Here is a 72,089-nt window from a genome sequence, read left to right as displayed (position 1 = left end):
CGCATATGAGGAAATTAAAGACCTTACCAGAAATCTGTCTTTTGAGTGTTTTTCAGCATGTTAGGCATCAAAATGATAAATAATAAGGAACTCACTCTATGTGGGAATCCAAAAGAAAATTACTGAAAACGTGTCTTCTCAGTGTTTTACGTAGAAAAACGCTAAAACTGATGCAAACCAACCAATATCAAGAAGCAGAAAAACTTTACCAAAAATGTATATTTTGAGTGTTTTTTTTTTTTTATGTAGGAAGGATACTGGCCAAGGGCAACAAAAATCTAATAAAAAAAAATGCCCACTGAAATGCCAGTCCCATAAAAGGGTCAAAGCAGTGGTCAAAAATTGGTGGATAAGTGTCTTGAAACCTCCCTCTTGAAGGAATTCAAGTCATAGGAAGGTGGAAATACAGAAGAAGGCAGGGAGTTCCAGAGTTTACCAGAGAAAGGGATGAATGATTGAGAATACTGGTTAACTCTTGCGTTAGAGAGGTGGACAGAATAGGGGTGAGAGAAAGAAGAAAGTCTTGTGCAGCGAGGCCGCGGAAGGAGGGGAGGCATGCAGTTAGCAAGATCAGAAGAGCAGTTGGCATGAAAATAGCGGTAGAAGACAGCTAGATATGCAACATTGCGGCGGTGAGAAAGGGGCTGAAGACAGTCAGTTAGAGGAGAGGAGTTGATGAGACGAAAAGCTTTTGATTCCACCCTGTCTAGAAGAGCAGTATGAGTGGAACCCCCCCAGACATGTGAAGTATACTCCATACATGGACGGATAAGGCCCTTGTACAGAGTTAGCAGCTGGGGGGGTGAGAAAAACTGGCGGAGACGTCTCAGAACACCTAACTTCATAGAAGCTGTTTTAGCTAGAGATGAGATGTGAAGTTTCCAGTTCAGATTATAAGTAAAGGACAGACCGAGGATGTTCAGTGTAGAAGAGGGGGACAGTTGAGTGTCATTGAAGAAGAGGGGATAGTTGTCTGGAAGATTGTGTCGAGTTGATAGATGGAGGAATTGAGTTTTTGAGGCATTGAACAATACCAAGTTTGCTCTGCCCCAATCAGAAATTTTAGAAAGATCAGAAGTCAGGCGTTCTGTGGCTTCCCTGCGTGATATGTTTACCTCCTGAAGGGTTGGACGTCTATGAAAAGACGTGGAAAAGTGCAGGGTGGTATCATCAGCATAGGAGTGGATAGGACAAGAAGTTTGGTTTAGAAGATCATTAATGAATAATAAGAAGAGAGTGGGTGACAGGACAGAACCCTGAGGAACACCACTGTTAATAGATTTAGGAGAAGAACAGTGACCGTCTACCACAGCAGCAATAGAACGGTCAGAAAGGAAACTTGAGATGAAGTTACAGAGAGAAGGATAGAAACCGTAGGAGGGTAGTTTGGAAATCAAAGCTTTGTGCCAGACTCTATCAAAGGCTTTTGATATGTCCAAGGCAACAGCAAAAGTTTCACCAAAGTCTCTAAAAGAGGATGACCAAGACTCAGTAAGGAAAGCCAGAAGATCACCAGTAGAGCGGCCTTGACGGAACCCATACTGGCGATCAGATAGAAGGTTGTGAAGTGATAGATGTTTAAGAATCTTCCTGTTGAGGATAGATACAAAAACTTTAGATAAGCAGGAAATTAAAGCAATAGGACGGTAGTTTGAGGGATTAGAGCCGTCACCCTTTTTAGGAACAGGTTGAATGTAGGCAAACTTCCAGCAAGAAGGAAAGGTAGATGTTGACAGACAGAGCTGAAAGAGTTTGACTAGGCAAGGTGCAGGCACGGAGGCACAGTTTCGGAGAACAATAGGAGGGACCCCATCAGGTCCATAAGCCTTCCGAGGGTTTAGACCAGCGAGGGCATGGAAAACATCATTACGAAGAATTTTAATACGTGGCATGAAGTAGTCAGAGGGTGGAGGAGAGGGAGGAACAAGCCCAGAATCGTCCAAGGTAGAGTTTTTAGCAAAGGTTTGAGCAAAGAGTTCAGCTTTAGAAATAGACGTGATAGCAGTGGTGCCATCTGGTTGAAGTAGAGGAGGGAAAGAAGAAGAAGCAAAGTTATTGGAGATATTTTTGGCTAGATGCCAGAAATCACGAGGGGAGTTAGATCTTGAAAGGTTTTGACATTTTCTGTTCATGAAGGAGTTTTTGGCTAGTTGGAGAACAGACTTGGCATGGTTCCGGGCAGAAATATAAAGTGCATGAGATTCTGGTGATGGAAGGCTTAAGTACCTTTTGTGGGCCACCTCTCTATCATGTATAGCACGAGAACAAGCTGTGTTAAACCAAGGTTTAGAAGGTTTAGGACGAGAAAAAGAGTGAGGAATGTACGCCTCCATGCCAGACACTATCACCTCTGTTATGCGCTCAGCACACAAAGACGGGTCTCTGACACGGAAGCAGTAGTCATTCCAAGGAAAATCAGCAAAATACCTCCTCAGGTCCCCCCAACTAGCAGAGGCAAAACGCCAGAGGCACCTTCGCTTAGGGGGATCCTGAGGAGGGATTGGAGTGATAGGACAAGATAAAGATATGAGATTGTGATCGGAGGAGCCCAACGGAGAAGAAAGGGTGACAGCATAAGCAGAAGGATTAGAGGTCAGGAAAAGGTCAAGAATGTTGGGCGTATCTCCAAGACTTTCAGGAATACGAGTAGGGTGTTGCACCAATTGCTCTAGGTCATGGAGGATAGCAAAGTTGTAGGCTAGTTCACCAAGATGGTCAGTGAAGGGAGAGGAAAGCCAAAGTTAGTGGTGAACATTGAAGTCTCCAAGAATGGAGATCTCTGCAAAAGGGAAGAGGGTCAGAATGTGCTCCACTTTGGAAGTTAAGTAGTCAAAGAATTTCTTATAGTCAGAGGAGTTAGGAGAGAGGTATACAGCACAGATAAATTTAGTATGAGAGTGACTCTGTAGTCGTAGCCAGATGGTGGAAAACTCGGAAGATTCAAGAGCGTGGGCACGAGAGCAGGTTAAGTCATTGCGCACATAAACGCAGCATCCAGCTTTGGATCGAAAATGAGGATAGAGAAAGTAGGAGGGAACAGAAAAGGGGCTACTGTCAGTTGCCTCAGACACCTGAGTTTCAGTGAGGAAAAGAAGATGAGGTTTAGAAGAGGAGAGGTGGTGTTCTACAGATTGAAAATTAGATCTTAGAACGCGAATGTTGCAGAAGTTAATGAAGAAAAAGTTGAGGGGGGTGTCAAGACACTTAGGGTTTTTGAGCTTGTTACCTACAAAAAAACGCAAAAATTGATACAAAGCACTCTCTATTGGGAAACAAAGGGACATTGCAAGAAAAGTGTATAATGAATGTTTTATAGTTAAAAAAAAAAAATCACAAGGCAAAAAACGCAAAAACTCGTGTATATGGAGAATTTTCGTAGATACCAAAATGCTGAAACTCATGAATAACACTATTAATTGAGAAACAGAACAACCTTACTAAATGCGTGTCAAAAACACTAAAAGGCAAGTTCTTTTTTTTATGTAACAAGCTCAAAAACACACAAAATATACTTTTCTGGTAATGTTATTCTATTTTTTCATATTGGTTGGTTTGCATCCGTTTTAGCATTTTTGTACGTAAATCTTTTAAAAGACACGTTTTCAGTAATTTTGTTTTGGATTTCCATATAGAGTGACTTTCATATTATCTATCGTTTTGGTGCCTAACATGCGAAAAAACACTCTAAAAAGATAGGTTTCTTTTGTTGTAAAGTCGTTAAATTTCCCCAAATAGGTGACTTTGGATACACTTTATGGTTTGGTACATAACTCCGAAAAAAAGGTAAAAGTAACTTTTCCACATAATTTTTCCACATAATTTCCCTGAATTTTGGCAGAATTTTGTCGTCTTGGTACCTATGAACATCAATAACAAAAAAATTAAAATGCTATTATTTTATTTATTTTTTTTCTCTATAAAGAGTGTTATTTGTAGGTTTTAACGTTTTGGTACTTAAAGAACTTCAAAACATTCATAATACACATTTCTCGTAATGTCCTTTCCTTTCCCAAATATAGGTATCTTTGCATGTATTTAAGCGTTTTTATAGGTAATAGGATAAAAAACACTCAAAAACACTTGTTTTTGGTAATGTTATTCTGCTTCTGCATAAAGAAGTGTTTTGCATGCGTTTTAGCGATTTGGTATGTAAGGAGCTGAAAAACACTTCAAGGCAAGTTCTTGGTAAAAGTTGGTTTTATTCCAATGTAATATGATTGCCTAGCTTTTTATTGCTATATTGCCTAACACGCTCAAAAAACACTCAAAAGACACTTCTGGTAATGTCATTTTTTTCCCACATAAAGTTACTTTTTGCATGCTGTTTGGGGTTTTGCTAGGAAAAAACACTCAAAATACGCATTTGGTAATGTTGTCCTGTTTCCCAATTAAGATTGTTATTCATGAGTTTCAGCATTTTGGTATCTAAGAAACTTCTTTATATACACGAATTTTTGCGTTTTTTGCGTTGTGGTTCTTGTGAACCACAAGTTCTTTTGCCCAAAAATAATAAGACACTCATTATACTCGTTTCTCGTTATGTCCTTTTCTCTCCCAATAAGGAGTGCTTTGCATCCATTTTCGCGTTTTTTGTAGGTAACAAGCTCAAAAACACTTAAAATATACCTTTTTGATAATGTTATTCTATTTCTTCATATTGGTTGGTTTGCATCCGTTTTAGCGTTTTTTCTACGTAAAACACCGAAAAGACACGTTTTCAGTAATTTTGTTTTCGATTCCCAAAGAATATTGCCAGATTTTTGGCAACTTAGTACCTATGAAGATGAATAACAAAAAAAAAAAAAATATTATTTTATATTATTATTTTTTTCTCTATAAAGAGTGTTATTTGTGGGTTTTAGCTTTTTTGGTACTTAAGGAACATAAAAACACTCATAATACACGTTTCTCTTAATGTCCTTTCGTTTCCCAAACCTAAGGTTCTTTGCATGTATTTAAGCGTTTTTATAAATAACATGATCAAGAACACTCAAAATACATGTTTTTGGTAATGTTACTCTGTTTCTCCATAAAGGGTGTTTTGCATGCGTTTTAGCGTTTTGGTATGTAAGGAGTTAAAAAAAACACTTAAAGGCAAGTTCTTCGTAAAAGTTGGTTTTATTCCCATGTAATGTGATTGTTCTGCTTTTTAGTGCTTTGTTGGATATCACGCTCAAAAACACTTAAAAGACACTTTTCTGGTAATATAATTTTTTTTCCCACATAAAGATAGTTTCGCATGTAATTTGGGATTTTCGTAACTAAGAATGTGAAAAACACTCAAAAAACACAGATTTGGTAAGGTAGTTCTGTTTCTATATTAAAAGTGTTATTCATGCATTTCAGCCTTTTGGTATGTAAGAAACTTCTCTATATACACGAGTTTTTTGCGTTTTTTGCCTTGTGGTTCCTGTGAAACTATAAAACTCTCATTATACACTTTTTTCGTAATGTTCTTTTGTTTCCCAATATAGAGTGCTTTCCATCCATTTTCGCATTTTTTGTAGGTAACAAGCTGAAAAACACTCAAAATATATCTTTTTGGTAATGTTATTCTATTTCTTCATATTGTTTGGTTTGCATCCGTTTTAGCGTTTTTCTTCGTAAATCACTGAAGAGACACGTTTTCAGTAATATTGTTGAAATTGCTGAAAAAACACTCATAAGACAGGTTTCTGGTAAAGTTGAGTAAATTCTTCATATAGGTGGCTTTGCATGCACTTCAGGGTTTGGTACATAACTCCGGAAAAATGCTGAAATTATTTTTTTATAATGATCTTTTTTACAAAATTTCCTTGAATTTTTCCAGAATTTTGGTATCTCGGTACCTATGAAGATGAATAACAAATTTTTTTTTCTCTCTATAATGTGTTATTTGTGAGTTTTAGCTTTTTGGTACTTAAGGAACTTAAAAACACTCATAATACACGATTTTCGTAATGTCCTTTTCTTATACAAACATAGGGTTCTTTACATGTATTTAAGCGTTTTTATAGGTAACACGATCAAAAACACTCAAAATACATATTTTTGGTAATGTTATTCTGTTTGTCCATAAAGGGTGTTTTGCATGCAATTTAGCGTTTTGGTATGTAAGGAGTTAAAAAACACTTAAAGGCATGTTCTTCGTAAAAGTTGGTTTTATTCCCAAGTGATGTGATTGTTCTGCTTTTTAGTGCTTTGTTGCATATCACGCTCAAAAACACTGAAAAGACATTTTTCTGGTAATGTCATTTTTTTTCCCATATAAAGGTAGTTTCGCATGTAATTTGCCAATTTCGTAACTAAGAATGTGAAAAACACTCAAAATACACAATTAAAAAAACTCTCAAAATATACCTTTTTGGTAATGTTATTCTATTTCTTCATTTTGGTTGTTTTCCATCCGTTTTAGCATTTTCTACGTAAAACACCGAAAAGACACGTTTTCAGTAATTTTGTTTTGGATTCCCATATAGATTGACTTTCTTGGGTTTTATCGTGTTGGTTCCTAACATGCTGAAAAACACTCATAAGACAGTTTTCTGGCAAACACGTTTAATTTCCCCATATAGGTGGCTTTGCATGCACTTAAGGGGTTTGGTACATAACAGTCCGAAAAAAAAGCTAAATTTAACTTTTTTGATAATGTTCTTATTACATATAATTTCCTGAACTTTGCCCGAGTTTTGGCACCTCGTTACCTGTGAAGATGAATAAGAATGAAAAAAAATATCGTATTTTTTTTACTTATCTATTTTTTCTCAATAAAGAGTGTAATTTGTGGCTATTAGCTTTTTCGTACTTAATGAATTTAAAAGCACTCATAATACACGTTTCTCGTAATGTCCTTTCATTTCCCAAAAATAGGGTTCTTTGCATGTATTTAAGCGTTTTTATTGGTAACATGATCAAAAACACTCAAAATACATGTTTTTGGTAATGTTATTGTTTCACCATAAAGTGTATTTTGCATGTATTTTAGTGTTTTGGTATATAAGGAGCTCAAATACACTTAAAGGCAAGTTCTTGTTAAAAATTGGTTTTATTCCAATGTAATGTGATTGCCCTGCTTTTCAGTGCTTCTTTGCCTAACACACTCAAAAACACTCAAAAGACATTTTTCTGGTAATGTCATTTTTTTCCCACATAAAGCTGGTTTCGCATGTAATTTGGGGTTTTGGTAACTAATAATGTAAAAAAGCACTCAAAATACACACATTTATTAAGATTGTTTTGCTTCTCAATTAAGAGTGTTGTTCATGAGTTTCAGCATTTTGGTATCTACGAAACTTCTTCATATACACTAGCTTTTGCATTTTTTGCCTTATGGTTCTTTTGAACTATAAAACTCTCATGATACAGTTTTCATGCAATGTCCTTTTCTTTCCCATTATAGAGTGCTTTGCATCAATTTTCGTGTTTTTTATAGGTAAAAAGCTCAAAAACACTCAAAATATACCTTTTTGGTAATGTTTTTCTATTTCTTTATATTGGTTTGTTTGCATCCGTGTTAGCGTTTTTCTACGTAAAACACTGAGAAGACACGTTTCCAGTAATTTTGTTTTGAATTCCCATATAGAGTTAGATCCTTATTATTTATTGTTTTGGTGCCTAACATGCTGAACAACATTGAAAAGAGAGATTTCTGATAAGGTGGTTTAATTTCCTTATATAGGAGGCTTTTCATGCACTTTAGGATTTGGTATATAAAAAAGCTAAAATTAACTTTTTTGGTAATATTCCTTTATCATATAATTGCCCTGAATTTTCCCAGAATTTTGGCATTTTGGAACCTATGAAGATAAATAAAAAAATTTAAAAAATCCTATTTTTTTTATTATTTATTTATTTTATTTTTTTTCTCAATAAAGAGTGTTATTTGTGGGATTTACCTTTTGGTACTTAAGGTTATTAAAAACACTCATAATACACGTTTCTCGTAATGTCCTTTCGTTTCCCAAACATAAGGTTCTTTGCATGTATTTAGGCGTTTTTATAGATAACGTGATCAAAAACACTCAAAATACAAGGTTTTGGTAATGTTATTCTGTTTCTCCATAAAGTGTGTTTTGCAAGCGTTTTGCAGTTTTGTATAAAAGGAGCTCAAAAACACTTAAAGGCAAGTGCTTGGTAAAAAATGGTTTTATTCCAATATAATATGATTGTCCTGCTTTTGAGTACTTTATTACCTATCACGTTGAAAAACATTCAAAAGATACTTTTCTGGTAAAGTCATTTTTTTCCTCACAAAATTATTTTCGCATGTAATTTGGGGTTTTTGGTAACTAAGAGTGTGAAAAGCACTCAAAATACACGCATTTAGTAAGGTTGTTCTGTTTCTCAATTAAGAGTGTTATTCATGAGTTTCAGCATTTTGGTATCTAAGAAATCTCTCCATATACACGAGTTTTTGCGTTGTTTGCTTTGTGGTTCTTTTGAAGTATAAAACTCTCATTATACACTTTTCCTGCAATGTCCTTTTGTTTCCCAATATAGAGTACTTTGCATCAATTTTCGCGTTTTTCTAGGTAAAAAGCTCAAAAACACTCAAAATATACATTTTTGGTAACGTTTTTCTATTTCTTGATATTGGTTAGTTTGCATCCGTTTTAACGTTTTTCTACGTAAAACACTGAGAAGAAACGTTTTTAGTAACTTTCTGGTAAGGTCGTTTAATTTCCTCATATTGGAGGCTTTACATGCACTTTAGGGTTTGGTACATAACAGTCCGAAAAAAAAAAGCTGAAATTAACTTTTTTGATAATATTCTTTTATCACATAATTGCCCTGAATTTTTCCAGAATTTTGGCATCTCGGTAGCTATGAAGATGAATAACAAAAAAAAAAAAATCCTATTTATTTTATTTTTTTATTTTTTATTTTCTAAATAAAGAGTGTTATTTGTGAGTTTTAGCTTCTTGGTACTTATGGAACTTATAAAAAACATTCATAATACACGTTTCTCGTAATGTCCTTTTGTTTCCCAAACATAATGTTCTTTGCATGTACTTAAGCGTTTTTATAGATAACATGATCAAAAACACTCAAAATACATGTTTTTCGTAATGTTATTCTGTTTCTCCATAAAGTTTGTTTTTCATGCGTTTTAGCGGTTTGGTATATAAGGGGCTAAAAAACACTTAAAGGCAAATTCTTCGTACAAATTGGTTTTATTCTCATGTAATGTGATCGTTCTGCTTTTTAGTGCTTTGTTGCATATCACGCTCAAAAACACTCAAAAGATACTTTTCTTGTAATGTCATTTTTTTTTCCCAAATGAAGCTAGTTTCGCATGTAATTTGGCATTTTTGTAACTAAGAATGTGAAAAACACTTAAAATACACAATTTGGTAAGGTAGTACTGTTTAAGGTACTAAGGTAGTTCTGTTCTGTTTAAAAGTGTTATTCATGCATTTCATCATTTTGGTAAGTAAAAATTTCTCTATATGCACGAGTTTTTACGTTTATTGCCTTGTGGTTCTTTTAAAACTATAAAACACTCATTATACACGTTTCTCGTAATGTCCTTTTGTTTCCTAATATAGAGTGCTTTCCATCCATTTTTGCATTTTTTGTAGGTAACAAGTTCAAAAACACTCAAAAAAAATTTTTTTGGTAATGTTATTCTATTTCTTCATATAGGATGGTTTGTATCCGCTTTAGCGCTTTTCTACGTAAAACACTGAAAAGACACGTTTTAGTAATTTTGTTTTGGATTCACATATTGACTGATTTTCATATTATTTATCGTATTGGTGCCTAACATGCTGAAAAACATTAAAAAGACAGGTTTCTGGTAAAGTCGTTTAACTTCCCTATATAGGTGGCTTTGCATGCACTTTAGGTTTTGGTACATAACAATCAGAAAAAAAAAGCTATAATTAACTTTCATGATAATGTTCTTTTTTTCACATAAATTCCCTGAATTTGGGCAGAATTCTGGCAATTCGGTACCTATGAAGATGAAAAACAAAAAACAAAATTTCCATTTCTTTTTTTTTTTATTTATTTATTTTTTTTTTTTTCTAAAGAGTGTTATTTGTGGGTTTTAGCTTTTTTGGTACTGAAGGAACTTAAAAATCACTCATAATACACGTTTCTCGTAATGTTCTTTCGTTTCCCAAACATAAGGTTCTTTGCATATATTTAAGCGTTTTTAGATAACATGATCAAAAACACTCAAAATACATGTATTTGGTAATGTTATTCTGTTTCTCCATAAAATGTATTTTGCATGCGTTTTAGCGTTTTGGTATGTAAGGAGCTCAAAAACATTTAAAGGCCAGTTCTTGGTAAAATTTGGTTTTATTCCCATGTAATGTAATTGCCCTGGCTTTTAGTGCTTTATTGCGTAACACGCTCAAAAACACTGAAAAGACATGCAAAGCCTCCCATATGAGGAAATTAAAGACGTTACCAGAAATCTGTCTTTTGGGTGTTTTTCAGCATGTTAGGCACCAAAACGATAAATAATAAGGAACTCACTCTATGTGGGAATCCAAAAGAAAATGACTGAAAACGTGTCTTCTCAGTGTTTTACGTAGAAAACATTGCGGGAAAAATGTAAAATGAATGTTTTATAATTAAAAAAATCCACAAGGCAAAAAACTCAAAAACTCCTGTAAATGCTGAAACTCATGAATAACACTCTTAATTGAGAAACAGAGCAACCTTACTAAATGCGTGTCAAAAACACTAAAAGGCATTTTCTTCGTAAAAGTTGTTTTTCTTCCCATGTAATGTGATTGCCGTGCTTTTTAGTGCTTTATTGCCTAACACACTCAAAAACACTCAAAGACACTTTTCTGGTAATGTCATTTTTTTCCCACATAAAGCTAGTTTTGCATGGAATTTGGGATTTTGGTAACTAAGAATGTAAAAAAAGCATTCAAAATACACGCATTTAGTAAGGTTGTTCTATTTCTTGATTAAGAGTGTTATTCATGAGTTTCAGTATTTTGGTATCTAAGAAACTTCTCCATACAGTCGAATTTTTGCATTTTTTGCCTTGTGATTCTGGTGAACTATAAAACACTCATTATACATGTTTCTCATTATGTCCTTTTTTTTTCCTTATATAGAGTGCTTTGCATCCATTTTCGAGTTTCTTTTTATGTAACAAGCTCAAAAACACACAAAATATACTTTTTTGGTAATGTTATTCTATTCCTTCATATTGGTTGGTTTGCCTCCGTTTTAGCGTTTTTCTACGTAAATCTTTTAAAAGACACGTTTCCAGTAATTTTGTTTTGGATTTCCATATAGAGTGAGTTTCATATTTTTTATCGTTTTGGTGCCTAACATGCTTTTTGGTGCGTTTTGCTTCCCAATATAGAGTGCTTTCTATCCATTTTTGCGTTTTTTGTGGGTAACAATTTCAAAAACACTCAAAATATACCTTTTTGTTAATGTTATTCTATTTCTTCATTTTGATTAATTTGCATCCGTTTTAGCGTTTTGTACGTAAAACACCGAAAAGACACGTTTTCAGTAATTTTGTTTTGGATTCCCATATAGATTGACTTCCTTGGGTTTTATGATGTTGGTTCCTAACATGCTGAAAAACACTCATAAGACAGTTTTCTGGCAAACACGTTTAATTTCCCCATATAGGTGGCTTTGCATGCAATTTAGGGGTTTGGTACATAACAGTTCGAAAAAAAAAGCTAAATTTAACTTTTTTGATAATGTTTTTATTTACATAATTTTCTGAAATTTGCCCGAATTTTGGCATTTCGGTACCTGTGAAGATGAATAAGAAAAAAAATATTGTATTTTTTTTTCATTTATTTATTGTTTCTCAATAAAGAGTGTTATTTGTGGCTTTTAGCTTTTTGGTAATTAATGAACTTAAAAACACTTATAATACTCGTTTCTCGTAATCTCCTTTCATTTCCCAAAAATAATGTTCTTTGCATTTATTTAAGCGTTTTTATTGGTAACATGATCAAAAACACTCAAAATACATGTTTTTGGTAATGTTATTCTGTTTCACCATAAAGAGTGTTTTGCATGCGTTTTAGTGTTTTGGTATATAAAGAGCTCAAAAACACATAAATGCAAGTTCTTGGTAAAAATTCGTTTTCCTCCAATGTAATGTGATTGCCCTCCTTTTTAGTGCTTTTTTTTTCTATCACGCTCAAAAACACTCAAAAGACACTTTTCTGGTAAAGTGTTTTTTTTTCCCACAAATCTATTTTCGCATGCAATTTTGGGTTTTGATAAGAATGTGAAAAGCAATCAAAATACATGCATTTATTAAGGCTGTTCTGTTTCTCAATTAGGAATGTTATTCATGAGTTTTACCATTTTTGTATCTAGGAAACCTCTCCATATACACGAGATTTTGCGTTTTTTGCCTTGCGGTTCTTTTGAACTATAAAACAGTCATTATACACTTTTCTTGCAATGTCCTTTTCTTTCCCAATATAGAGTGCTTTGCATCAATTTTCGCGTTTTTTGTAGGTAACATGCTCAAAAACACTCAAAATATACCTTTTTAGTAACGTTTTTCTATTTCTTGATATTGGTTGCTTTGCATCCCTTTTAGAGTTTTTCTACGTAAAACACTGAGAAGACACGTTTTCAGTAGCTTTTTTTTATGAATTCCCATATAGGGTGAGTTTTGGTTTTGGTGCCTAACATGCTAAAAAAACATTCAAAACACATATTTCTTGTAAGGTCGTTTAATTTCCTCATATAGGAGTCTTTGCATGCACTTTAAGGTTTGGTACATAACAGTCCGATAAAAAAAAAAAACGGAAATTAACTTTTTTGATAATACTCTTTTATCTTATGATTGCCCTGAATTTTCCCAGACTTTTGGCATCTCGGTACCTATGAATATGAATAAAAAAAAAATCCTATTTTTTTAATATTTTTATTTTCTTTATTTTCTAAATATAGAGTGTTATTGGTGGGTTCTAGCTTTTTTGTACTTAAGAAACTTAAAAAAAACACTCATAATACACGTTTCTTGTCATATCCTTTTGTTTCCCAAACATAATGTTCTTTGCATGTATTTAAGCGTTTTTATAGATAACAATATCAAAAACACTAAAAATACATGTTTTTGGTAATGTTGTTCTGTTTCTCCAAAACGTTTGTTTTTGTATGCGTTTTAGCGGTTTGGTATATAAGGACCTCAAAAACACTTAAAGGCATTGGTGTTATTCCAATGTAATATGATTGCCCTGCTTTTTAGTGCTTTATTGCCTATCATGCTCAAAAACACTTAAAAGACACTTTTCTGTTAATGTTATTTTTTTCTCACATAAAGGTGGTTTTGCATGCAATTTGGGGTTTTGGTAACTAAGAATGTGAAAAGCACTCAAAATACACGCATTTAGTAAGGTTGTTCTGTTTCTCAATTAAGAGTGTTATTCATGAGTTTCAGCATTTTGGTATCTAGGAACCTTCTCCATATACAGGAGTTTTTGTGTTTTTAGCCTTTTGGTTCTTTTGAACTATAAAAACTCATTATACACATTTCTTGGAAAGTCCTTTTGTTTTTTAATATAGAGTGCTTTGCATCAATTTTCGCGTTTTTTGTAGGTAACAAGCTCAAAAACAGAAAAAATATACCTTTCTGGTAATGTTTTTCTATTTCTTGATATTGGTAGGTTTGCATCCGTTTTAGCGTTTTTCTACGTAAAAGAAAGAAAAAACACGTTTTCAGTAATTTTGTTTTGGATTCTCATATAGAATGAGTTCCTTATTATTTATCGTTTTAGTGCCTAACATGCTGAAAAACACTCAAAAAACAGATTTCTGGTAAGATCGTTTAATTTCCTCATATAGGAGTCTTTGGATGCACTTTAGGGTTTGGTACATAACAGTCCGAAAAAAAAGCTAAAATTTACTTTTTTGATAATTTTTTTTTTAACATATAATAGTCCTGAATTTTCCCAGAAATTTTGGCATCTCGGTACCTATGAAGATGAATAACAAAAAAAAAAATCCTATTTTTTTATTTTCTTTCTATTTTTTTTCTAAAAAAAGAGTTATTTGTGGGTTTTAGCTTTTTTGTACTTAAGGAACTTAAAGACACTTATAATACACATTTCTCAAAATGGCCTTTCGTTTCTTATGTTTCTTATGTTTCTTATGTTTACATAAGGTTTTTTGCATGTATTTAAGCGTTTTTATAGATAACATGATCAAAAACACTCAAAATATATGTTTTTGGTAATTTTATTCTCTTTCTCCATAAAAGGTGTTTTGCATGCGTTTTAGCGTTTTCGTATGTAATGAGCTCAAAAACACTTAAAGGCAAGTTCTTGGTAAAAGTTGTTATTATTCCCATGTCATGTGATTCCCTTGCTTTTTAGTGCTTTATTGCCTAACACGCTCAAAAACATTCAAAAGACACTTTTCTGGTGATATCATTTTATTCCCACATAAAGATAGTTTTGCATGGAATTTGGGGTTTTGCTAACTAAGAATGTGAAAAAAAAACTCAAAACACAGGGTTTAGTAAGGTTGTTCTATTTCTTAATTAAAAGTGTTATTCATGAGTTTCAGCATTTTGGTATGTAAGAAACTTTTCTAATACACACATTTGGTAAGGTATTTCTGTTTGAAAATTAAAAGTGTTATTGATGAGTTTCAGCTTTTTGGTATGTAAGAACTTCTTTATGTACACGAGTTTTTGAGCTTTTTACTTTGTGGTTCTTCTCAAACTATAAAACACTCATACACGTTTCTCGTAATGTCCTCTTCTTTGCCAATATAGAGTGCTTTCCATCCATTTTTGCATTTTTTGTAGGTAACAAGCTCAAAAACACATCAAAATATATCTTTTTTGTAATGTTATTCTATTTCTTCATATTGGTTGGTTTGCATCCGTTTTAGCGTTTTTTTACGTAAATCACTGAAAAGACACGTTTTAAGTAATATTTTTGCAATTGCTGAAAAACACTCAAAAGACAGGTTTCTGGTAAAGTCGTGAAATTTCCCCATATAGGTGGATTTGCATGCACTTCAGAGATTGTACATAACTCGGCAAAAAAGCTAAAATTATTTTTTTTATAATGATTATTTTTTACAAAATTTCCATGAATTTTGCCAGAATTTTGGCATCTCGGTACCTATGAAGATGAATAACAAATTTTTTTTCTCTCTATAAAGTTATTTGTAGGTTTTAGCTTTTTGGTACTTAAGGAACTTAAAAACACTCATAATACACGATTTTCGTAATGTCCTTTCATTTTCCAAACATAGGGTTCTTTGCATGTATTTAGGCATTTTTATAGGTAACATGATCAAAAACACTCAAAATACATGTTTCTGGTAATGTTATTATGTTTCTCCATAATGGGTGTTTTGCAAGCGTTTTAGCGTTTTGGTATGTAAGAAGCTCAAAAATACGTAAAGGCAGGTTCTTGGTAAAAGTTGGTTTTATTCCCATATAATGTGATTGCCCTCCTTTTTAGTGCTTTAGTGCCTATCACGCTCAAAAACACTCAAAAGACACTTTTTTAGGTAATGTCATTTTTTTCCCACATAAAGCTAGTTTCGCATGGAATTTTTGGTTTTGGTAACTAAGACTCAAAATACATGCATTTCGTAAGGTTTTTCTGTATTCTTAATTAAGTGTGTTATTTCTGAGTTTCACCATTTTGGTATATAAGAAACTTCTCCATATACACCGAGTTTTGCGATTTTTGCCTTGTGGCTGTTGTGAAACTATAAAACACTCATTATACACGTTTCTCGTAATGTCCTTTTGTATCCCAATATAGAGGGCTTTCCATCCATTTTCGCGTTTTTTGAAGGTAAGAAGCTCAAAAACACTCAAAATATACCTTTTTGGTAATGTTATTTTCCATATTCGTTGGTTTGCATCCGATTTAGCGTTTTTCTACGTAAAACACTGAAATGACATTTTTCAGTAATTTTGTGATGGATTCCCAAATTTAGTGACTTCCATATTACTTATCGTTTTGGTGCCTAACATGCTGAAAAAAAAAAAAAAACACAAAAGACAGGTTTCTGGTAAGGTCGCTTAATTTCCCCATATAGGTGGCTTTGCATGCACTTTAGGGTTTGGTAAATAACAGTCCGAAAAAAAAGCTAAAATTAACTCTTTTTCATAATGTTCTTTTTTCACATAATTTCCCTGAATTTTGGCAGAATTTTAGCATCTCGGTACCTATGAAGATGAATAGAAAAAAATCCTATTTTTTTATTTTTTTATTTTTTTTTTTCTCTATAAATAGTGTTATTTGTGGGTTTTAGCTTTTTGGTACTTAAAGAACTTAAAAACACTCATAATACACGTTTCTCGAAATGTCCTTTCGTTTCCCAAACATAAGATTCTTTGCATGTATTTAAGCGTTTTTATAGGTAACATGATCAAAAACACTCAAAATACATGTTTTTGGTAATGTTATTCTGTTTCTAAATAAAGGGTGTTTTGCATGCGTTTTAGCGTTTTGGTATATAAGGAGCTCAAAAACACTTAGAAAAAACACTTGGTAAAAGTTGATTTTATTCCCATGTAATGTGATTGCCCTGATTTTTAGTGCTTTATCGCCTATCATGCAATCACACTTAAAAGACACTTTTCTGGTAATGTCATTTTTTTTTCCCACATAAAGCTACTTTCACATAAAATTTGGGGTTTTGGTAACTAAGAATGTAAAAAACACTCAAAATACACGCATTTGGTAAGGTTGTTCTGTTTCTCAATTAATAGTGTTATTCAGGAGTTTCATCATTTTGGTATCTAAGAAACTTCTCCATATATACGAGTTTTTGCGTTTTTTGCCTTGTGCTTCTTGAGAATCTATAAAACATTCATTATACACGTTTCTCGTAATGTCCTTTTGTTAACCAATATAGAGAGCTTTCCATCCATTTTCGCGTTTTTTTTTTTTTTTTGTAAAAAGCTCAAAAATACTCAAAATATACCTTTTTGGCAAACTTATTCTATTTTTTCATGTTGGCTGGTTTGCATCCGTTTTAGCATTTTTCTACTTAAAACACGGAAAAGACACGTTTTCAGTAATTTGTTTTGGATTCCCAAATAGAATGAATTCCATATTGTTAATTGTTTTGGTGACTAACAAGCTGAAAAACACTAGAAACACAGGTTTCTCGTAAAGTCGTTTAATTTCCCCATATAGTTGGCTTTGCATGCAATTTAGGGTTTTGTGCATAACAGTCCGAAAAAAAGCTAAAATGAACTTTTTTGATAATGTTCTTTTTTCATATAATTTCCCTGAATTTTGCCAGAATTTTGTGATCTCGGTACCTATGAAGAAGAATAACAAAAAAAAAGATCCTATTTATTTATTTACTTTTTTCTTCTCTATAAATAGGTTTTAGCTTTTTGGTACTTATGGAACTTAAAAAGACTCATAATACACGTTTCTCCTAATGTCCTTTCGTTTCCCAGACATAGGGTTTTTTGCATTTACTAAAGCGTTATTAGATGTAACATGATCAAAAACTCTCAAAATACATGTTTTTGGTAATGTTAATCTGTTTCTCCATAAAGGGTGTTTTGCATGCGTTTTAGCGTTTTGGTATATAAGGAGCTCAAAAACACTTAAATTCAAGTTCTTGGTAAAAGATAGTTTTATTCCCATGTAATGTGATTGCCCTCCTTTTTAGTGCTTTATTGCCTAACACGCTCAAAAACACTCAAAAGACACTTTTCTGGTAATGTCATTTTTTTTTACCACATAAAGCTAGTTTTGCATGCAATTTGAGGTTTTGGTAACTAAGAATGTGAAAAACAGTCAAAATACACGCATATCGTAAGGTTGTTCTGTATTCTCAATTAAGAGTGTTATTCCTCAGTTTCAGCATTTTGGTATCTAAGAAACTTATCCATATACACGAGTTTTTTTGTTTTTTGCCTTGTGGTTCTTGTGAAACTATAAAACACTCATAATGCAAGTTTCTCGGAATGTCCTTTTGTATCTCAATATAGAGTGCTTTCTATCCATTTTCGCGTTTTTTGTAGATAAGAAGCTCAAAAACACTGAAAATATACCTTTTTTTGGTAATGTTATTCTGTTTCTTCATATTCGTTGGTTTGCATCCGTTTTAGCGTTTTTCTACGTAAAACACTGAAAAGACACTTTTTCAGTAATTTTGTGATGGATTCCCATATTGAGTGACTTCCATATTATATATCGTTTTGGTGCCTAACATGCTGAAAAACACTCAAAAGACAGGTTTCTCGTAAAGTCGTTTAATTTCCTCATATAGGTGGCTTTGCATGCACTTTACATAAGTACATAACAGTCCGAAAAAAAAGCTGAAATTAACTATTTTTCATAATGTTCTTTTTTTACATAATTTTCCTGAATTTTGCCAGAATTTTTGCATCTTGGTACATATGAAGATGAATAACAAAAAAGAAAAATAAATAAATTCCTATCTTTTTATTCATTTATTTATTTATTTTTTCTATAAACAGTGTTATTTATGGTTTATAGCTAAATGGTACTTAAAGAACTTAAAAACACTCGTGATACATGTTTCTCGAAATGCCCTTTAATTTCCCAAACATAAGGTTCTTTGCATGTATTTAAGAGTTTTTACAGGTAACATGATCAAAAACAATCAAAATACATGTTTTTGGTAATGTTATTCTCTTTCTCCATAAAGGGTGTTTTGCATTCGTTTTAGCGTTTTGGAATATAGGGAGCTCAAAAACACTTAAAAGCAAGTTGTTAGTAAAAGTTAGCTTTATTCCCATGTAATGTGATTGCCCTGCTTTTTAGTGCTTTATTGCCTATCATGCTAAAAAAAAAAAAAAAATTTAAAAGACACTTTTCTGGTAGTCATTTTTTTTCCCATATATAGCTACTTTCACATAAAATTTGGGGTTTTGGTAACTAAGAATGTGAAAAACACTCAAAATACACGCATTTAGTAAGGTTGTTCTGTTTCTCAATTTAGAGTGTTATTCAGGAGTTTCAGCATTTTGGTATCTAAGAAACTTCTCCATATATATGAGTTTTTGCGTTTTTTGCCTTGTGATTCTTGAGAATCTATAAAACACTCATTATACACGTTTCTCGTAATGTCCTTTTGTTAACCAATAGAGAAAGAGAAAAAACCACAAAAGACAGGTTTCTCGTAAAGTCGTTTAATTTCCCCATATAGTTGGCTTTGCCTGTACTTCATGGTTTGGTACATAACAGTCCGAAAAAAAGCTAAAATTAACTTTTTCGATAATGTTCTTTTTGCACATAATTTTCCTGAATTTTGCCAGAATTTTGGCATCTCAGTACCTATGAAGAGGAAGAACAAAAAAAAAAAAAGAATCCTATTTTTTAATTATTTCTTTATTTTTTCTCTATAAAGAGGTTTTAGCTTTTTGGTACTTATGGAACTTAAAAACACATAATACACGTTTCTCATAATGTCCTTTCGTTTCCCAGACATAGGGTTCTTTGCATGTATTTAAGCGTTTTTAGAAATAACATGATCAAAAACACTCAAAATAAATGTTTTTGGTAATGTTAATCTGTTTCTCCGTAAAGGGTGTTTTGCATGTGTTTTAGCGTTTTGGTATATAAGGAGTTAAAAAACACTTAAAAGTTGGTTTTATTCCCATGTAATGTGATTACCCTCCTTTTTAGTGCTTTATTGCCTAACTCTCTCAAAAACCCTCAAAAGATACTTTTCTGGTAATGTCATTTTTTTTCCCACATAAAGCTAGTTTCGCATGCAATTTGGGGTTCTAATAACTAAGAATGTGAAAAACACTTAAAATACACGCATTTAGTAATGTTATTCTGTTTCTTAATGAAGTGTTATTCAGGAGTTTCAGCATTTTGGTATCTAAGAAACTTCTCCATATACACTAGTTTTTGCGTTTTTTGCTTCGTGGTTCTTGTGAAACTATAAAATACTCATTATACACGTTTCTCGTAATGTCTTTTTATTTCCCAATATAGAGTGCTTTGCATCCATTTTCACGTTTTTTTTTTTTTTTTGGGTCACAAGCTCAAAAATACTTAAAATATACCTTTTTGGTAATGTTATTCTATTTCTTCATATTGGTCTGTTTGCATCCATTTTAGCGTTTTTTTACGTAAAACACTGAAAAGACACGTTTTCAGTAATTTTGTTTTGGATTCCCATATAGAGTGACTGCCATATTATTTATCGTTTTGGTGCCTAATATGCTGAAAAACACTCAAAAGACAGTTTGTAAAGTCGTTTAATTTCCCCATATAGATGGCTTTGCATGCACTTTAGGGTTTGGTACATAACAGTCCGAAAAAAAAAAGCTAAAATTAACTTTTTCGATAATGTTCTTTTATCCATCCACATAATTTCCCTGAATTTTAACAGAATTTTGGCATCTTGGTACCTCTGAAGATAAATAACAAAAAAAAAAAAATTATTTTCTTTTATTTTATTTATTTATTTTTATTTATTGTTTTTTTTTGTTTATTTCTTCATAAAGAGTGTTATTTGTGGGCTTTAGCTTTTTGGTATTTAAGTAACTTAAAAACACTTATAATACATGTTTCTCGTAATGTCCTTTCGTTTCCCAAACATAGGATTCTTTGCCTGTATTTAAGCGTTTATTTTTATTTATTGTTTTTTTTTTTTTTTGTTTCTTCATAAAGAGTGTTATTTGTGGGTTTTAGCTTTTTAGTATTTAAGTAACTTAAAAACACTTATAATACATGTTTCTCGTAATGTCCTTTCGTTTCCCAAACATAGGATTCTTTGCCTGTATTTAAGCGTTTTTATAGGTAACATGATCAAAAACACTCAAGATACATGTTTTTTGTAATGTTTTTGTTTTTCTCTATAAAGGATTTTTTGCATTCGTTTTAGCGTTTTGGTATGTAATGAGCTCAAAAACATTTAACGGCAAGTTCTTGGTAAAAGTTTTTTTATTCACATGTAATGTGATTGCCCTTCTTTTAAGTACTTTATTGCCTAACACGCTCATAAACACTGAAAAAAAAATTTTTCTGGCAATATAATTTTTTCCCCACATAAACCTAGTTTCGCATGCAATTTCGTGTTTTGGTGACAAAGAATGTGAAAAACACACAAAATACACGCATTTGGTAAGATTGTTTTGTATCTCAATCAAGAGTGTTATTCTTGAGTTTCAGCATTTTGGTATCTAAGAAACTTTTGCCTTGTGGTTGTTGTGAAACTATAAAACACTCATTATACAGGTTTCTTGTAATGTTCTTTTGTTTCCCAATATAGAGTGCTTTGCATCCATTTTCGCGTTTTTTGTAGGTAACAGGCTCAAAAACACTCAAAATATACCTTTTTGGCAATGTTATTCTATTTCTTCATATTGGTTTGTTTGCATCCGTTTTAGCGTGTTTCTACGTAAAACACTGAAAAGACAAGTGTTAAGTGATTTTGTTTTGGATTCCCATATAGAGTGACTTCCATATTATTTATTGTTTTGGTGCCTAACATGCTGAAAAACACTCAAAAGACAGGTTTCTGGTAAAGTCGTTTAATTTCCTATAGAGGTGGCTTTGCATGCAATTTAGGTTTTGGTACATAACTGTCCGAAAAAAAAGCTAAAATGAACTTTTTTTGATAATGTTCTTTTTTCCATATAATTTCCCTGAATTTTACCAGAATTTTGGCATCTCGGTACATATGAAGAAGAATAACATAAAAAAAAGGAAAATTCTTTTTTTTTTCGTTCAAAAAAACCACAAGGCAAAAAACGCAAAAACTCGTGTATATGGAGAAGTTTTCTAGATACCAAAATGCAGAAACTCGTGAATAACACTCTTAATTGAGAAACAGAAAAACCTTACTAAATGCGTGTCAAAAACACTAAAAGGCAAGTTCTTCTTAAAAGTTGGTTTTATTCCCATGTAATATGATTGCCCTGCTTTTTAGTGCTTTATTGCCTAACACGCTCAAAAACACTCAGACACTTTTCTGGTAATATCATATTTTTCCCACATAAAGCTAGTTTCGCATGGAATTTGGGGTTTTGGTAACTAAGAATGTAAAAAAAACACTCAAAATACACGCATTTAGTAAGGTTGTTCTGTTTCTTGATTAAGACTGTTATTCATGAGTTTCAGAATTTTGGTATCTTAGAATCTTCTCAATACAGTCGAGTTTTTGCTTTGTTTGCCTTGTGATTCTGGTGAAACTATACAACACTCATTATATACGCTTCTCGTTATGTCCCTTTTTTTCCTTATATAGAGTGCTTTGCATCCATTTTCGCGTTTTTTTTTATGTAACAAGCTCAAAAACACACAAAATATACTTTTTTTGATAATGTTATTCTATTTATTTATATTAGTTGGTTTGCATCTGTTTTAGCGTTTTTCTACGTAAATCTTTTAAAACAAACGTTTCCAGTAATTTTGTTTTAGATTTCCATATAGAGTGACTTTCATATTATTTATCGTTTTGGTGCCTAACATGCTTTTTGGTGCCTTTTGCTTCCCAATATAGAGTGCTTTCCATCCATTTTCGCGTTTTTTGTAGGTAACAATTTCAAAAACACAAATAATATACCATATTGGTAATGTTATTCTATTTCTTCATTTTGGTTGTTTTGCATCCATTTTAGCGTTTTCTACATAAAACACCGAAAAGACACGTTTTCAGTAATTTTGTTTTGGATTCTCATATAGATTGACTTCCTTGGGTTTTATCGTGTTGGTTCCTAACATGCTGAAAAACACTCATAAAACAGTTTTCTGGCAAAGACGTTTAATTTCCCCATATAGGTGGCTTTGCATGCACTTTAGGGGTTTGGTACATAACAGTCCGAAAAAAAAGCTAAATTTAACTTTTTTGATAATGTCCTTATTTCATATAATTTCCTGAAAATTTCCCGAATTTTGGCACCTCTTTACCTGTAAAGATGAATAAGAATGAAAAAAAAATATTGTATTTTTTTTTCTCAATAAAGAGTGTAATTTGTGGCTTTTAGCTTTTTCGTACTTAATGAATTTAAAAGCACTCATAATACACGTTTCTCGTCATGTCCTTTCATTTCCCAAAAATGGGGTTCTTTGCATGTTTTTAAGCGTTTTTATTGGTAACATGATCAAAAACACTCAAAATACATGTTTTTCGTAATGTTATTCTGTTTCACCATAAAGTGTATTTTGCATGCATTTTAGCGTTTTGGTATATAACGAGCTCAAATACACTTAAAGGCAAGTTCTTGTTAAAAATTGGTTTTATTCCAGTGTAATGTGATTGCCCTGCTTTTTAGTGCTTTATTGCCTAACACGCTCAAAAACACTCAAAAGACATTTTTCTGGTAATGTCATTTTTTTCCCACATGAAGCTGGTTTCGCATGTAATTTAGGGTTTTGGTAACTAAGGATGTGAAAAGCACTCAAAATACACGCATTAAGTAAGATGGTTTTGTTTCTCAATTAAGAGTGTTGTTCCAGAGTTTCAGCATTTTGGAATGTAAGAAACTTCTCTATATACACAAGTTTTTTGCGTTTTTTGCCTTGTAGTTCTTGTGAAACTATAAAACACTCATTATACACGTTCCTCGTAATGTCCTTTTTGCTTCCCAATATAGAGTGCTTTCCATCCATTTTCGTGTTTTTTGTAGGTAACAATTTCAAAAATGCTCAAAATATACCTTTTTGGTAATGTTATTTCATTTCTTCATATTGGTTGGTTTGCATCCGTTTTAGCGTTTTTCTACGTAAAACACCGATAAGACACGTTTTTAGTAATTTTGTTTTGGATTCCCATATCGATTGACCTCCATGTTATTTATCGTGTTGGTTCCTAACATGCTGAAAAACATTCATAAGACCGTTTTCTGGCAAAGACATTTAATTTCCCCATATATGTGGCTTTGCATGCACTTTACGGGTTTGGTACATAGCAGTCCGATAAAAGCTAAATTTAACTTTTTGGATAATGTTTTTATTTCACAAAATTTCCTGAATTTTGCCCGAATTTTGGCATCTCGGTACCTGTGAAGATGAATAAGAAAGAAAAAAATGTATTTTTTTTTATTTATTTATTGTTTCTCAATAAAGAGTGTTATTAGTGGCTTTTAGCTTTTTGGTAATTAATGAACTTAAAAACACTCATAATACACGTTTCTCGTAATCTCCTTTCGTTTCCCAAAAATAGTGTTCTTTGCATGTATTTTAGCGTTTTTATTGGCAACATGATCAAAAACACTCAAAATACATGTTTTTGGTAAAGTTATTCTGTTTCACCATAAAGAGTGTTTTCAATGCGTTTTAGTGTTTTGGTATATAAGGAGCTCAAAAACACTTAAATGCAAGTTCTTGGTAAAAATTCATTTTCCTCCAATGTAATGTGATATCCCTCTTTTTTAGTGCTTTATTGCCTATCACGCTCAAAAACACTCAAAAGACACTTTTCTGGCAAAGTCATTTTTTTTATCCCACAAGTCTATTTTTGCATGCAATTTGGGGTTTTGCTAACTAAGAATGTGAAAAGCACTCAAAATACACGCATTTATTAAGGTTTTTCTGTTTCTCAATTAGGAGTGTTATACATGAGTTTTAGCATTTTTGTATCTAGGAAACCTCTCCATATACACGAGATTTTGCGTTTTTTCCCTTGTGGTTCTTTTGAACTATAAAACACTCATGATACACTTTTCTTGCAATGTCCTTTTGTTTCCCAATATAGGGTGCTTTACATCAATTTTCGCGTTTTTTTTTTTTTTTTTGTAGGTAACAAGCTGAAAAACACTCAAAATATATCTTTTTAGTAACATTTTTCTTATTCTTGATATTGGTTGCTTTGCATCCGTTTTAGCGATTTTTTACGTAAAACACTGAGAAGACACGTTTTCAGTAACTTTGTTTTGGACTCCCATATAGAGTGAGTTCCATATTATTTATCATTTTGGTGCCTAACATGCTAAAAAACACTCAAAACACAGATTTCTGGTAAAGTCGTTTAATTTCCTCATATAGGAGGCTTTGCATGCACTTTAGGGTTTGGTACATAACAATCCGAAAAAAAAGCTGAAATTAACTTTTTTGATAATATTTTTTTATTATATGATTGCCCTGAATTTTCCCAGAATTTTGGCATATCCTTACCTATGAATATGAATAACAAAAAAAAAATCCTATTTTTTTAACTTTTTTTTTTATTTTCTAAATAAACAGTGTTATTTGTGGGTTTTAGCTTTTTGGTACTTAAGGAACTTAAAAAACACTCATAATACACGTTTCTCGTAATGTCCTTTTGTTTCCCAAACATAATGTTCTTTCCATGTATTTAAGCGTTTTTATAGATAACATGATCAAAAACACTCAAAATACATGTTTTTGGTAATGTTATTCTGTTTCTCCATAAAGTTTGTTTTGCATGCGTTTTAGCGGTTTGGTATTTAAGCAGCTCAAAAACACTTAAAGGCAAGTTTTTGGTATAAATTAGTGTTATTCCAATGTAATATGTTTGCCCTGCTTTTTAGTACTTTGCATTTTGGATACCAAAATTGCCTATCACGCCGAAAAACACTTAAAAGACCCTTTTCTGGTAATGACATTTTTTTCTCACATAAAGGTTATTTCGCATGCAATTTGGGGTTTTGGTAACTGAGAATGTGAAAAGCACTCAAAATACACGCATTTAGTAAGGTTGTTCTGTTTCTCAGTTAAGAGTGTTATTCATGAGTTTCAGCATTTTGGTATCTAGGAACCTTCTCCATATACACGAGTTTTTGTGTTTTTTTGCCTTTTGGTTCTTTTGAACTATAAAAAAAAAAAAAACTCATAATACACATTTGCCAAAAACGTGTATTTTGAATGTTTTTCAGCTTATTTCGTACCAATACGCAAAAAATCATCCATTTCACCCTTTATAAGGTAAAGAGACGACATTCCCAGAAAAAATGTTATTTCGGGGCTTTTCAACGTTAGCATCAAAACTCTGAAGAGCATGGAAGACACTCTATATAAAAATCAAAACAACATTATCAAAATGGTGTCTTTTGAATGTTTTTGAGCTTCTTACGTTCCAAAATGCTAAAACGCGTGCACAATAGCCTTTATCGGGAGACATTACCAAAAACGTATGATTTAAGCGTTTTCCAGCTTTTTAGAAACCAAAACGCTTATATGAATGTGCTAATCACGTGATTCAGTATTTTATTACCAAAGAAGCTCAAAAACACTTATAATATACGTTTTTGGTAATGTTGTTCTGTTTTTTTTATATTCTGTATAGATTGTTGTACCTAACATGAGGAAAAATCCCATTTGTTTGGTTAATTTGTGTGCATTTTGGCGTTCTTTTTTTTTGGTTCTTTTAAAACTATAAAACACTCATTATACACGTTTCTCGTAATGTCCTTTTGTTTCCTAATATAGAGTGCTTTATATCCATTTTTGCATTTTTTTGTAGGTAACAAGCTCAAAAATACTCAAAATATATCTTTTTGGTAATGTTATTCTATTTCTTCATAAAGGTTGGTTTGCATCCGCTTTAGCGTTTTTCTACGTAAAACACTGAAAAGACACGTTTTCAGTAATTTTCTTTTGGATTCACATATTGACTGACTTCCATATTATTTATCGTTTTAGTGCCTAACATGCTGAAAAACACTGAAAAGACAGGTTTCTGGTAAAGTCGTTTAACTTCCCTATATAGGTGGCTTTGGATGCACTTTAGGGTTTGGTACATAACAATCCGAAAAAAGAGCTATAAATAACTCTTTTGGTAATGTTCTTTTTTCCACATAAATTCCCTGAAATTTGGCAGAATTTTGGCATCTCGGTACCTATAAGGATAAATAACAAAAAAAAAATAAATAAATAAATAAAAAATCCAATTTTTTAAATTTTTTGTTAATTATTTTTTTTATCTAAATAAAGAGTGTTATTTGTGGGTTTTAGCTTTTAGGTACTGAAAAAAATAAAAAAAAACACTCATAATACACGTTTCTCGTAATGTCCTTTCGTTTCCCAAACATAAAGTTCTTTGCATGTATTTAAGCGTTTTTATAGATATCATGATCAAAAACACTCAAAATACATGTATTTGGTAATATTATTCTGTTTCTTTATAAAATGTATTTTGCATGCATTTTAGCGTTTTGGTATGTAAGGCGCTCAAAAACACTTAAAGGCAAGTTCTTGGTAAAATTTGGTTTTATTCCCATGTAATGTGATTGACCTTCCTTTTAGTGCTTTATTGCGTAACACGTTCAAAAACACTCAAAAGACATGCAAGGCCTCGCATATGAGGAAATTAAAGACCTTACCAGAAATCTGTCTTTTGAGTGTTTTTCAGCATGTTAGGCACCAAAACGATAAATAATAAAGAACTCACTCTATGTGGGAATCCAAAAGAAAATTACTGAAAACCTGTCTTCTCAGTGTTTTACGTAGAAAAACGCTAAAACTGATGCAAACCAACCCATATCAAGAAGCAGAAAAACATTACCAAAAATGTATATTTTGAGTGTTTTTGAGCTTGTTACCTACAAAAAAATAAAACGCAAAAATTGATACAAAGCACTCTATATTGGGAAACAAAGGGACATTGCAAGAAAAGTGTATAATGAATGTTTTATAGTTCAAAAAAACCACAAGGCAAAAAACGCAAAAACTCGTGTATATGGAGAAGTTTTCTAGATACCAAAATGCAGAAACTCGTGAATAACACTCTTAATTGAGAAACAGAACAACCTTACTAAATGCGTGTCAAATACACCAAAAGGCAAGTTCTTCTTAAAAGTTGGTTTTATTCCCATGTAATATGATTGCCCTGCTTTTTAGTGCTTTATTGCCTAACACGCTCAAAAACACTCAAAGACACTTTTCTGGTAATATCATATTTTTCCCACATAAAGCTAGTTTCGCATGGAATTTGGGGTTTTGGTAACTAAGAATGTAAAAAAAACACTCAAAATACACGCATTTAGTAAGGTTGTTCTGTTTCTTGATTAAGACTGTTATTCATGAGTTTCAGAATTTTGGTATCTTAGAATCTTCTCCATACAGTCGAGTTTTTGCGTTGTTTGCCTTGTGATTCTGGTGAAACTATAAAACACTCATTATATACGCTTCTCGTTATGTCCTTTTTTTTTCCTTATATAGAGTGCTTTGCATCCATTTTCGCGTTTTTTTATGTAACAAGCTCAAAAACACACAAAAATATACCTTTTTTTGATAATGTTATTCTATTTATTTATATTAGTTGGTTTGCATCTGTTTTAGCGTTTTTCTACGTAAATCTTTTAAAACACACGTTTCCAGTAATTTTGTTTTAGATTTCCATATAGAGTGACTTTCATATTATTTATCGTTTTGGTGCCTAACATGCTTTTTGGTGCCTTTTGCTTCCCAATATAGAGTGCTTTCCATCCATTTTCGCGTTTTTTGTAGGTAACAATTTCAAAAACACAAATAATATACCATTTTGGTAATGTTATTCTATTTCTTCATTTTGGTTGTTTTGCATCCATTTTAGCGTTTTCTACATAAAACACCGAAAAGACACGTTTTCAGTAATTTTGTTTTGGATTCTCATATAGATTGACTTCCTTGGGTTTTATCGTGTTGGTTCCTAACATGCTGAAAAACACTCATAAGACAGTTTTCTGGCAAAGACGTTTAATTTCCCCATATAGGTGGCTTTGCATGCACTTTAGGGGTTTGGTACATAACAGTCCGAAAAAAAAGCTAAATTTAACTTTTTTGATAATGTCCTTATTTCATATAATTTCCTGAAAATTTCCCGAATTTTGGCACCTCGTTACCTGTGAAGATGAATAAGAATGAAAAAAAAATATTGTATTTTTTTTCTCAATAAAGAGTGTAATTTGTGGCTTTTAGCTTTTTCGTACTTAATGAATTTAAAAGCACTCATAATACACGTTTCTCGTCATGTACTTTCATTTCCCAAAAATGGGGTTCTTTGCATGTATTTAAGCGTTTTTATTGGTAACATGATCAAAAACACTCAAAATACATGTTTTTCGTAATGTTATTCTGTTTCACCATAAAGTGTATTTTGCATGCATTTTAGCGTTTTGGTATATAACGAGCTCAAATACACTTAAAGGCAAGTTCTTGTTAAAAATTGGTTTTATTGCAGTGTAATGTGATTGCCCTGCTTTTTAGTGCTTTATTGCCTAACACGCTCAAAAACACTCAAAAGACATTTTTCTGGTAATGTCATTTTTTTCCCACATAAAGCTGGTTTCGCATGTAATTTAGGGTTTTGGTAACTAAGGATGTGAAAAGCACTCAAAATACACGCATTAAGTAAGATGGTTTTGTTTCTCAATTAAGAGTGTTGTTCCAGAGTTTCAGCATTTTGGAATGTAAGAAACTTCTCTATATACACAAGTTTTTGCGTTTTTTGCCTTGTAGTTCTTGTGAAACTATAAAACACTCATTATACACGTTCCTCGTAATGTCCTTTTGCTTCCCAATATAGAGTGCTTTCCATCCATTTTCGTGTTTTTTGTAGGTAACAATTTCAAAAATGCTCAAAATATACCTTTTTGGTAATGTTATTTCATTTCTTCATATTGGTTGGTTTGCATCCGTTTTAGCGTTTTTCTATGTAAAACACCGATAAGACACGTTTTTAGTCATTTTGTTTTGGATTCCCATATAGATTGACTTCCATGTTATTTATCGTGTTGGTTCCTAACATGCTGAAAAACACTCATAAGACCGTTTTCTGGCAAAGACATTTAATTTCCCCATATATGTGGCTTTGCATGCACTTTACGGGTTTGGTACATAGCAGTCCGATAAAAGCTAAATTTAACTTTTTGGATAATGTTTTTATTTCACATAACTTCCTGAATTTTGCCCGAATTTTGGCATCTCGGTACCTGTGAAGATGAATAAGAAAGAAAAAAAATATTGTATTTTTTTTTATTTATTTATTGTTTCTCAATAAAGAGTGTTATTTGTGGCTTTTAGCTTTTTGGTAATTAATGAACTTAAAAACACTCATAATACACGTTTCTCGTAATCTCCTTTCGTTTCCCAAAAATAGTGTTCTTTGCATGTATTTTAGCGTTTTTATTGGCAACATGATCAAAAACACTCAAAATACATGCTTTTGGTAAAGTTATTCTGTTTCACCATAAAGAGTGTTTTCAATGCGTTTTAGTGTTTTGGTATATAAGGAGCTCAAAAACACTTAAAGGCAAGTTCTTGGTAAAAGTTCGTTTTCCTCCAATGTAATGTGATATCCCTCTTTTTTAGTGCTTTATTGCCTATCACGCTCAAAAACACTCAAAAGACACTTTTCTGGCAAAGTCATTTTTTTTATCCCACAAGTCTATTTTTGCATGCAATTTGGGGTTTTGGTAACTAAGAATGTGAAAAGCACTCAAAATACACGCATTTATTAAGGTTTTTCTGTTTCTCAATTAGGAGTGTTATACATGAGTTTTAGCATTTTTGTATCTAGGAAACCTCTCCATATACACGAGATTTTGCGTTTTTTCCCTTGTGGTTCTTTTGAACTATAAAACACTCATGATACACTTTTCTTGCAATGTCCTTTTGTTTCCCAATATAGGGTGCTTTACATCAATTTTCGCGTTTTTTTTTTGTAGGTAACAAGCTGAAAAACACTCAAAATATATCTTTTTAGTAACATTTTTCTTATTCTTGATATTGGTTGCTTTGCATCCGTTTTAGCGATTTTCTACGTAAAACACTGAGAAGACACGTTTTCAGTAACTTTGTTTTGGACTCCCATATAGAGTGAGTTCCATATTATTTATCATTTTGGTGCCTAACATGCTAAAAAACACTCAAAACACAGATTTCTGGTAAAGTCGTTTAATTTCCTCATATAGGAGGCTTTGCATGCACTTTAGGGTTTGGTACATAACAATCCGAAAAAAAAGCTGAAATTAACTTTTTTGATAATATTTTTTTATTATATGATTGCCCTGAATTTTCCCAGAATTTTGGCATATCGGTACCTATGAATATGAATAACAAAAAAAAAATTCCTATTTTTTTTTTTTTTTTTTTTGTTTTTTATTTTCTAAATAAAGAGTGTTATTTGTGGGTTTTAGCTTTTTGGTACTTAAGGAACTTAAAAAACACTCATAATACACGTTTCTCGTAATGTCCTTTTGTTTCCCAAACATAATGTTCTTTCCATGTATTTAAGCGTTTTTATAGATAACATGATCAAAAACACTCAAAATACATGTTTTTGGTAATGTTATTCTGTTTCTCCATAAAGTTTGTTTTGCATGCGTTTTAGCGGTTTGGTATTTAAGCAGCTCAAAAACACTTAAAGGCAAGTTTTTGGTATAAATTAGTGTTATTCCAATGTAATATGTTTGCCCTGCTTTTTAGTACTTTGCATTTTGGATACCAAAATTGCCTATCACGCCGAAAAACACTTAAAAGACCCTTTTCTGGTAATGACATTTTTTTCTCACATAAAGGTTATTTCGCATGCAATTTGGGGTTTTGGTAACTGAGAATGTGAAAAGCACTCAAAATACACGCATTTAGTAAGGTTGTTCTGTTTCTCAGTTAAGAGTGTTATTCATGAGTTTCAGCATTTTGGTATCTAGGAACCTTCTCCATATACACGAGTTTTTGTGTTTTTTTGCCTTTTGGTTCTTTTGAACTATAAAAAAAAAAACTCATAATACACATTTGCCAAAAACGTGTATTTTGAATGTTTTTCAGCTTATTTCGTACCAATACGCAAAAAATCATCCATTTCACCCTTTATAAGGTAAAGAGACGACATTCCCAGAAAAAATGTTATTTCGGGGCTTTTCAACGTTAGCACCAAAACTCTAAAGAGCATGGAAGACACTCTATATAAAAATCAAAACAACATTATCAAAATGGTGTCTTTTGAGTGTTTTTGAGCTTCTTACGTTCCAAAATGCTAAAACGCGTGCACAATAGCCTTTATCGGGAGACATTACCAAAAACGTATGATTTAAGCGTTTTCCAGCTTTTTAGAAACCAAAACGCCTAAATGAATGTGCTAATCACGTGATTCAGTATTTTATTACCAAAGAAGCTCAAAAACACTTATAATATACGTTTTTGGTAATGTTGTTCTGTTTTTTTATATTCTGTATAGATTGTTGTACCTAACATGAGGAAAAATCCCATTTGTTTGGTTAATTTGTGTGCATTTTGGCGTTCTTTTTTTTTGGTTCTTTTAAAACTATAAAACACTCATTATACACGTTTCTCGTAATGTCCTTTTGTTTCCTAATATAGAGTGCTTTATATCCATTTTTGCATTTTTTTGTAGGTAACAAGCTCAAAAATACTCAAAATATATCTTTTTGGTAATGTTATTCTATTTCTTCATAAAGGTTGGTTTGCATCCGCTTTAGCGTTTTTCTACGTAAAACACTGAAAAGACACGTTTTCAGTAATTTTCTTTTGGATTCACATATTGACTGACTTCCATATTATTTATCGTTTTAGTGCCTAACATGCTGAAAAACACTGAAAAGACAGGTTTCTGGTAAAGTCGTTTAACTTCCCTATATAGGTGGCTTTGGATGCACTTTAGGGTTTGGTACATAACAATCCGAAAAAAAAGCTATAAATAACTCTTTTGGTAATGTTCTTTTTTCCACATAAATTCCCTGAAATTTGGCAGAATTTTGGCATCTCGGTACCTATAAGGATAAATAACAAAAAAAAAATAAATAAATAAATAAAAAATCCAATTTTTAAAATTTTTTGTTAATTATTTTTTTTATCTAAATAAAGAGTGTTATTTGTGGGTTTTAGCTTTTAGGTACTGAAAAAAATAAAAAAACACTCATAATACACGTTTCTCGTAATGTCCTTTCGTTTCCCAAACATAAAGTTCTTTGCATGTATTTAAGCGTTTTTATAGATATCATGATCAAAAACACTCAAAATACATGTATTTGGTAATATTATTCTGTTTCTTTATAAAATGTATTTTGCATGCATTTTAGCGTTTTGGTATGTAAGGCGCTCAAAAACACTTAAAGGCAAGTTCTTGGTAAAATTTGGTTTTATTCCCATGTAATGTGATTGACCTTCCTTTTAGTGCTTTATTGCGTAACACGTTCAAAAACACTCAAAAGACATGCAAGGCCTCGCATATGAGGAAATTAAAGACCTTACCAGAAATCTGTCTTTTGAGTGTTTTTCAGCATGTTAGGCACCAAAACGATAAATAATAAAGAACTCACTCTATGTGGGAATCCAAAAGAAAATTACTGAAAACCTGTCTTCTCAGTGTTTTACGTAGAAAAACGCTAAAACTGATGCAAACCAACCCATATCAAGAAGCAGAAAAACATTACCAAAAATGTATATTTTGAGTGTTTTTGAGCTTGTTACCTACAAAAAAATAAAACGCAAAAATTGATACAAAGCACTCTATATTGGGAAACAAAGGGACATTGCAAGAAAAGTGTATAATGAATGTTTTATAGTTCAAAAAAACCACAAGGCAAAAAACGCAAAAACTCGTGTATATGGAGAAGTTTTCTAGATACCAAAATGCAGAAACTCGTGAATAACACTCTTAATTGAGAAACAGAACAACCTTACTAAATGCGTGTCAAATACACCAAAAGGCAAGTTCTTCTTAAAAGTTGGTTTTATTCCCATGTAATATGATTGCCCTGCTTTTTAGTGCTTTATTGCCTAACACGCTCAAAAACACTCAAAGACACTTTTCTGGTAATATCATATTTTTCCCACATAAAGCTAGTTTCGCATGGAATTTGGGGTTTTGGTAACTAAGAATGTAAAAAAAACACTCAAAATACACGCATTTAGTAAGGTTGTTCTGTTTCTTGATTAAGACTGTTATTCATGAGTTTCAGAATTTTGGTATCTTAGAATCTTCTCCATACAGTCGAGTTTTTGCGTTGTTTGCCTTGTGATTCTGGTGAAACTATAAAACACTCATTATATACGCTTCTCGTTATGTCCTTTTTTTTCCTTATATAGAGTGCTTTGCATCCATTTTCGCGTTTTTTTTATGTAACAAGCTCAAAAACACACAAAATATACTTTTTTTGATAATGTTATTCTATTTATTTATATTAGTTGGTTTGCATCTGTTTTAGCGTTTTTCTACGTAAATCTTTTAAAACACACGTTTCCAGTAATTTTGTTTTAGATTTCCATATAGAGTGACTTTCATATTATTTATCGTTTTGGTGCCTAACATGCTTTTTGGTGCCTTTTGCTTCCCAATATAGAGTGCTTTCCATCCATTTTCGCGTTTTTTGTAGGTAACAATTTCAAAAACACAAATAATATACCATTTTGGTAATGTTATTCTATTTCTTCATTTTGGTTGTTTTGCATCCATTTTAGCGTTTTCTACATAAAACACCGAAAAGACACGTTTTCAGTAATTTTGTTTTGGATTCTCATATAGATTGACTTCCTTGGGTTTTATCGTGTTGGTTCCTAACATGCTGAAAAACACTCATAAGACAGTTTTCTGGCAAAGACGTTTAATTTCCCCATATAGGTGGCTTTGCATGCACTTTAGGGGTTTGGTACATAACAGTCCGAAAAAAAAGCTAAATTTAACTTTTTTGATAATGTCCTTATTTCATATAATTTCCTGAAAATTTCCCGAATTTTGGCACCTCGTTACCTGTGAAGATGAATAAGAATGAAAAAAAAATATTGTATTTTTTTTTCTCAATAAAGAGTGTAATTTGTGGCTTTTAGCTTTTTCGTACTTAATGAATTTAAAAGCACTCATAATACACGTTTCTCGTCATGTCCTTTCATTTCCCAAAAATGGGGTTCTTTGCATGTATTTAAGCGTTTTTATTGGTAACATGATCAAAAACACTCAAAATACATGTTTTTCGTAATGTTATTCTGTTTCACCATAAAGTGTATTTTGCATGCATTTTAGCGTTTTGGTATATAACGAGCTCAAATACACTTAAAGGCAAGTTCTTGTTAAAAATTGGTTTTATTCCAGTGTAATGTGATTGCCCTGCTTTTTAGTGCTTTATTGCCTAACACGCTCAAAAACACTCAAAAGACATTTTTCTGGTAATGTCATTTTTTTCCCACATAAAGCTGGTTTCGCATGTAATTTAGGGTTTTGGTAACTAAGGATGTGAAAAGCACTCAAAATACACGCATTAAGTAAGATGGTTTTGTTTCTCAATTAAGAGTGTTGTTCCAGAGTTTCAGCATTTTGGAATGTAAGAAACTTCTCTATATACACAAGTTTTTGCGTTTTTTGCCTTGTAGTTCTTGTGAAACTATAAAACACTCATTATACACGTTCCTCGTAATGTCCTTTTGCTTCCCAATATAGAGTGCTTTCCATCCATTTTCGTGTTTTTTGTAGGTAACAATTTCAAAAATGCTCAAAATATACCTTTTTGGTAATGTTATTTCATTTCTTCATATTGGTTGGTTTGCATCCGTTTTAGCGTTTTTCTACGTAAAACACCGATAAGACACGTTTTTAGTAATTTTGTTTTGGATTCCCATATAGATTGACTTCCATGTTATTTATCGTGTTGGTTCCTAACATGCTGAAAAACACTCATAAGACCGTTTTCTGGCAAAGACATTTAATTTCCCCATATATGTGGCTTTGCATGCACTTTACGGGTTTGGTACATAGCAGTCCGATAAAAGCTAAATTTAACTTTTTGGATAATGTTTTTATTTCACATAATTTCCTGAATTTTGCCCGAATTTTGGCATCTCGGTACCTGTGAAGATGAATAAGAAAGAAAAAAAATATTGTATTTTTTTTTATTTATTTATTGTTTCTCAATAAAGAGTGTTATTAGTGGCTTTTAGCTTTTTGGTAATTAATGAACTTAAAAACACTCATAATACACGTTTCTCGTAATCTCCTTTCGTTTCCCAAAAATAGTGTTCTTTGCATGTATTTTAGCGTTTTTATTGGCAACATGATCAAAAACACTCAAAATACATGTTTTTGGTAAAGTTATTCTGTTTCACCATAAAGAGTGTTTTCAATGCGTTTTAGTGTTTTGGTATATAAGGAGCTCAAAAACACTTAAAGGCAAGTTCTTGGTAAAAGTTCGTTTTCCTCCAATGTAATGTGATATCCCTCTTTTTTAGTGCTTTATTGCCTATCACGCTCAAAAACACTCAAAAGACACTTTTCTGGCAAAGTCATTTTTTTTATCCCACAAGTCTATTTTTGCATGCAATTTGGGGTTTTGGTAACTAAGAATGTGAAAAGCACTCAAAATACACGCATTTATTAAGGTTTTTCTGTTTCTCAATTAGGAGTGTTATACATGAGTTTTAGCATTTTTGTATCTAGGAAACCTCTCCATATACACGAGATTTTGCGTTTTTTCCCTTGTGGTTCTTTTGAACTATAAAACACTCATGATACACTTTTCTTGCAATGTCCTTTTGTTTCCCAATATAGGGTGCTTTACATCAATTTTCGCGTTTTTTTTTTGTAGGTAACAAGCTGAAAAACACTCAAAATATATCTTTTTAGTAACATTTTTCTTATTCTTGATATTGGTTGCTTTGCATCCGTTTTAGCGATTTTCTACGTAAAACACTGAGAAGACACGTTTTCAGTAACTTTGTTTTGGACTCCCATATAGAGTGAGTTCCATATTATTTATCATTTTGGTGCCTAACATGCTAAAAAACACTCAAAACACAGATTTCTGGTAAAGTCGTTTAATTTCCTCATATAGGAGGCTTTGCATGCACTTTAGGGTTTGGTACATAACAATCCGAAAAAAAAGCTGAAATTAACTTTTTTGATAATATTTTTTTATTATATGATTGCCCTGAATTTTCCCAGAATTTTGGCATATCGGTACCTATGAATATGAATAACAAAAAAAAAATTCCTATTTTTTTATTTTTTTTTTTGTTTTTTATTTTCTAAATAAAGAGTGTTATTTGTGGGTTTTAGCTTTTTGGTACTTAAGGAACTTAAAAAACACTCATAATACACGTTTCTCGTAATGTCCTTTTGTTTCCCAAACATAATGTTCTTTCCATGTATTTAAGCGTTTTTATAGATAACATGATCAAAAACACTCAAAATACATGTTTTTGGTAATGTTATTCTGTTTCTCCATAAAGTTTGTTTTGCATGCGTTTTAGCGGTTTGGTATTTAAGCAGCTCAAAAACACTTAAAGGCAAGTTTTTGGTATAAATTAGTGTTATTCCAATGTAATATGTTTGCCCTGCTTTTTAGTACTTTGCATTTTGGATACCAAAATTGCCTATCACGCCGAAAAACACTTAAAAGACCCTTTTCTGGTAATGACATTTTTTTCTCACATAAAGGTTATTTCGCATGCAATTTGGGGTTTTGGTAACTGAGAATGTGAAAAGCACTCAAAATACACGCATTTAGTAAGGTTGTTCTGTTTCTCAGTTAAGAGTGTTATTCATGAGTTTCAGCATTTTGGTATCTAGGAACCTTCTCCATATACACGAGTTTTTGTGTTTTTTTGCCTTTTGGTTCTTTTGAACTATAAAAAAAAAAACTCATAATACACATTTGCCAAAAACGTGTATTTTGAATGTTTTTCAGCTTATTTCGTACCAATACGCAAAAAATCATCCATTTCACCCTTTATAAGGTAAAGAGACGACATTCCCAGAAAAAATGTTATTTCGGGGCTTTTCAACGTTAGCACCAAAACTCTAAAGAGCATGGAAGACACTCTATATAAAAATCAAAACAACATTATCAAAATGGTGTCTTTTGAGTGTTTTTGAGCTTCTTACGTTCCAAAATGCTAAAACGCGTGCACAATAGCCTTTATCGGGAGACATTACCAAAAACGTATGATTTAAGCGTTTTCCAGCTTTTTAGAAACCAAAACGCCTATATGAATGTGCTAATCACGTGATTCAGTATTTTATTACCAAAGAAGCTCAAAAACACTTATAATATACGTTTTTGGTAATGTTGTTCTGTTTTTTTATATTCTGTATAGATTGTTGTACCTAACATGAGGAAAAATCCCATTTGTTTGGTTAATTTGTGTGCATTTTGGCGTTCTTTTTTTTTGGTTCTTTTAAAACTATAAAACACTCATTATACACGTTTCTCGTAATGTCCTTTTGTTTCCTAATATAGAGTGCTTTATATCCATTTTTGCATTTTTTTGTAGGTAACAAGCTCAAAAATACTCAAAATATATCTTTTTGGTAATGTTATTCTATTTCTTCATAAAGGTTGGTTTGCATCCGCTTTAGCGTTTTTCTACGTAAAACACTGAAAAGACACGTTTTCAGTAATTTTCTTTTGGATTCACATATTGACTGACTTCCATATTATTTATCGTTTTAGTGCCTAACATGCTGAAAAACACTGAAAAGACAGGTTTCTGGTAAAGTCGTTTAACTTCCCTATATAGGTGGCTTTGGATGCACTTTAGGGTTTGGTACATAACAATCCGAAAAAAAAGCTATAAATAACTCTTTTGGTAATGTTCTTTTTTCCACATAAATTCCCTGAAATTTGGCAGAATTTTGGCATCTCGGTACCTATAAGGATAAATAACAAAAAAAAAAAAAATAAATAAATAAATAAAAAATCCAATTTTTAAAATTTTTTGTTAATTATTTTTTTTATCTAAATAAAGAGTGTTATTTGTGGGTTTTAGCTTTTAGGTACTGAAAAAAAAAAAAAAAAACACTCATAATACACGTTTCTCGTAATGTCCTTTCGTTTCCCAAACATAAAGTTCTTTGCATGTATTTAAGCGTTTTTATAGATATCATGATCAAAAACACTCAAAATACATGTATTTGGTAATATTATTCTGTTTCTTTATAAAATGTATTTTGCATGCATTTTAGCGTTTTGGTATGTAAGGCGCTCAAAAACACTTAAAGGCAAGTTCTTGGTAAAATTTGGTTTTATTCCCATGTAATGTGATTGACCTTCCTTTTAGTGCTTTATTGCGTAACACGTTCAAAAACACTCAAAAGACATGCAAGGCCTCGCATATGAGGAAATTAAAGACCTTACCAGAAATCTGTCTTTTGAGTGTTTTTCAGCATGTTAGGCACCAAAACGATAAATAATAAAGAACTCACTCTATGTGGGAATCCAAAAGAAAATTACTGAAAACCTGTCTTCTCAGTGTTTTACGTAGAAAAACGCTAAAACTGATGCAAACCAACCCATATCAAGAAGCAGAAAAACATTACCAAAAATGTATATTTTGAGTGTTTTTGAGCTTGTTACCTACAAAAAAATAAAACGCAAAAATTGATACAAAGCACTCTATATTGGGAAACAAAGGGACATTGCAAGAAAAGTGTATAATGAATGTTTTATAGTTCAAAAAAACCACAAGGCAAAAAACGCAAAAACTCGTGTATATGGAGAAGTTTTCTAGATACCAAAATGCAGAAACTCGTGAATAACACTCTTAATTGAGAAACAGAACAACCTTACTAAATGCGTGTCAAATACACCAAAAGGCAAGTTCTTCTTAAAAGTTGGTTTTATTCCCATGTAATATGATTGCACTGCTTTTTAGTGCTTTATTGCCTAACACGCTCAAAAACACTCAAAGACACTTTTCTGGTAATATCATATTTTTCCCACATAAAGCTAGTTTCGCATGGAATTTGGGGTTTTGGTAACTAAGAATGTAAAAAAAAACACTCAAAATACACGCATTTAGTAAGGTTGTTCTGTTTCTTGATTAAGACTGTTATTCATGAGTTTCAGAATTTTGGTATCTTAGAATCTTCTCCATACAGTCGAGTTTTTGCGTTGTTTGCCTTGTGATTCTGGTGAAACTATAAAACACTCATTATATACGCTTCTCGTTATGTCCTTTTTTTTCCTTATATAGAGTGCTTTGCATCCATTTTCGCGTTTTTTTTTATGTAACAAGCTCAAAAACACACAAAATATACTTTTTTTGATAATGTTATTCTATTTATTTATATTAGTTGGTTTGCATCTGTTTTAGCGTTTTTCTACGTAAATCTTTTAAAACACACGTTTCCAGTAATTTTGTTTTAGATTTCCATATAGAGTGACTTTCATATTATTTATCGTTTTGGTGCCTAACATGCTTTTTGGTGCCTTTTGCTTCCCAATATAGAGTGCTTTCCATCCATTTTCGCGTTTTTTGTAGGTAACAATTTCAAAAACACAAATAATATACCATTTTGGTAATGTTATTCTATTTCTTCATTTTGGTTGTTTTGCATCCATTTTAGCGTTTTCTACATAAAACACCGAAAAGACACGTTTTCAGTAATTTTGTTTTGGATTCTCATATAGATTGACTTCCTTGGGTTTTATCGTGTTGGTTCCTAACATGCTGAAAAACACTCATAAGACAGTTTTCTGGCAAAGACGTTTAATTTCCCCATATAGGTGGCTTTGCATGCACTTTAGGGGTTTGGTACATAACAGTCCGAAAAAAAAGCTAAATTTAACTTTTTTGATAATGTCCTTATTTCATATAATTTCCTGAAAATTTCCCGAATTTTGGCACCTCGTTACCTGTGAAGATGAATAAGAATGAAAAAAAAATATTGTATTTTTTTTTCTCAATAAAGAGTGTAATTTGTGGCTTTTAGCTTTTTCGTACTTAATGAATTTAAAAGCACTCATAATACACGTTTCTCGTCATGTCCTTTCATTTCCCAAAAATGGGGTTCTTTGCATGTATTTAAGCGTTTTTATTGGTAACATGATCAAAAACACTCAAAATACATGTTTTTCGTAATGTTATTCTGTTTCACCATAAAGTGTATTTTGCATGCATTTTAGCGTTTTGGTATATAACGAGCTCAAATACACTTAAAGGCAAGTTCTTGTTAAAAATTGGTTTTATTCCAGTGTAATGTGATTGCCCTGCTTTTTAGTGCTTTATTGCCTAACACGCTCAAAAACACTCAAAAGACATTTTTCTGGTAATGTCATTTTTTTCCCACATAAAGCTGGTTTCGCATGTAATTTAGGGTTTTGGTAACTAAGGATGTGAAAAGCACTCAAAATACACGCATTAAGTAAGATGGTTTTGTTTCTCAATTAAGAGTGTTGTTCCAGAGTTTCAGCATTTTGGAATGTAAGAAACTTCTCTATATACACAAGTTTTTGCGTTTTTTGCCTTGTAGTTCTTGTGAAACTATAAAACACTCATTATACACGTTCCTCGTAATGTCCTTTTGCTTCCCAATATAGAGTGCTTTCCATCCATTTTCGTGTTTTTTGTAGGTAACAATTTCAAAAATGCTCAAAATATACCTTTTTGGTAATGTTATTTCATTTCTTCATATTGGTTGGTTTGCATCCGTTTTAGCGTTTTTCTACGTAAAACACCGATAAGACACGTTTTTAGTAATTTTGTTTTGGATTCCCATATAGATTGACTTCCATGTTATTTATCGTGTTGGTTCCTAACATGCTGAAAAACACTCATAAGACCGTTTTCTGGCAAAGACATTTAATTTCCCCATATATGTGGCTTTGCATGCACTTTACGGGTTTGGTACATAGCAGTCCGATAAAAGCTAAATTTAACTTTTTGGATAATGTTTTTATTTCACATAATTTCCTGAATTTTGCCCGAATTTTGGCATCTCGGTACCTGTGAAGATGAATAAGAAAGAAAAAAAATATTGTATTTTTTTTTATTTATTTATTGTTTCTCAATAAAGAGTGTTATTAGTGGCTTTTAGCTTTTTGGTAATTAATGAACTTAAAAACACTCATAATACACGTTTCTCGTAATCTCCTTTCGTTTCCCAAAAATAGTGTTCTTTGCATGTATTTTAGCGTTTTTATTGGCAACATGATCAAAAACACTCAAAATACATGTTTTTGGTAAAGTTATTCTGTTTCACCATAAAGAGTGTTTTCAATGCGTTTTAGTGTTTTGGTATATAAGGAGCTCAAAAACACTTAAAGGCAAGTTCTTGGTAAAAATTCGTTTTCCTCCAATGTAATGTGATATCCCTCTTTTTTAGTGCTTTATTGCCTATCACGCTCAAAAACACTCAAAAGACACTTTTCTGGCAAAGTCATTTTTTTTATCCCACAAGTCTATTTTTGCATGCAATTTGGGGTTTTGGTAACTAAGAATGTGAAAAGCACTCAAAATACACGCATTTATTAAGGTTTTTCTGTTTCTCAATTAGGAGTGTTATACATGAGTTTTAGCATTTTTGTATCTAGGAAACCTCTCCATATACACGAGATTTTGCGTTTTTTCCCTTGTGGTTCTTTTGAACTATAAAACACTCATGATACACTTTTCTTGCAATGTCCTTTTGTTTCCCAATATAGGGTGCTTTACATCAATTTTCGCGTTTTTTTTTTGTAGGTAACAAGCTGAAAAACACTCAAAATATATCTTTTTAGTAACATTTTTCTTATTCTTGATATTGGTTGCTTTGCATCCGTTTTAGCGATTTTCTACGTAAAACACTGAGAAGACACGTTTTCAGTAACTTTGTTTTGGACTCCCATATAGAGTGAGTTCCATATTATTTATCATTTTGGTGCCTAACATGCTAAAAAACACTCAAAACACAGATTTCTGGTAAAGTCGTTTAATTTCCTCATATAGGAGGCTTTGCATGCACTTTAGGGTTTGGTACATAACAATCCGAAAAAAAAGCTGAAATTAACTTTTTTGATAATATTTTTTTATTATATGATTGCCCTGAATTTTCCCAGAATTTTGGCATATCGGTACCTATGAATATGAATAACAAAAAAAAAATTCCTATTTTTTTAATTTTTTTTTTATTTTTTATTTTCTAAATAAAGAGTGTTATTTGTGGGTTTTAGCTTTTTGGTACTTAAGGAACTTAAAAAACACTCATAATACACGTTTCTCGTAATGTCCTTTTGTTTCCCAAACATAATGTTCTTTCCATGTATTTAAGCGTTTTTATAGATAACATGATCAAAAACACTCAAAATACATGTTTTTGGTAATGTTATTCTGTTTCTCCATAAAGTTTGTTTTGCATGCGTTTTAGCGGTTTGGTATTTAAGCAGCTCAAAAACACTTAAAGGCAAGTTTTTGGTATAAATTAGTGTTATTCCAATGTAATATGTTTGCCCTGCTTTTTAGTACTTTGCATTTTGGATACCAAAATTGCCTATCACGCCGAAAAACACTTAAAAGACCCTTTTCTGGTAATGACATTTTTTTCTCACATAAAGGTTATTTCGCATGCAATTTGGGGTTTTGGTAACTGAGAATGTGAAAAGCACTCAAAATACACGCATTTAGTAAGGTTGTTCTGTTTCTCAGTTAAGAGTGTTATTCATGAGTTTCAGCATTTTGGTATCTAGGAACCTTCTCCATATACACGAGTTTTTGTGTTTTTTTGCCTTTTGGTTCTTTTGAACTATAAAAAAAAAAGTCATAATACACATTTGCCAAAAACGTGTATTTTGAATGTTTTTCAGCTTATTTCGTACCAATACGCAAAAAATCATCCATTTCACCCTTTATAAGGTAAAGAGACGACATTCCCAGAAAAAAATGTTATTTCGGGGCTTTTCAACGTTAGCACCAAAACTCTAAAGAGCATGGAAGACACTCTATATAAAAATCAAAACAACATTATCAAAATGGTGTCTTTTGAGTGTTTTTGAGCTTCTTACGTTCCAAAATGCTAAAACGCGTGCACAATAGCCTTTATCGGGAGACATTACCAAAAACGTATGATTTAAGCGTTTTCCAGCTTTTTAGAAACCAAAACGCCTATATGAATGTGCTAATCACGTGATTCAGTATTTTATTACCAAAGAAGCTCAAAAACACTTATAATATACGTTTTTGGTAATGTTGTTCTGTTTTTTTATATTCTGTATAGATTGTTGTACCTAACATGAGGAAAAATCCCATTTGTTTGGTTAATTTGTGTGCATTTTGGCGTTCTTTTTTTTTGGTTCTTTTAAAACTATAAAACACTCATTATACACGTTTCTCGTAATGTCCTTTTGTTTCCTAATATAGAGTGCTTTATATCCATTTTTGCATTTTTTTGTAGGTAACAAGCTCAAAAATACTCAAAATATATCTTTTTGGTAATGTTATTCTATTTCTTCATAAAGGTTGGTTTGCATCCGCTTTAGCGTTTTTCTACGTAAAACACTGAAAAGACACGTTTTCAGTAATTTTCTTTTGGATTCACATATTGACTGACTTCCATATTATTTATCGTTTTAGTGCCTAACATGCTGAAAAACACTGAAAAGACAGGTTTCTGGTAAAGTCGTTTAACTTCCCTATATAGGTGGCTTTGGATGCACTTTAGGGTTTGGTACATAACAATCCGAAAAAAAAGCTATAAATAACTCTTTTGGTAATGTTCTTTTTTCCACATAAATTCCCTGAAATTTGGCAGAATTTTGGCATCTCGGTACCTATAAGGATAAATAACAAAAAAAAAAAAAATAAATAAATAAAAAATCCAATTTTTAAAATTTTTTGTTAATTATTTTTTTTATCTAAATAAAGAGTGTTATTTGTGGGTTTTAGCTTTTAGGTACTGAAAAAAATAAAAAAAACACTCATAATACACGTTTCTCGTAATGTCCTTTCGTTTCCCAAACATAAAGTTCTTTGCATGTATTTAAGCGTTTTTATAGATATCATGATCAAAAACACTCAAAATACATGTATTTGGTAATATTATTCTGTTTCTTTATAAAATGTATTTTGCATGCATTTTAGCGTTTTGGTATGTAAGGCGCTCAAAAACACTTAAAGGCAAGTTCTTGGTAAAATTTGGTTTTATTCCCATGTAATGTGATTGACCTTCCTTTTAGTGCTTTATTGCGTAACACGTTCAAAAACACTCAAAAGACATGCAAGGCCTCGCATATGAGGAAATTAAAGACCTTACCAGAAATCTGTCTTTTGAGTGTTTTTCAGCATGTTAGGCACCAAAACGATAAATAATAAAGAACTCACTCTATGTGGGAATCCAAAAGAAAATTACTGAAAACCTGTCTTCTCAGTGTTTTACGTAGAAAAACGCTAAAACTGATGCAAACCAACCCATATCAAGAAGCAGAAAAACATTACCAAAAATGTATATTTTGAGTGTTTTTGAGCTTGTTACCTACAAAAAAATAAAACGCAAAAATTGATACAAAGCACTCTATATTGGGAAACAAAGGGACATTGCAAGAAAAGTGTATAATGAATGTTTTATAGTTCAAAAAAACCACAAGGCAAAAAACGCAAAAACTCGTGTATATGGAGAAGTTTTCTAGATACCAAAATGCAGAAACTCGTGAATAACACTCTTAATTGAGAAACAGAACAACCTTACTAAATGCGTGTCAAAAACACTAAAAGGCAAGTTCTTCTTAAAAGTTGGTTTTATTCCCATGTAATATGATTGCACTGCTTTTTAGTGCTTTATTGCCTAACACGCTCAAAAACACTCAAAGACACTTTTCTGGTAATATCATATTTTTCCCACATAAAGCTAGTTTCGCATGGAATTTGGGGTTTTGGTAACTAAGAATGTAAAAAAAACACTCAAAATACACGCATTTAGTAAGGTTGTTCTGTTTCTTGATTAAGACTGTTATTCATGAGTTTCAGAATTTTGGTATCTTAGAATCTTCTCCATACAGTCGAGTTTTTGCGTTGTTTGCCTTGTGATTCTGGTGAAACTATAAAACACTCATTATATACGCTTCTCGTTATGTCCTTTTTTTTCCTTATATAGAGTGCTTTGCATCCATTTTCGCGTTTTTTTTATGTAACAAGCTCAAAAACACACAAAATATACTTTTTTTGATAATGTTATTCTATTTATTTATATTAGTTGGTTTGCATCTGTTTTAGCGTTTTTCTACGTAAATCTTTTAAAACACACGTTTCCAGTAATTTTGTTTTAGATTTCCATATAGAGTGACTTTCATATTATTTATCGTTTTGGTGCCTAACATGCTTTTTGGTGCCTTTTGCTTCCCAATATAGAGTGCTTTCCATCCATTTTCGCGTTTTTTGTAGGTAACAATTTCAAAAACACAAATAATATACCATTTTGGTAATGTTATTCTATTTCTTCATTTTGGTTGTTTTGCATCCATTTTAGCGTTTTCTACATAAAACACCGAAAAGACACGTTTTCAGTAATTTTGTTTTGGATTCTCATATAGATTGACTTCCTTGGGTTTTATCGTGTTGGTTCCTAACATGCTGAAAAACACTCATAAGACAGTTTTCTGGCAAAGACGTTTAATTTCCCCATATAGGTGGCTTTGCATGCACTTTAGGGGTTTGGTACATAACAGTCCGAAAAAAAAAGCTAAATTTAACTTTTTTGATAATGTCCTTATTTCATATAATTTCCTGAAAATTTCCCGAATTTTGGCACCTCGTTACCTGTGAAGATGAATAAGAATGAAAAAAAAATATTGTATTTTTTTTTTCTCAATAAAGAGTGTAATTTGTGGCTTTTAGCTTTTTCGTACTTAATGAATTTAAAAGCACTCATAATACACGTTTCTCGTCATGTACTTTCATTTCCCAAAAATGGGGTTCTTTGCATGTATTTAAGCGTTTTTATTGGTAACATGATCAAAAACACTCAAAATACATGTTTTTCGTAATGTTATTCTGTTTCACCATAAAGTGTATTTTGCATGCATTTTAGCGTTTTGGTATATAACGAGCTCAAATACACTTAAAGGCAAGTTCTTGTTAAAAATTGGTTTTATTCCAGTGTAATGTGATTGCCCTGCTTTTTAGTGCTTTATTGCCTAACACGCTCAAAAACACTCAAAAGACATTTTTCTGGTAATGTCATTTTTTTCCCACATAAAGCTGGTTTCGCATGTAATTTAGGGTTTTGGTAACTAAGGATGTGAAAAGCACTCAAAATACACGCATTAAGTAAGATGGTTTTGTTTCTCAATTAAGAGTGTTGTTCCAGAGTTTCAGCATTTTGGAATGTAAGAAACTTCTCTATATACACAAGTTTTTGCGTTTTTTGCCTTGTAGTTCTTGTGAAACTATAAAACACTCATTATACACGTTCCTCGTAATGTCCTTTTGCTTCCCAATATAGAGTGCTTTCCATCCATTTTCGTGTTTTTTGTAGGTAACAATTTCAAAAATGCTCAAAATATACCTTTTTGGTAATGTTATTTCATTTCTTCATATTGGTTGGTTTGCATCCGTTTTAGCGTTTTTCTACGTAAAACACCGATAAGACACGTTTTTAGTAATTTTGTTTTGGATTCCCATATAGATTGACTTCCATGTTATTTATCGTGTTGGTTCCTAACATGCTGAAAAACACTCATAAGACCGTTTTCTGGCAAAGACATTTAATTTCCCCATATATGTGGCTTTGCATGCACTTTACGGGTTTGGTACATAGCAGTCCGATAAAAGCTAAATTTAACTTTTTGGATAATGTTTTTATTTCACATAATTTCCTGAATTTTGCCCGAATTTTGGCATCTCGGTACCTGTGAAGATGAATAAGAAAGAAAAAAAATATTGTATTTTTTTTTATTTATTTATTGTTTCTCAATAAAGAGTGTTATTAGTGGCTTTTAGCTTTTTGGTAATTAATGAACTTAAAAACACTCATAATACACGTTTCTCGTAATCTCCTTTCGTTTCCCAAAAATAGTGTTCTTTGCATGTATTTTAGCGTTTTTATTGGCAACATGATCAAAAACACTCAAAATACATGTTTTTGGTAAAGTTATTCTGTTTCACCATAAAGAGTGTTTTCAATGCGTTTTAGTGTTTTGGTATATAAGGAGCTCAAAAACACTTAAAGGCAAGTTCTTGGTAAAAATTCGTTTTCCTCCAATGTAATGTGATATCCCTCTTTTTTAGTGCTTTATTGCCTATCACGCTCAAAAACACTCAAAAGACACTTTTCTGGCAAAGTCATTTTTTTTATCCCACAAGTCTATTTTTGCATGCAATTTGGGGTTTTGGTAACTAAGAATGTGAAAAGCACTCAAAATACACGCATTTATTAAGGTTTTTCTGTTTCTCAATTAGGAGTGTTATACATGAGTTTTAGCATTTTTGTATCTAGGAAACCTCTCCATATACACGAGATTTTGCGTTTTTTCCCTTGTGGTTCTTTTGAACTATAAAACACTCATGATACACTTTTCTTGCAATGTCCTTTTGTTTCCCAATATAGGGTGCTTTACATCAATTTTCGCGTTTTTTTTTTTTGTAGGTAACAAGCTGAAAAACACTCAAAATATATCTTTTTAGTAACATTTTTCTTATTCTTGATATTGGTTGCTTTGCATCCGTTTTAGCGATTTTCTACGTAAAACACTGAGAAGACACGTTTTCAGTAACTTTGTTTTGGACTCCCATATAGAGTGAGTTCCATATTATTTATCATTTTGGTGCCTAACATGCTAAAAAACACTCAAAACACAGATTTCTGGTAAAGTCGTTTAATTTCCTCATATAGGAGGCTTTGCATGCACTTTAGGGTTTGGTACATAACAATCCGAAAAAAAAGCTGAAATTAACTTTTTTGATAATATTTTTTTATTATATGATTGCCCTGAATTTTCCCAGAATTTTGGCATATCGGTACCTATGAATATGAATAACAAAAAAAAATTCCTATTTTTTTAATTTTTTTTTATTTTTTATTTTCTAAATAAAGAGTGTTATTTGTGGGTTTTAGCTTTTTGGTACTTAAGGAACTTAAAAAACACTCATAATACACGTTTCTCGTAATGTCCTTTTGTTTCCCAAACATAATGTTCTTTCCATGTATTTAAGCGTTTTTATAGATAACATGATCAAAAACACTCAAAATACATGTTTTTGGTAATGTTATTCTGTTTCTCCATAAAGTTTGTTTTGCATGCGTTTTAGCGGTTTGGTATTTAAGCAGCTCAAAAACACTTAAAGGCAAGTTTTTGGTATAAATTAGTGTTATTCCAATGTAATATGTTTGCCCTGCTTTTTAGTACTTTGCATTTTGGATACCAAAATTGCCTATCACGCCGAAAAACACTTAAAAGACCCTTTTCTGGTAATGACATTTTTTTCTCACATAAAGGTTATTTCGCATGCAATTTGGGGTTTTGGTAACTGAGAATGTGAAAAGCACTCAAAATACACGCATTTAGTAAGGTTGTTCTGTTTCTCAGTTAAGAGTGTTATTCATGAGTTTCAGCATTTTGGTATCTAGGAACCTTCTCCATATACACGAGTTTTTGTGTTTTTTTGCCTTTTGGTTCTTTTGAACTATAAAAAAAAAAAGTCATAATACACATTTGCCAAAAACGTGTATTTTGAATGTTTTTCAGCTTATTTCGTACCAATACGCAAAAAATCATCCATTTCACCCTTTATAAGGTAAAGAGACGACATTCCCAGAAAAAAATGTTATTTCGGGGCTTTTCAACGTTAGCACCAAAACTCTAAAGAGCATGGAAGACACTCTATATAAAAATCAAAACAACATTATCAAAATGGTGTCTTTTGAGTGTTTTTGAGCTTCTTACGTTCCAAAATGCTAAAACGCGTGCACAATAGCCTTTATCGGGAGACATTACCAAAAACGTATGATTTAAGCGTTTTCCAGCTTTTTAGAAACCAAAACGCCTATATGAATGTGCTAATCACGTGATTCAGTATTTTATTACCAAAGAAGCTCAAAAACACTTATAATATACGTTTTTGGTAATGTTGTTCTGTTTTTTTATATTCTGTATAGATTGTTGTACCTAACATGAGGAAAAATCCCATTTGTTTGGTTAATTTGTGTGCATTTTGGCGTTCTTTTTTTTTGGTTCTTTTAAAACTATAAAACACTCATTATACACGTTTCTCGTAATGTCCTTTTGTTTCCTAATATAGAGTGCTTTATATCCATTTTTGCATTTTTTTGTAGGTAACAAGCTCAAAAATACTCAAAATATATCTTTTTGGTAATGTTATTCTATTTCTTCATAAAGGTTGGTTTGCATCCGCTTTAGCGTTTTTCTACGTAAAACACTGAAAAGACACGTTTTCAGTAATTTTCTTTTGGATTCACATATTGACTGACTTCCATATTATTTATCGTTTTAGTGCCTAACATGCTGAAAAACACTGAAAAGACAGGTTTCTGGTAAAGTCGTTTAACTTCCCTATATAGGTGGCTTTGGATGCACTTTAGGGTTTGGTACATAACAATCCGAAAAAAAAGCTATAAATAACTCTTTTGGTAATGTTCTTTTTTCCACATAAATTCCCTGAAATTTGGCAGAATTTTGGCATCTCGGTACCTATAAGGATAAATAACAAAAAATAAATAAATAAATAAATAAATAAAAAATCCAATTTTTAAAATTTTTTGTTAATTATTTTTTTTATCTAAATAAAGAGTGTTATTTGTGGGTTTTAGCTTTTAGGTACTGAAAAAAATAAAAAAAACACTCATAATACACGTTTCTCGTAATGTCCTTTCGTTTCCCAAACATAAAGTTCTTTGCATGTATTTAAGCGTTTTTATAGATATCATGATCAAAAACACTCAAAATACATGTATTTGGTAATATTATTCTGTTTCTTTATAAAATGTATTTTGCATGCATTTTAGCGTTTTGGTATGTAAGGCGCTCAAAAACACTTAAAGGCAAGTTCTTGGTAAAATTTGGTTTTATTCCCATGTAATGTGATTGACCTTCCTTTTAGTGCTTTATTGCGTAACACGTTCAAAAACACTCAAAAGACATGCAAGGCCTCGCATATGAGGAAATTAAAGACCTTACCAGAAATCTGTCTTTTGAGTGTTTTTCAGCATGTTAGGCACCAAAACGATAAATAATAAAGAACTCACTCTATGTGGGAATCCAAAAGAAAATTACTGAAAACCTGTCTTCTCAGTGTTTTACGTAGAAAAACGCTAAAACTGATGCAAACCAACCCATATCAAGAAGCAGAAAAACATTACCAAAAATGTATATTTTGAGTGTTTTTGAGCTTGTTACCTACAAAAAAATAAAACGCAAAAATTGATACAAAGCACTCTATATTGGGAAACAAAGGGACATTGCAAGAAAAGTGTATAATGAATGTTTTATAGTTCAAAAAAACCACAAGGCAAAAAACGCAAAAACTCGTGTATATGGAGAAGTTTTCTAGATACCAAAATGCAGAAACTCGTGAATAACACTCTTAATTGAGAAACAGAACAACCTTACTAAATGCGTGTCAAAAACACTAAAAGGCAAGTTCTTCTTAAAAGTTGGTTTTATTCCCATGTAATATGATTGCACTGCTTTTTAGTGCTTTATTGCCTAACACGCTCAAAAACACTCAAAGACACTTTTCTGGTAATATCATATTTTTCCCACATAAAGCTAGTTTCGCATGGAATTTGGGGTTTTGGTAACTAAGAATGTAAAAAAAAACACTCAAAATACACGCATTTAGTAAGGTTGTTCTGTTTCTTGATTAAGACTGTTATTCATGAGTTTCAGAATTTTGGTATCTTAGAATCTTCTCCATACAGTCGAGTTTTTGCGTTGTTTGCCTTGTGATTCTGGTGAAACTATAAAACACTCATTATATACGCTTCTCGTTATGTCCTTTTTTTTCCTTATATAGAGTGCTTTGCATCCATTTTCGCGTTTTTTTTATGTAACAAGCTCAAAAACACACAAAATATACTTTTTTTGATAATGTTATTCTATTTATTTATATTAGTTGGTTTGCATCTGTTTTAGCGTTTTTCTACGTAAATCTTTTAAAACACACGTTTCCAGTAATTTTGTTTTAGATTTCCATATAGAGTGACTTTCATATTATTTATCGTTTTGGTGCCTAACATGCTTTTTGGTGCCTTTTGCTTCCCAATATAGAGTGCTTTCCATCCATTTTCGCGTTTTTTGTAGGTAACAATTTCAAAAACACAAATAATATACCATTTTGGTAATGTTATTCTATTTCTTCATTTTGGTTGTTTTGCATCCATTTTAGCGTTTTCTACATAAAACACCGAAAAGACACGTTTTCAGTAATTTTGTTTTGGATTCTCATATAGATTGACTTCCTTGGGTTTTATCGTGTTGGTTCCTAACATGCTGAAAAACACTCATAAGACAGTTTTCTGGCAAAGACGTTTAATTTCCCCATATAGGTGGCTTTGCATGCACTTTAGGGGTTTGGTACATAACAGTCCGAAAAAAAAGCTAAATTTAACTTTTTTGATAATGTCCTTATTTCATATAATTTCCTGAAAATTTCCCGAATTTTGGCACCTCGTTACCTGTGAAGATGAATAAGAATGAAAAAAAAATATTGTATTTTTTTTTCTCAATAAAGAGTGTAATTTGTGGCTTTTAGCTTTTTCGTACTTAATGAATTTAAAAGCACTCATAATACACGTTTCTCGTCATGTCCTTTCATTTCCCAAAAATGGGGTTCTTTGCATGTATTTAAGCGTTTTTATTGGTAACATGATCAAAAACACTCAAAATACATGTTTTTCGTAATGTTATTCTGTTTCACCATAAAGTGTATTTTGCATGCATTTTAGCGTTTTGGTATATAACGAGCTCAAATACACTTAAAGGCAAGTTCTTGTTAAAAATTGGTTTTATTCCAGTGTAATGTGATTGCCCTGCTTTTTAGTGCTTTATTGCCTAACACGCTCAAAAACACTCAAAAGACATTTTTCTGGTAATGTCATTTTTTTCCCACATAAAGCTGGTTTCGCATGTAATTTAGGGTTTTGGTAACTAAGGATGTGAAAAGCACTCAAAATACACGCATTAAGTAAGATGGTTTTGTTTCTCAATTAAGAGTGTTGTTCCAGAGTTTCAGCATTTTGGAATGTAAGAAACTTCTCTATATACACAAGTTTTTGCGTTTTTTGCCTTGTAGTTCTTGTGAAACTATAAAACACTCATTATACACGTTCCTCGTAATGTCCTTTTGCTTCCCAATATAGAGTGCTTTCCATCCATTTTCGTGTTTTTTGTAGGTAACAATTTCAAAAATGCTCAAAATATACCTTTTTGGTAATGTTATTTCATTTCTTCATATTGGTTGGTTTGCATCCGTTTTAGCGTTTTTCTACGTAAAACACCGATAAGACACGTTTTTAGTAATTTTGTTTTGGATTCCCATATAGATTGACTTCCATGTTATTTATCGTGTTGGTTCCTAACATGCTGAAAAACACTCATAAGACCGTTTTCTGGCAAAGACATTTAATTTCCCCATATATGTGGCTTTGCATGCACTTTACGGGTTTGGTACATAGCAGTCCGATAAAAGCTAAATTTAACTTTTTGGATAATGTTTTTATTTCACATAATTTCCTGAATTTTGCCCGAATTTTGGCATCTCGGTACCTGTGAAGATGAATAAGAAAGAAAAAAAATATTGTATTTTTTTTTATTTATTTATTGTTTCTCAATAAAGAGTGTTATTAGTGGCTTTTAGCTTTTTGGTAATTAATGAACTTAAAAACACTCATAATACACGTTTCTCGTAATCTCCTTTCGTTTCCCAAAAATAGTGTTCTTTGCATGTATTTTAGCGTTTTTATTGGCAACATGATCAAAAACACTCAAAATACATGTTTTTGGTAAAGTTATTCTGTTTCACCATAAAGAGTGTTTTCAATGCGTTTTAGTGTTTTGGTATATAAGGAGCTCAAAAACACTTAAAGGCAAGTTCTTGGTAAAAATTCGTTTTCCTCCAATGTAATGTGATATCCCTCTTTTTTAGTGCTTTATTGCCTATCACGCTCAAAAACACTCAAAAGACACTTTTCTGGCAAAGTCATTTTTTTTATCCCACAAGTCTATTTTTGCATGCAATTTGGGGTTTTGGTAACTAAGAATGTGAAAAGCACTCAAAATACACGCATTTATTAAGGTTTTTCTGTTTCTCAATTAGGAGTGTTATACATGAGTTTTAGCATTTTTGTATCTAGGAAACCTCTCCATATACACGAGATTTTGCGTTTTTTCCCTTGTGGTTCTTTTGAACTATAAAACACTCATGATACACTTTTCTTGCAATGTCCTTTTGTTTCCCAATATAGGGTGCTTTACATCAATTTTCGCGTTTTTTTTTTGTAGGTAACAAGCTGAAAAACACTCAAAATATATCTTTTTAGTAACATTTTTCTTATTCTTGATATTGGTTGCTTTGCATCCGTTTTAGCGATTTTCTACGTAAAACACTGAGAAGACACGTTTTCAGTAACTTTGTTTTGGACTCCCATATAGAGTGAGTTCCATATTATTTATCATTTTGGTGCCTAACATGCTAAAAAACACTCAAAACACAGATTTCTGGTAAAGTCGTTTAATTTCCTCATATAGGAGGCTTTGCATGCACTTTAGGGTTTGGTACATAACAATCCGAAAAAAAAGCTGAAATTAACTTTTTTGATAATATTTTTTTATTATATGATTGCCCTGAATTTTCCCAGAATTTTGGCATATCGGTACCTATGAATATGAATAACAAAAAAAAAATTCCTATTTTTTTAATTTTTTTTGTTTTTTATTTTCTAAATAAAGAGTGTTATTTGTGGGTTTTAGCTTTTTGGTACTTAAGGAACTTAAAAAACACTCATAATACACGTTTCTCGTAATGTCCTTTTGTTTCCCAAACATAATGTTCTTTCCATGTATTTAAGCGTTTTTATAGATAACATGATCAAAAACACTCAAAATACATGTTTTTGGTAATGTTATTCTGTTTCTCCATAAAGTTTGTTTTGCATGCGTTTTAGCGGTTTGGTATTTAAGCAGCTCAAAAACACTTAAAGGCAAGTTTTTGGTATAAATTAGTGTTATTCCAATGTAATATGTTTGCCCTGCTTTTTAGTACTTTGCATTTTGGATACCAAAATTGCCTATCACGCCGAAAAACACTTAAAAGACCCTTTTCTGGTAATGACATTTTTTTCTCACATAAAGGTTATTTCGCATGCAATTTGGGGTTTTGGTAACTGAGAATGTGAAAAGCACTCAAAATACACGCATTTAGTAAGGTTGTTCTGTTTCTCAGTTAAGAGTGTTATTCATGAGTTTCAGCATTTTGGTATCTAGGAACCTTCTCCATATACACGAGTTTTTGTGTTTTTTTGCCTTTTGGTTCTTTTGAACTATAAAAAAAAAAGTCATAATACACATTTGCCAAAAACGTGTATTTTGAATGTTTTTCAGCTTATTTCGTACCAATACGCAAAAAATCATCCATTTCACCCTTTATAAGGTAAAGAGACGACATTCCCAGAAAAAATGTTATTTCGGGGCTTTTCAACGTTAGCACCAAAACTCTAAAGAGCATGGAAGACACTCTATATAAAAATCAAAACAACATTATCAAAATGGTGTCTTTTGAGTGTTTTTGAGCTTCTTACGTTCCAAAATGCTAAAACGCGTGCACAATAGCCTTTATCGGGAGACATTACCAAAAACGTATGATTTAAGCGTTTTCCAGCTTTTTAGAAACCAAAACGCCTATATGAATGTGCTAATCACGTGATTCAGTATTTTATTACCAAAGAAGCTCAAAAACACTTATAATATACGTTTTTGGTAATGTTGTTCTGTTTTTTTATATTCTGTATAGATTGTTGTACCTAACATGAGGAAAAATCCCATTTGTTTGGTTAATTTGTGTGCATTTTGGCGTTCTTTTTTTTTGGTTCTTTTAAAACTATAAAACACTCATTATACACGTTTCTCGTAATGTCCTTTTGTTTCCTAATATAGAGTGCTTTATATCCATTTTTGCATTTTTTTGTAGGTAACAAGCTCAAAAATACTCAAAATATATCTTTTTGGTAATGTTATTCTATTTCTTCATAAAGGTTGGTTTGCATCCGCTTTAGCGTTTTTCTACGTAAAACACTGAAAAGACACGTTTTCAGTAATTTTCTTTTGGATTCACATATTGACTGACTTCCATATTATTTATCGTTTTAGTGCCTAACATGCTGAAAAACACTGAAAAGACAGGTTTCTGGTAAAGTCGTTTAACTTCCCTATATAGGTGGCTTTGGATGCACTTTAGGGTTTGGTACATAACAATCCGAAAAAAAAGCTATAAATAACTCTTTTGGTAATGTTCTTTTTTCCACATAAATTCCCTGAAATTTGGCAGAATTTTGGCATCTCGGTACCTATAAGGATAAATAACAAAAAAAAAAAATAAATAAATAAATAAAAAATCCAATTTTTTAAATTTTTTGTTAATTATTTTTTTTATCTAAATAAAGAGTGTTATTTGTGGGTTTTAGCTTTTAGGTACTGAAAAAAATTAAAAAAAACACTCATAATACACGTTTCTCGTAATGTCCTTTCGTTTCCCAAACATAAAGTTCTTTGCATGTATTTAAGCGTTTTTATAGATATCATGATCAAAAACACTCAAAATACATGTATTTGGTAATATTATTCTGTTTCTTTATAAAATGTATTTTGCATGCATTTTAGCGTTTTGGTATGTAAGGCGCTCAAAAACACTTAAAGGCAAGTTCTTGGTAAAATTTGGTTTTATTCCCATGTAATGTGATTGACCTTCCTTTTAGTGCTTTATTGCGTAACACGTTCAAAAACACTCAAAAGACATGCAAGGCCTCGCATATGAGGAAATTAAAGACCTTACCAGAAATCTGTCTTTTGAGTGTTTTTCAGCATGTTAGGCACCAAAACGATAAATAATAAAGAACTCACTCTATGTGGGAATCCAAAAGAAAATTACTGAAAACCTGTCTTCTCAGTGTTTTACGTAGAAAAACGCTAAAACTGATGCAAACCAACCCATATCAAGAAGCAGAAAAACATTACCAAAAATGTATATTTTGAGTGTTTTTGAGCTTGTTACCTACAAAAAAATAAAACGCAAAAATTGATACAAAGCACTCTATATTGGGAAACAAAGGGACATTGCAAGAAAAGTGTATAATGAATGTTTTATAGTTCAAAAAAACCACAAGGCAAAAAACGCAAAAACTCGTGTATATGGAGAAGTTTTCTAGATACCAAAATGCAGAAACTCGTGAATAACACTCTTAATTGAGAAACAGAACAACCTTACTAAATGCGTGTCAAAAACACTAAAAGGCAAGTTCTTCTTAAAAGTTGGTTTTATTCCCATGTAATATGATTGCACTGCTTTTTAGTGCTTTATTGCCTAACACGCTCAAAAACACTCAAAGACACTTTTCTGGTAATATCATATTTTTCCCACATAAAGCTAGTTTCGCATGGAATTTGGGGTTTTGGTAACTAAGAATGTAAAAAAAACACTCAAAATACACGCATTTAGTAAGGTTGTTCTGTTTCTTGATTAAGACTGTTATTCATGAGTTTCAGAATTTTGGTATCTTAGAATCTTCTCCATACAGTCGAGTTTTTGCGTTGTTTGCCTTGTGATTCTGGTGAAACTATAAAACACTCATTATATACGCTTCTCGTTATGTCCTTTTTTTTCCTTATATAGAGTGCTTTGCATCCATTTTCGCGTTTTTTTTATGTAACAAGCTCAAAAACACACAAAATATACTTTTTTTGATAATGTTATTCTATTTATTTATATTAGTTGGTTTGCATCTGTTTTAGCGTTTTTCTACGTAAATCTTTTAAAACACACGTTTCCAGTAATTTTGTTTTAGATTTCCATATAGAGTGACTTTCATATTATTTATCGTTTTGGTGCCTAACATGCTTTTTGGTGCCTTTTGCTTCCCAATATAGAGTGCTTTCCATCCATTTTCGCGTTTTTTGTAGGTAACAATTTCAAAAACACAAATAATATACCATTTTGGTAATGTTATTCTATTTCTTCATTTTGGTTGTTTTGCATCCATTTTAGCGTTTTCTACATAAAACACCGAAAAGACACGTTTTCAGTAATTTTGTTTTGGATTCTCATATAGATTGACTTCCTTGGGTTTTATCGTGTTGGTTCCTAACATGCTGAAAAACACTCATAAGACAGTTTTCTGGCAAAGACGTTTAATTTCCCCATATAGGTGGCTTTGCATGCACTTTAGGGGTTTGGTACATAACAGTCCGAAAAAAAAGCTAAATTTAACTTTTTTGATAATGTCCTTATTTCATATAATTTCCTGAAAATTTCCCGAATTTTGGCACCTCGTTACCTGTGAAGATGAATAAGAATGAAAAAAAAATATTGTATTTTTTTTTCTCAATAAAGAGTGTAATTTGTGGCTTTTAGCTTTTTCGTACTTAATGAATTTAAAAGCACTCATAATACACGTTTCTCGTCATGTCCTTTCATTTCCCAAAAATGGGGTTCTTTGCATGTATTTAAGCGTTTTTATTGGTAACATGATCAAAAACACTCAAAATACATGTTTTTCGTAATGTTATTCTGTTTCACCATAAAGTGTATTTTGCATGCATTTTAGCGTTTTGGTATATAACGAGCTCAAATACACTTAAAGGCAAGTTCTTGTTAAAAATTGGTTTTATTCCAGTGTAATGTGATTGCCCTGCTTTTTAGTGCTTTATTGCCTAACACGCTCAAAAACACTCAAAAGACATTTTTCTGGTAATGTCATTTTTTTCCCACATAAAGCTGGTTTCGCATGTAATTTAGGGTTTTGGTAACTAAGGATGTGAAAAGCACTCAAAATACACGCATTAAGTAAGATGGTTTTGTTTCTCAATTAAGAGTGTTGTTCCAGAGTTTCAGCATTTTGGAATGTAAGAAACTTCTCTATATACACAAGTTTTTGCGTTTTTTGCCTTGTAGTTCTTGTGAAACTATAAAACACTCATTATACACGTTCCTCGTAATGTCCTTTTGCTTCCCAATATAGAGTGCTTTCCATCCATTTTCGTGTTTTTTGTAGGTAACAATTTCAAAAATGCTCAAAATATACCTTTTTGGTAATGTTATTTCATTTCTTCATATTGGTTGGTTTGCATCCGTTTTAGCGTTTTTCTACGTAAAACACCGATAAGACACGTTTTTAGTAATTTTGTTTTGGATTCCCATATAGATTGACTTCCATGTTATTTATCGTGTTGGTTCCTAACATGCTGAAAAACACTCATAAGACCGTTTTCTGGCAAAGACATTTAATTTCCCCATATATGTGGCTTTGCATGCACTTTACGGGTTTGGTACATAGCAGTCCGATAAAAGCTAAATTTAACTTTTTGGATAATGTTTTTATTTCACATAATTTCCTGAATTTTGCCCGAATTTTGGCATCTCGGTACCTGTGAAGATGAATAAGAAAGAAAAAAAATATTGTATTTTTTTTTATTTATTTATTGTTTCTCAATAAAGAGTGTTATTAGTGGCTTTTAGCTTTTTGGTAATTAATGAACTTAAAAACACTCATAATACACGTTTCTCGTAATCTCCTTTCGTTTCCCAAAAATAGTGTTCTTTGCATGTATTTTAGCGTTTTTATTGGCAACATGATCAAAAACACTCAAAATACATGTTTTTGGTAAAGTTATTCTGTTTCACCATAAAGAGTGTTTTCAATGCGTTTTAGTGTTTTGGTATATAAGGAGCTCAAAAACACTTAAAGGCAAGTTCTTGGTAAAAATTCGTTTTCCTCCAATGTAATGTGATATCCCTCTTTTTTAGTGCTTTATTGCCTATCACGCTCAAAAACACTCAAAAGACACTTTTCTGGCAAAGTCATTTTTTTTATCCCACAAGTCTATTTTTGCATGCAATTTGGGGTTTTGGTAACTAAGAATGTGAAAAGCACTCAAAATACACGCATTTATTAAGGTTTTTCTGTTTCTCAATTAGGAGTGTTATACATGAGTTTTAGCATTTTTGTATCTAGGAAACCTCTCCATATACACGAGATTTTGCGTTTTTTCCCTTGTGGTTCTTTTGAACTATAAAACACTCATGATACACTTTTCTTGCAATGTCCTTTTGTTTCCCAATATAGGGTGCTTTACATCAATTTTCGCGTTTTTTTTTTGTAGGTAACAAGCTGAAAAACACTCAAAATATATCTTTTTAGTAACATTTTTCTTATTCTTGATATTGGTTGCTTTGCATCCGTTTTAGCGATTTTCTACGTAAAACACTGAGAAGACACGTTTTCAGTAACTTTGTTTTGGACTCCCATATAGAGTGAGTTCCATATTATTTATCATTTTGGTGCCTAACATGCTAAAAAACACTCAAAACACAGATTTCTGGTAAAGTCGTTTAATTTCCTCATATAGGAGGCTTTGCATGCACTTTAGGGTTTGGTACATAACAATCCGAAAAAAAAGCTGAAATTAACTTTTTTGATAATATTTTTTTATTATATGATTGCCCTGAATTTTCCCAGAATTTTGGCATATCGGTACCTATGAATATGAATAACAAAAAAAAATTCCTATTTTTTTTATTTTTTTTTGTTTTTTATTTTCTAAATAAAGAGTGTTATTTGTGGGTTTTAGCTTTTTGGTACTTAAGGAACTTAAAAAACACTCATAATACACGTTTCTCGTAATGTCCTTTTGTTTCCCAAACATAATGTTCTTTCCATGTATTTAAGCGTTTTTATAGATAACATGATCAAAAACACTCAAAATACATGTTTTTGGTAATGTTATTCTGTTTCTCCATAAAGTTTGTTTTGCATGCGTTTTAGCGGTTTGGTATTTAAGCAGCTCAAAAACACTTAAAGGCAAGTTTTTGGTATAAATTAGTGTTATTCCAATGTAATATGTTTGCCCTGCTTTTTAGTACTTTGCATTTTGGATACCAAAATTGCCTATCACGCCGAAAAACACTTAAAAGACCCTTTTCTGGTAATGACATTTTTTTCTCACATAAAGGTTATTTCGCATGCAATTTGGGGTTTTGGTAACTGAGAATGTGAAAAGCACTCAAAATACACGCATTTAGTAAGGTTGTTCTGTTTCTCAGTTAAGAGTGTTATTCATGAGTTTCAGCATTTTGGTATCTAGGAACCTTCTCCATATACACGAGTTTTTGTGTTTTTTTGCCTTTTGGTTCTTTTGAACTATAAAAAAAAAAAAACTCATAATACACATTTGCCAAAAACGTGTATTTTGAATGTTTTTCAGCTTATTTCGTACCAATACGCAAAAAATCATCCATTTCACCCTTTATAAGGTAAAGAGACGACATTCCCAGAAAAAATGTTATTTCGGGGCTTTTCAACGTTAGCACCAAAACTCTAAAGAGCATGGAAGACACTCTATATAAAAATCAAAACAACATTATCAAAATGGTGTCTTTTGAGTGTTTTTGAGCTTCTTACGTTCCAAAATGCTAAAACGCGTGCACAATAGCCTTTATCGGGAGACATTACCAAAAACGTATGATTTAAGCGTTTTCCAGCTTTTTAGAAACCAAAACGCCTATATGAATGTGCTAATCACGTGATTCAGTATTTTATTACCAAAGAAGCTCAAAAACACTTATAATATACGTTTTTGGTAATGTTGTTCTGTTTTTTTATATTCTGTATAGATTGTTGTACCTAACATGAGGAAAAATCCCATTTGTTTGGTTAATTTGTGTGCATTTTGGCGTTCTTTTTTTTTGGTTCTTTTAAAACTATAAAACACTCATTATACACGTTTCTCGTAATGTCCTTTTGTTTCCTAATATAGAGTGCTTTATATCCATTTTTGCATTTTTTTGTAGGTAACAAGCTCAAAAATACTCAAAATATATCTTTTTGGTAATGTTATTCTATTTCTTCATAAAGGTTGGTTTGCATCCGCTTTAGCGTTTTTCTACGTAAAACACTGAAAAGACACGTTTTCAGTAATTTTCTTTTGGATTCACATATTGACTGACTTCCATATTATTTATCGTTTTAGTGCCTAACATGCTGAAAAACACTGAAAAGACAGGTTTCTGGTAAAGTCGTTTAACTTCCCTATATAGGTGGCTTTGGATGCACTTTAGGGTTTGGTACATAACAATCCGAAAAAAAAGCTATAAATAACTCTTTTGGTAATGTTCTTTTTTCCACATAAATTCCCTGAAATTTGGCAGAATTTTGGCATCTCGGTACCTATAAGGATAAATAACAAAAAAATAAATAAATAAATAAATAAAAAATCCAATTTTTAAAATTTTTTGTTAATTATTTTTTTTATCTAAATAAAGAGTGTTATTTGTGGGTTTTAGCTTTTAGGTACTGAAAAAAATAAAAAAAAACACTCATAATACACGTTTCTCGTAATGTCCTTTCGTTTCCCAAACATAAAGTTCTTTGCATGTATTTAAGCGTTTTTATAGATATCATGATCAAAAACACTCAAAATACATGTATTTGGTAATATTATTCTGTTTCTTTATAAAATGTATTTTGCATGCATTTTAGCGTTTTGGTATGTAAGGCGCTCAAAAACACTTAAAGGCAAGTTCTTGGTAAAATTTGGTTTTATTCCCATGTAATGTGATTGACCTTCCTTTTAGTGCTTTATTGCGTAACACGTTCAAAAACACTCAAAAGACATGCAAGGCCTCGCATATGAGGAAATTAAAGACCTTACCAGAAATCTGTCTTTTGAGTGTTTTTCAGCATGTTAGGCACCAAAACGATAAATAATAAAGAACTCACTCTATGTGGGAATCCAAAAGAAAATTACTGAAAACCTGTCTTCTCAGTGTTTTACGTAGAAAAACGCTAAAACTGATGCAAACCAACCCATATCAAGAAGCAGAAAAACATTACCAAAAATGTATATTTTGAGTGTTTTTGAGCTTGTTACCTACAAAAAAATAAAACGCAAAAATTGATACAAAGCACTCTATATTGGGAAACAAAGGGACATTGCAAGAAAAGTGTATAATGAATGTTTTATAGTTCAAAAAAACCACAAGGCAAAAAACGCAAAAACTCGTGTATATGGAGAAGTTTTCTAGATACCAAAATGCAGAAACTCGTGAATAACACTCTTAATTGAGAAACAGAACAACCTTACTAAATGCGTGTCAAATACACCAAAAGGCAAGTTCTTCTTAAAAGTTGGTTTTATTCCCATGTAATATGATTGCACTGCTTTTTAGTGCTTTATTGCCTAACACGCTCAAAAACACTCAAAGACACTTTTCTGGTAATATCATATTTTTCCCACATAAAGCTAGTTTCGCATGGAATTTGGGGTTTTGGTAACTAAGAATGTAAAAAAAACACTCAAAATACACGCATTTAGTAAGGTTGTTCTGTTTCTTGATTAAGACTGTTATTCATGAGTTTCAGAATTTTGGTATCTTAGAATCTTCTCCATACAGTCGAGTTTTTGCGTTGTTTGCCTTGTGATTCTGGTGAAACTATAAAACACTCATTATATACGCTTCTCGTTATGTCCTTTTTTTTTCCTTATATAGAGTGCTTTGCATCCATTTTCGCGTTTTTTTTATGTAACAAGCTCAAAAACACACAAAATATACTTTTTTTGATAATGTTATTCTATTTATTTATATTAGTTGGTTTGCATCTGTTTTAGCGTTTTTCTACGTAAATCTTTTAAAACACACGTTTCCAGTAATTTTGTTTTAGATTTCCATATAGAGTGACTTTCATATTATTTATCGTTTTGGTGCCTAACATGCTTTTTGGTGCCTTTTGCTTCCCAATATAGAGTGCTTTCCATCCATTTTCGCGTTTTTTGTAGGTAACAATTTCAAAAACACAAATAATATACCATTTTGGTAATGTTATTCTATTTCTTCATTTTGGTTGTTTTGCATCCATTTTAGCGTTTTCTACATAAAACACCGAAAAGACACGTTTTCAGTAATTTTGTTTTGGATTCTCATATAGATTGACTTCCTTGGGTTTTATCGTGTTGGTTCCTAACATGCTGAAAAACACTCATAAGACAGTTTTCTGGCAAAGACGTTTAATTTCCCCATATAGGTGGCTTTGCATGCACTTTAGGGGTTTGGTACATAACAGTCCGAAAAAAAAGCTAAATTTAACTTTTTTGATAATGTCCTTATTTCATATAATTTCCTGAAAATTTCCCGAATTTTGGCACCTCGTTACCTGTGAAGATGAATAAGAATGAAAAAAAAATATTGTATTTTTTTTTCTCAATAAAGAGTGTAATTTGTGGCTTTTAGCTTTTTCGTACTTAATGAATTTAAAAGCACTCATAATACACGTTTCTCGTCATGTCCTTTCATTTCCCAAAAATGGGGTTCTTTGCATGTATTTAAGCGTTTTTATTGGTAACATGATCAAAAACACTCAAAATACATGTTTTTCGTAATGTTATTCTGTTTCACCATAAAGTGTATTTTGCATGCATTTTAGCGTTTTGGTATATAACGAGCTCAAATACACTTAAAGGCAAGTTCTTGTTAAAAATTGGTTTTATTCCAGTGTAATGTGATTGCCCTGCTTTTTAGTGCTTTATTGCCTAACACGCTCAAAAACACTCAAAAGACATTTTTCTGGTAATGTCATTTTTTTCCCACATAAAGCTGGTTTCGCATGTAATTTAGGGTTTTGGTAACTAAGGATGTGAAAAGCACTCAAAATACACGCATTAAGTAAGATGGTTTTGTTTCTCAATTAAGAGTGTTGTTCCAGAGTTTCAGCATTTTGGAATGTAAGAAACTTCTCTATATACACAAGTTTTTGCGTTTTTTGCCTTGTAGTTCTTGTGAAACTATAAAACTCTCATTATACACGTTCCTCGTAATGTCCTTTTGCTTCCCAATATAGAGTGCTTTCCATCCATTTTCGTGTTTTTTGTAGGTAACAATTTCAAAAATGCTCAAAATATACCTTTTTGGTAATGTTATTTCATTTCTTCATATTGGTTGGTTTGCATCCGTTTTAGCGTTTTTCTACGTAAAACACCGATAAGACACGTTTTTAGTAATTTTGTTTTGGATTCCCATATAGATTGACTTCCATGTTATTTATCGTGTTGGTTCCTAACATGCTGAAAAACACTCATAAGACCGTTTTCTGGCAAAGACATTTAATTTCCCCATATATGTGGCTTTGCATGCACTTTACGGGTTTGGTACATAGCAGTCCGATAAAAGCTAAATTTAACTTTTTGGATAATGTTTTTATTTCACATAATTTCCTGAATTTTGCCCGAATTTTGGCATCTCGGTACCTGTGAAGATGAATAAGAAAGAAAAAAAAATATTGTATTTTTTTTTATTTATTTATTGTTTCTCAATAAAGAGTGTTATTAGTGGCTTTTAGCTTTTTGGTAATTAATGAACTTAAAAACACTCATAATACACGTTTCTCGTAATCTCCTTTCGTTTCCCAAAAATAGTGTTCTTTGCATGTATTTTAGCGTTTTCATTGGCAACATGATCAAAAACACTCAAAATACATGTTTTTGGTAAAGTTATTCTGTTTCACCATAAAGAGTGTTTTCAATGCGTTTTAGTGTTTTGGTATATAAGGAGCTCAAAAACACTTAAAGGCAAGTTCTTGGTAAAAATTCGTTTTCCTCCAATGTAATGTGATATCCCTCTTTTTTAGTGCTTTATTGCCTATCACGCTCAAAAACACTCAAAAGACACTTTTCTGGCAAAGTCATTTTTTTTATCCCACAAGTCTATTTTTGCATGCAATTTGGGGTTTTGGTAACTAAGAATGTGAAAAGCACTCAAAATACACGCATTTATTAAGGTTTTTCTGTTTTTCAATTAGGAGTGTTATACATGAGTTTTAGCATTTTTGTATCTAGGAAACCTCTCCATATACACGAGATTTTGCGTTTTTTTCCCTTGTGGTTCTTTTGAACTATAAAACACTCATGATACACTTTTCTTGCAATGTCCTTTTGTTTCCCAATATAGGGTGCTTTACATCAATTTTCGCGTTTTTTTTTTGTAGGTAACAAGCTGAAAAACACTCAAAATATATCTTTTTAGTAACATTTTTCTTATTCTTGATATTGGTTGCTTTGCATCCGTTTTAGCGATTTTCTACGTAAAACACTGAGAAGACACGTTTTCAGTAACTTTGTTGGACTCCCATATAGAGTGAGTTCCATATTATTTATCATTTTGGTGCCTAACATGCTAAAAAACACTCAAAACACAGATTTCTGGTAAAGTCGTTTAATTTCCTCATATAGGAGGCTTTGCATGCACTTTAGGGTTTGGTACATAACAATCCGAAAAAAAAGCTGAAATTAACTTTTTTGATAATATTTTTTTATTATATGATTGCCCTGAATTTTCCCAGAATTTTGGCATATCGGTACCTATGAAGATGAATAACAAAAAAAAAATTCCTATTTTTTTATTTATTTATTTATTTTTTATTTTCTAAATAAAGAGTGTTATTTGTGGGTTTTAGCTTTTTGGTACTTAAGGAACTTAAAAAACACTCATAATACACGTTTCTCGTAATGTCCTTTTGTTTCCCAAACATAATGTTCTTTCCATGTATTTAAGCGTTTTTATAGATAACATGATCAAAAACACTCAAAATACATGTTTTTGGTAATGTTATTCTGTTTCTCCATAAAGTTTGTTTTGCATGCGTTTTAGCGGTTTGGTATTTAAGCAGCTCAAAAACACTTAAAGGCAAGTTTTTGGTATAAATTAGTGTTATTCCAATGTAATATGTTTGCCCTGCTTTTTAGTACTTTGCATTTTGGATACCAAAATTGCCTATCACGCCGAAAAACACTTAAAAGACCCTTTTCTGGTAATGACATTTTTTTCTCACATAAAGGTTATTTCGCATGCAATTTGGGGTTTTGGTAACTGAGAATGTGAAAAGCACTCAAAATACACGCATTTAGTAAGGTTGTTCTGTTTCTCAGTTAAGAGTGTTATTCATGAGTTTCAGCATTTTGGTATCTAGGAACCTTCTCCATATACACGAGTTTTTGTGTTTTTTTGCCTTTTGGTTCTTTTGAACTATAAAAAAAAAACTCATAATACACATTTGCCAAAAACGTGTATTTTGAATGTTTTTCAGCTTATTTCGTACCAATACGCAAAAAATCATCCATTTCACCCTTTATAAGGTAAAGAGACGACATTCCCAGAAAAAAATGTTATTTCGGGGCTTTTCAACGTTAGCACCAAAACTCTAAAGAGCATGGAAGACACTCTATATAAAAATCAAAACAACATTATCAAAATGGTGTCTTTTGAGTGTTTTTGAGCTTCTTACGTTCCAAAATGCTAAAACGCGTGCACAATAGCCTTTATCGGGAGACATTACCAAAAACGTATGATTTAAGCGTTTTCCAGCTTTTTAGAAACCAAAACGCCTAAATGAATGTGCTAATCACGTGATTCAGTATTTTATTACCAAAGAAGCTCAAAAACACTTATAATATACGTTTTTGGTAATGTTGTTCTGTTTTTTTATATTCTGTATAGATTGTTGTACCTAACATGAGGAAAAATCCCATTTGTTTGGTTAATTTGTGTGCATTTTGGCGTTCTTTTTTTTTGGTTCTTTTAAAACTATAAAACACTCATTATACACGTTTCTCGTAATGTCCTTTTGTTTCCTAATATAGAGTGCTTTATATCCATTTTTCCATTTTTTTGTAGGTAACAAGCTCAAAAATACTCAAAATATATCTTTTTGGTAATGTTATTCTATTTCTTCATAAAGGCTGGTTTGCATCCGCTTTAGCGTTTTTCTACGTAAAACACTGAAAAGACACGTTTTCAGTAATTTTCTTTTGGATTCACATATTGACTGACTTCCATATTATTTATCGTTTTAGTGCCTAACATGCTGAAAAACACTGAAAAGACAGGTTTCTGGTAAAGTCGTTTAACTTCCCTATATAGGTGGCTTTGGATGCACTTTAGGGTTTGGTACATAACAATCCGAAAAAAAAGCTATAAATAACTCTTTTGGTAATGTTCTTTTTTCCACATAAATTCCCTGAAATTTGGCAGAATTTTGGCATCTCGGTACCTATAAGGATAAATAACAAAAAAAAAAAATAAATAAATAAATAAATAAAAAATCCAATTTTTTAAAATTTTTTGTTAATTATTTTTTTTTATCTAAATAAAGAGTGTTATTTGTGGGTTTTAGCTTTTAGGTACTGAAAAAAATTAAAAAAACACTCATAATACACGTTTCTCGTAATGTCCTTTCGTTTCCCAAACATAAAGTTCTTTGCATGTATTTAAGCGTTTTTATAGATATCATGATCAAAAACACTCAAAATACATGTATTTGGTAATATTATTCTGTTTCTTTATAAAATGTATTTTGCATGCATTTTAGCGTTTTGGTATGTAAGGCGCTCAAAAACACTTAAAGGCAAGTTCTTGGTAAAATTTGGTTTTATTCCCATGTAATGTGATTGACCTTCCTTTTAGTGCTTTATTGCGTAACACGTTCAAAAACACTCAAAAGACATGCAAGGCCTCGCATATGAGGAAATTAAAGACCTTACCAGAAATCTGTCTTTTGAGTGTTTTTCAGCATGTTAGGCACCAAAACGATAAATAATAAAGAACTCACTCTATGTGGGAATCCAAAAGAAAATTACTGAAAACCTGTCTTCTCAGTGTTTTACGTAGAAAAACGCTAAAACTGATGCAAACCAACCCATATCAAGAAGCAGAAAAACATTACCAAAAATGTATATTTTGAGTGTTTTTGAGCTTGTTACCTACAAAAAAATAAAACGCAAAAATTGATACAAAGCACTCTATATTGGGAAACAAAGGGACATTGCAAGAAAAGTGTATAATGAATGTTTTATAGTTCAAAAAAACCACAAGGCAAAAAACGCAAAAACTCGTGTATATGGAGAAGTTTTCTAGATACCAAAATGCAGAAACTCGTGAATAACACTCTTAATTGAGAAACAGAACAACCTTACTAAATGCGTGTCAAATACACCAAAAGGCAAGTTCTTCTTAAAAGTTGGTTTTATTCCCATGTAATATGATTGCCCTGCTTTTTAGTGCTTTATTGCCTAACACGCTCAAAAACACTCAAAGACACTTTTCTGGTAATATCATATTTTTCCCACATAAAGCTAGTTTCGCATGGAATTTGGGGTTTTGGTAACTAAGAATGTAAAAAAAACACTCAAAATACACGCATTTAGTAAGGTTGTTCTGTTTCTTGATTAAGACTGTTATTCATGAGTTTCAGAATTTTGGTATCTTAGAATCTTCTCCATACAGTCGAGTTTTTGCGTTGTTTGCCTTGTGATTCTGGTGAAACTATAAAACACTCATTATATACGCTTCTCGTTATGTCCTTTTTTTTCCTTATATAGAGTGCTTTGCATCCATTTTCGCGTTTTTTTTATGTAACAAGCTCAAAAACACACAAAATATACTTTTTTTGATAATGTTATTCTATTTATTTATATTAGTTGGTTTGCATCTGTTTTAGCGTTTTTCTACGTAAATCTTTTAAAACACACGTTTCCAGTAATTTTGTTTTAGATTTCCATATAGAGTGACTTTCATATTATTTATCGTTTTGGTGCCTAACATGCTTTTTGGTGCCTTTTGCTTCCCAATATAGAGTGCTTTCCATCCATTTTCGCGTTTTTTGTAGGTAACAATTTCAAAAACACAAATAATATACCATTTTGGTAATGTTATTCTATTTCTTCATTTTGGTTGTTTTGCATCCATTTTAGCGTTTTCTACATAAAACACCGAAAAGACACGTTTTCAGTAATTTTGTTTTGGATTCTCATATAGATTGACTTCCTTGGGTTTTATCGTGTTGGTTCCTAACATGCTGAAAAACACTCATAAGACAGTTTTCTGGCAAAGACGTTTAATTTCCCCATATAGGTGGCTTTGCATGCACTTTAGGGGTTTGGTACATAACAGTCCGAAAAAAAAGCTAAATTTAACTTTTTTGATAATGTCCTTATTTCATATAATTTCCTGAAAATTTCCCGAATTTTGGCACCTCGTTACCTGTGAAGATGAATAAGAATGAAAAAAAAATATTGTATTTTTTTTTCTCAATAAAGAGTGTAATTTGTGGCTTTTAGCTTTTTCGTACTTAATGAATTTAAAAGCACTCATAATACACGTTTCTCGTCATGTCCTTTCATTTCCCAAAAATGGGGTTCTTTGCATGTATTTAAGCGTTTTTATTGGTAACATGATCAAAAACACTCAAAATACATGTTTTTCGTAATGTTATTCTGTTTCACCATAAAGTGTATTTTGCATGCATTTTAGCGTTTTGGTATATAACGAGCTCAAATACACTTAAAGGCAAGTTCTTGTTAAAAATTGGTTTTATTCCAGTGTAATGTGATTGCCCTGCTTTTTAGTGCTTTATTGCCTAACACGCTCAAAAACACTCAAAAGACATTTTTCTGGTAATGTCATTTTTTTCCCACATAAAGCTGGTTTCGCATGTAATTTAGGGTTTTGGTAACTAAGGATGTGAAAAGCACTCAAAATACACGCATTAAGTAAGATGGTTTTGTTTCTCAATTAAGAGTGTTGTTCCAGAGTTTCAGCATTTTGGAATGTAAGAAACTTCTCTATATACACAAGTTTTTGCGTTTTTTGCCTTGTAGTTCTTGTGAAACTATAAAACACTCATTATACACGTTCCTCGTAATGTCCTTTTGCTTCCCAATATAGAGTGCTTTCCATCCATTTTCGTGTTTTTTGTAGGTAACAATTTCAAAAATGCTCAAAATATACCTTTTTGGTAATGTTATTTCATTTCTTCATATTGGTTGGTTTGCATCCGTTTTAGCGTTTTTCTACGTAAAACACCGATAAGACACGTTTTTAGTAATTTTGTTTTGGATTCCCATATAGATTGACTTCCATGTTATTTATCGTGTTGGTTCCTAACATGCTGAAAAACACTCATAAGACCGTTTTCTGGCAAAGACATTTAATTTCCCCATATATGTGGCTTTGCATGCACTTTACGGGTTTGGTACATAGCAGTCCGATAAAAGCTAAATTTAACTTTTTGGATAATGTTTTTATTTCACATAATTTCCTGAATTTTGCCCGAATTTTGGCATCTCGGTACCTGTGAAGATGAATAAGAAAGAAAAAAAATATTGTATTTTTTTTTATTTATTTATTGTTTCTCAATAAAGAGTGTTATTAGTGGCTTTTAGCTTTTTGGTAATTAATGAACTTAAAAACACTCATAATACACGTTTCTCGTAATCTCCTTTCGTTTCCCAAAAATAGTGTTCTTTGCATGTATTTTAGCGTTTTTATTGGCAACATGATCAAAAACACTCAAAATACATGTTTTTGGTAAAGTTATTCTGTTTCACCATAAAGAGTGTTTTCAATGCGTTTTAGTGTTTTGGTATATAAGGAGCTCAAAAACACTTAAAGGCAAGTTCTTGGTAAAAATTCGTTTTCCTCCAATGTAATGTGATATCCCTCTTTTTTAGTGCTTTATTGCCTATCACGCTCAAAAACACTCAAAAGACACTTTTCTGGCAAAGTCATTTTTTTTATCCCACAAGTCTATTTTTGCATGCAATTTGGGGTTTTGGTAACTAAGAATGTGAAAAGCACTCAAAATACACGCATTTATTAAGGTTTTTCTGTTTCTCAATTAGGAGTGTTATACATGAGTTTTAGCATTTTTGTATCTAGGAAACCTCTCCATATACACGAGATTTTGCGTTTTTTCCCTTGTGGTTCTTTTGAACTATAAAACACTCATGATACACTTTTCTTGCAATGTCCTTTTGTTTCCCAATATAGGGTGCTTTACATCAATTTTCGCGTTTTTTTTTTTGTAGGTAACAAGCTGAAAAACACTCAAAATATATCTTTTTAGTAACATTTTTCTTATTCTTGATATTGGTTGCTTTGCATCCGTTTTAGCGATTTTCTACGTAAAACACTGAGAAGACACGTTTTCAGTAACTTTGTTTTGGACTCCCATATAGAGTGAGTTCCATATTATTTATCATTTTGGTGCCTAACATGCTGAAAAACACTCAAAACACAGATTTCTGGTAAAGTCGTTTAATTTCCTCATATAGGAGGCTTTGCATGCACTTTAGGGTTTGGTACATAACAATCCGAAAAAAAAGCTGAAATTAACTTTTTTGATAATATTTTTTTATTATATGATTGCCCTGAATTTTCCCAGAATTTTGGCATATCGGTACCTATGAATATGAATAACAAAAAAAAAATTCCTATTTTTTAAATTTTTTTTTTTGTTTTTTATTTTCTAAATAAAGAGTGTTATTTGTG

The sequence above is a fragment of the Scylla paramamosain genome, chromosome 47 (genome assembly GCF_035594125.1).
Source record: "Scylla paramamosain isolate STU-SP2022 chromosome 47, ASM3559412v1, whole genome shotgun sequence".
Lineage (NCBI taxonomy): Eukaryota > Metazoa > Arthropoda > Malacostraca > Decapoda > Portunidae > Scylla > Scylla paramamosain.
Note: the sequence above shows the minus strand (reverse complement) of the source record.